This window comes from Hyla sarda, unplaced genomic scaffold, assembly GCF_029499605.1.
Source record: "Hyla sarda isolate aHylSar1 unplaced genomic scaffold, aHylSar1.hap1 scaffold_1051, whole genome shotgun sequence".
Classification (NCBI taxonomy): Eukaryota; Metazoa; Chordata; class Amphibia; order Anura; family Hylidae; genus Hyla; species Hyla sarda.
The window spans coordinates 1-58,480 of record NW_026607670.1 but is presented as its reverse complement, the minus strand read 5'-3'; the positions used below and the strand labels follow the sequence as shown (position 1 = coordinate 58,480).

General features: G+C 49.7%; 2 protein-coding genes across 3 annotated transcripts; one reads left to right on the top strand and one right to left on the bottom strand.

Moving 5' to 3' along the window:
• Positions 1-14,595: 14,595 nt before the first annotated feature.
• On the top strand, positions 14,596-32,659 carry DLST (dihydrolipoamide S-succinyltransferase). Its single transcript, XM_056551449.1, has 15 exons — positions 14,596-14,797; positions 22,024-22,051; positions 28,621-28,663; positions 29,744-29,799; positions 29,887-29,961; positions 30,074-30,129; positions 30,202-30,313; positions 30,385-30,534; positions 30,619-30,695; positions 30,765-30,862; positions 30,936-31,066; positions 31,190-31,263; positions 31,335-31,418; positions 32,012-32,179; positions 32,289-32,659. Exons 1-15 carry the CDS (start codon positions 14,741-14,743, stop codon positions 32,421-32,423), a joined length of 1,344 nt encoding a protein of 447 aa, XP_056407424.1. The 5' UTR covers positions 14,596-14,740; the 3' UTR covers positions 32,424-32,659.
• Positions 32,660-40,520: 7,861 nt separating this feature from the next.
• RPS6KL1 (ribosomal protein S6 kinase like 1) lies at positions 40,521-50,451 on the bottom strand. 2 transcript variants are annotated; one of them, XM_056551450.1, is made up of 11 exons: positions 50,302-50,451; positions 44,889-45,130; positions 44,693-44,817; positions 44,524-44,616; positions 42,607-42,654; positions 42,138-42,270; positions 41,504-41,749; positions 41,339-41,428; positions 41,172-41,254; positions 40,983-41,101; positions 40,521-40,834 (listed from the first exon to the last, which is right to left on the bottom strand). In XM_056551450.1, the coding sequence occupies exons 2-11, from the start codon at positions 45,094-45,096 to the stop codon at positions 40,723-40,725; spliced, it is 1,257 nt and encodes a 418-aa protein (XP_056407425.1). In that variant the 5' UTR covers positions 45,097-45,130; positions 50,302-50,451; the 3' UTR covers positions 40,521-40,722. The 2 variants fall into 2 exon arrangements, with proteins under 2 accessions (XP_056407425.1, XP_056407426.1); XM_056551451.1 differs by having other exon boundaries at positions 41,006-41,101.
• Between the last annotated feature and the right edge of the window lie 8,029 nt (positions 50,452-58,480).

The following is a 58,480-nucleotide window of genomic DNA, read 5'->3' as shown; positions in this document are numbered from 1 at the left end:
CCTGGTTGCCCCGCCTGCTGCCTTTGGACTTTGGCCCTGGGAGATTGGGCCCTTAAAAACAGTATTCAGCCATACCAGAGTGTATGTCACTCATTCTGGCCCTTTAAATACAGTGGGGTCATTGGGTACTTGCCCTGTGTGAGCGGTGATACCCCAGATAGCTATGCCAAGGAGCCAATTCATATAATGAAAGACTATGGAAAGACTTTAGCTCCATGGCAATTGAACTGTATGTGTGTGGGCTCAGTCCTAAGCTATCTGTGGATATGTTGCATGTATATGTTTTATGTAGTAATTGTGGCATTGCGTTGTTTTTATGTCTTTTTGCAACCATGTGCTCAATGGAGTCTGCCTCTATCCCTGGGAGATAATTGGATTTCTTCATCCTGGGAGATGATTGGATTTTTTCCCACTTGTCTGGGGGATAGAGAGGAGGGGAGGTATGGGTAAAGTGGGAAGGGCTTATGGCCACTGCGATTGGCTACTGTCCACTATGTTCTACAGTCTTCCATCAGGTCCCCTAGGGGAGTGTCCACCTGGTGGAGACCTGGCATAAATACCGGGCAGGTAGCCCCATTAAACTAAGACCACTGCTTGACCCTCAACACGGAGCCTTGTCTCGTTCTTGGGGGGATTCACTGTATGCTGATAGGGACTGACTGCCAGGAGTGTAAGCCGCTTGGGAGCTTTTCCTGTTCGTCTGCTAGCAGCTATTCGTGAGGTTCCAGTTAGGGACTTTGGAGGTGCTACCTTATTCCCTTGTATGCAGTTCGGGAGTTTGGTGCATTCACTTATATCCAATTGTGAGTTTTGGTGATTTTACAGTAGCTGTGCCTGTCTGTGAAAAGGGGATTAACTCCTAAATGGATTTTAACCCATTGTCTGCAGAAACGGTCCGTTACAGGGTTAATCTCTAACTTTTTTTTTTTTCTTAACACAATTTTTTAGACTTCTTAGAATATTACATGGAATCCTTGATTGCCTACACTGTTCAATGCTTTGACCTAACATAGCGTTGATCAGTGTTATTGGTGCTCTGCTGCTCCAGCCTGCCATGGCTGACTGGAGCACCAATCGAATGGCGAGGTGACAGGTTTCACCGTGGTGGTCCTGATCAGCACCACTAAGCATCTGGGATTTTTTTTTTTTTTTTTTTACATTTTAGATGCCACAATCAACTTTTATTGCGGCGTCTAAGGGGTTAACACCCGGCATCACCGTGATCAGTGATGTCCAGCATTAGCTACGGGTCCTGGTGGCTTAAAGCACTCGCAGCTCCTAAGCGCGCATCATAGAAGGGGAGCGGGTGCAGGGCGTACGTGTACACCCTTCCTCCTTAAGAGGTTAAACGCATCCACCAACTGAGAGCAGAACCAGCTGGAGACCTCTGATGTATCTGAGCAAATCCCGGAAAAGGTGCTGAAGATATCTATAGAGTCCGGGAGCAGAAGAACATGCACGAAGCTTCTCCCTGTGACAGAACAGAGCTGGACGTACACGGAGGTTAGTTTGTGACTTTTTGCCTGTTGTATGAGAGGCCCATTTTAAACTCATCTGTGCACAAAAGATGCAAATGTTCATTGTGTACTGAAAATTTTAAATAAAGATTTTGAAAACCTATTAACGTGGAGTGCGGTCTCTGTGATCTGAGGGTATATGTGTGGTCAGTCCTGGGGAGGGTTCACAAAGCACCTGTGTTTGTGTGTGACCCATGGAGGGGAATGTAGATAGCAGAGGAAGATCTCCTTTTGATAGGGGCAAGTGCCCTTAGCCTGATGAAATGTTAACAATGTGTCCGACCTTATTAGGTTATAGCAAAACATCACTGTCGGGGACCTCTGTTGGCTCATAGATCTGGACGTTGCCACTGTGAGGACATCTCCATGTTAGCTCTTATGGTCGAGGTTATCTCCATGTTACCTCTTATGGTCCAGGTCCTCTCCATGTTACGTCTTACGGTTGAGGTCATCCCAGTGTTACCTCCTATAGTCGAGGACATCTCCGTGGTACCTCTTACGGTCGAGGACATCTCCGTGGTACCTCTTACGGTTTATAATGTTGTCCTGGTCACTGTGATGAGGACATCTCCATGTATGTTTTGTCATGGCTATAGGTTGAGGCAGAACAGTGGAGATGGTCTATCTCATGTTAGAAGGGGTACGGGGAAGTCTCCATAACAAGAGGACCCTACACTCCTTAGCGATATGGAGGCTGTTAGCATATAATACAGTATACCGTGTGAGGTATGTAGGACTGTCAGTAGTTGGTGTGGCATACTGGTGATGTGTGAAAGTTGGAATTGAAGGAGCAGGCACTATTTTAAAATCTTTATTTAGGGTGTGTTATAGAGATTACACAAGGATAGTTTCAGAGACATAGTTGAGTCCAGTAGGCTGGAGAGATCCACACTTGAAAATCCAGAAGACCTCTAATCTCTTCAGTATTTCAAATCTATTTGAACAGGATTTAGGGGGTAACATTTGAAATGTTTAGCAATCCCTTTGTGGGCCAAGGCACAGTGCCTGGAAAGTCCATGTAAAAGGAATCCTGTCCTTATATTAAACCTGTGCTTATTGATCCTGCTGCGCAACTTTTGAGTAGTCCGCCCAATGTACTGCAGGCCGCAGCAGCATTCAATCAGGTAGATGACAAATTCAGACTCACAGGTAAGATGGTATTTTATCTGGAGGATTTCGTCCGAGGTTTTTGAGCGGAATTATTGACCGTTATGCATAATTTCAGCACAGCATAGACATCTGGTTTTTCCGCATCTGAAACTACCTGGTTTTCCTTTTTGAGCTGGTCTTGGTTGTAGTTGTCTGAGCTGGCTTGGAGCAAGGAGGTTTTTGATAGTGGGGGCCCTACGGAACGTGACTCCTGGATGTTTAGGTAGATTTTCACAGAGAAGTTTGTCGCTCTCAAGGATGTGCCAGTGTTGTTGGAGGATTTTCTTGATATGATTTGAGGTTGAACTGTAGGTGGTGATGAAGTTGAGTTCCCAATTCTTAGTGGTGGTTCTTTGTGTCTTCGGTTTAAGACAGTCCCCTTGTGTCAGATTTTGTTTTTTCGTAGGCGTCAGATAGTAGTTTCGGGGGGTATTTTTTGGCCGTGAATCTTTTCTTGAGTATCCCAGCCTGAGTGCAGAAATCTTTTTGGTTAGAGCAGTTTTTCCTTATTCTCTTGTATTGAGCGTAGGGGATATTCTCAAGCCACTTCTTGTGATGCCCACTGGAGAAGTCAATATAGCTGTTAGTATCGACTTTTTTGAAAAAGGTGGAGGTGACTAATTTGCTGTGATCATGTGATATGATCAGGTCTAGGAACTCAATGGATGTATTGCTGGTATGTATGGTGAAGTTAATACCCCAGTGGTTTGCATTTAGGTGTTCTAAGAGGTAGTTGGTAGATGATTCTGGACCTCGCCAGATGAAGATCAGATCATCGATGTACCTCCGATAGAGAATGATGTTCTCCATGATGTTGCTGTGGCCCCATATATGTTCCATTTCAAACGCCCCCATGAATAGATTGGCGTAGGCCGGCGCCACCTTGGCCCCCATAGCGGTGCCCTTCTGTTGATGGTATATTCCGCCGTCATACAGAAAGAAGTTGTTTTCCAGTATAAACTGGAGACCTTCCAATAGAAACTTTCTCTGGGGTGTGGTAATTTCTTCATCTTCAGTGAGAAAAAATTCCACCGCCTTCAGTCCAAGTTGATGGTCAATATTGGTATATAGCGACGTGACATCACAGGTGACCATGATGTAGGAGGAATCCCATGGAATGGAGGAGAGCTGTTGTATGAGTTGAGTGGAGTCCCGGAGAAAACTCTGAAGGTTTACAACATATTTCTGCAGGTATAGATCGATAAAATGGGCAAGGTTACTGGTGGGTGAGTTAGTGCAGGCGATGATGGGTCTACCTGGTGGTTTTTCCAATGACTTGTGTATTTTTGGTAAGTAGTAGAAGTAGGGTTTATTCTGATTATTGACAGTAAGGAATTGGTGTTCTTGTTTATTGAGGATCCTATCATCCAGGGCCCTCTGGAAGAGTGATGTGAGCCCTTTTTGTATTTTTGGGAAGGGATCTATGGATGTCTTCCCATAGAACTCATGGTCGGATAGAATACGCATGGCCTCCTCCTGGTATTGCGGGAGATCGAGAATAACCAAGCCTCCTCCTTTATCTGCTGACCGAAAAACCAGATCATGGTTTTTTTGGAGATCTTTTAATGCCTGTAGCTCCTCTTTGTTCAAATTGGAGCGGGTGGATGGTCTCCTCTTGTTTTTGGTAAGTGATTTTAGCTCCTGAGATACTAGTTCGTAGAAGGTATTGATTTGATGACCTTGGGATTGGATGGGGTAGAAAGTAGAGGGGGCATGCACCGATTGGTGTTTTATTGGATCATCATTGCTTGATGTATCGTATTCTTGTTCTTCAAGATGTTAAAATGCCTCTTGAGGGTGAGTTTGCGTATAAATCTCTGAAGGTCCAGAAAAAGTTGAAACTGATCTGACTGGTATGTTGGGCAGAATGAGAGTCCTCGTTTTAGGAGGGATATCTCATAAGGATTCAACTTGTATTGCGATAGGTTGAAAATCTGTACTGTTTCTTCTGTGGTATTAGAGGGATCAGCAGTTAATGCTGTATTCTTCCTCTTTTTACCTCCTCTGCTCCCTCTAATTCTTTTTTTCTTTTTTGTGTCTTTGTCTGAGGTTTCCGAGGTTCGAAGATGGGGGCCATGGGTGTCCGAGGAGGAGGTGGATGGCAGTCCTGGCCAACCTCTAAAAAAGGAATGGATTCTTGGCAGGGTTCTGTGGTGCCGAGAGGTGTCGGATGGTGATCCGGATTTATAGAAATATTGGTAGTTGTTGCACTCCTTAGGAAGGGAACCAGTGTGGACTGGTTTCCAGTGTTATCCACCACCACAATATTTAGGTCCTGATTCGGTATTAGAGTGCTGGTGGGGTCTGGAAAATCATAGACTGAAAGGTCCAGCAATTGGTTGATGGTGTTGTTTGGACTATTTATGCTTCTATCCAAAGTGGTATTCAGATTTGTCGGGGAGCTCGTGCTGGCTATTTCATTCTTTTGAAGGATGGCTTCATATTTTTTCTTGAAACTCAGTCCTGCTTGTAAAAGCTTCAGCATTGGTGTATGTGATTGTTCCGGTGTTACAGTTTCACATTGGAGGTTAGTATTAGTATCTTGCTTCTCAGGGGTTTTTATCTCCCCAGGTCTTTCTTTATCGCTGTTGATAATAGTGGCAGGTTCCTTGTCGGAGGACACTAGCGCACCAGTGGTCTCCTTTTGGATAGTAGGTTCCATTTTTGTCGTTTTCAGTTGTTTTGCTTGTTGCTCATTTATGTCAGATGTTTCCCTTTTTCTTTTAAAGTTGCTATTTAAAAAGGATTTTGTATGTCCTTCTTTTTTGTGAGAATGAGCTCTAGAGTGGAGTCTGTCTCTAGGGTTATGATTTTTATGATTTTTGTTGTGTGTGTGTTTTTTGAGTACATGGTAGTGGCACTGTATGTTTTTGATGTGGCCTGAGTAGGGTTGGCAATGGGATGTTGGCAAACTTCCTCTGATGGATACTGGTTGTCAGGCGGTTTATTGGATAGAGATGTATTCTCTCTCCAATTCCAAGGGTCTCCCCTTAGGTAATCGCCCCTATCCCTATTTAGTTTTTTGACTTTATCTATAATCTCAGTTTCTAGTTTGGTAAGTCTACCAGTAATATTGTGGTTAATATAGAGGAAATCATGGTGCAGCCGGAATTTTTTGAGTTTTCCCACAGTTTCCTCTATATGAGAATTGGCATCAATACACAGTTTTTGTCTTTTTTCAACAAGCATACACAGCATATTAAAAGTACTATTGTCCATTAATTTGTACCATTCTTGAGAATACACTTCGTCGTCAACAAAAGTGGGTTTGAACGTGAGCTTTCTTTCCATCAGGACCAGCGCCACCAACGGCCCAACTTTGCCTTTTTCTTGTTACTTATATTTTGCAGAGGCCTTTTAAAAATAAGTGAACTCATTGGTTGCTATGGACAACTGGTCAAATTTTCCTCTGCACAGATTTTGATCTTTTTCCGTTTGAACCTCCTGTTTTGGGGTGTAACAATTGTTTTGAATAGACCTACACTACTGATAGGCAAAGGTGGCCATATCTACCACACACTATATTGAAGAAAAAAAAACTTTTTTGGCGAGTCAACACCCAGCAATGGCCGTATGTAGGAGAGTACCCTACAAGGATTTGTTGCCAACTGGTAATAGCTAACAAAAAAAAAATGTAAAATTTTATTAGGTAAATTAAAGTTCAGTTTTTACCTATGTTTTCTGTCCATAGGCAGCACAGAATTGAGTTATTTATCCCTACTACTAGGCAGAGGAAACGAACCTAATGACTGAAAATTTATGAATAAAAAAATAACATTCGTCCACCCCCCCCACCCCCGAAGCATAAATACCCAGGATCACCTAAGCCAAACTGTGATTGTATTTATTCAAAGTGAGGGATGCTGTGCTGCCTACAGACTCATGGAAAGAAAAGATTTCAGTAAATAACTTTGAACTTCCATATCGTCACTACAGCAGCACACAAGTGTGATCTGAGCTTCTTTTCCTACAAGGACTGAAGAATAGACTAAACACCTGATTAGATAATTAGCATAATTAACAAATAATGGGACACACCATTATAACCATCCAAGAAACCAAAAACAGGAGTTTTTTTTCCTTTCTTATATCCTACAGGAAGTTTTAGCTGTAGGTACTCCTCAGCCGAGCTTAAGAGTAGAGCATCTGGTTGACCATCCAGATGTGTCTCTGTGGTGTAGTCATTGGGGTGCGCTCCTTTTTGGAGCGTGTTCTGCAGGTTATTGCCTGGTTTCCCTCAGAGAGGTTTTAAAATGTGCTATGTCCTACCTGTTCGCTGACGAGGTAAGCTGTTCTCTATGTGTTGATGTGCAGTGGATACAAGTCAGCGTCTGTAAGCTGGGTCTGGACATTCTCCATCTGCTTCTCTTCCTTCAGCTTGTCTCCCTGCAGCCTTGTGCTCTTTTGTTGTGCGGAGCAGTCAGCGGCTCCTTTTGGTCTGGGGCTAGCTTGCTGTAGCTGTATACCGGCTTGGTAAGTCAGTCTTGCTGTGCAGACACTGTATGTTTGGCACAGCTTTAGCCCTGTATCCCTTTTATTGTGTCTCTGTTTAAGGTGGGTCTCCAGCATTGCTCTGTCTGGCCTTGTGATAGGTTGGTCTTGTCAGGTGACTCATGAGGTGGACATATTAGAAGCGTACTAAGCCCTAGATTTAATTTTGCAGTGATTGTGTTTCCGTAGTACTTGGTCAGGGTATGCTGCTGTTTAAAGGGGTACTTCAGTGCTTAGACATCTTATCCCCTATCCAAAGGATAGGGGATAAGATGCCTGATCGTGGGGGTCCCGCCGCTGGGGACCCCCGGGATCTTGCATGCAGCACCCCAGTTAAAATCAGTCCCCGGGGCATGTTTGCTCCAGGTCTGATTACCGGTGACCACGGGGCAGGCAGCGTGTGACGTCACGCTCCGCCCCTCAATGCAAGCCTATGGGAGGGGGTTCTGCATGCAAGATCCCGGAGGTCCCCAGCGATCAGGCATCTTATCCCCTATGCTTTTGGATAGGTGATAAGATGTCTAAGCACTGGAGTACCCCTTTAAGCCCTGAGATGAAGGATCCTCGCTCATCAGGAAAACACGGAAGGAGACACACAGCGCATGTATCAGACGCCAGCAGCCGCTGCCAGAGGACTGTGAGTGATGCTTGTCAAGCGTTGCACTGCAGCGGTTGCCACTTATATAGGACTCCAGGCTAAGACCTTTTAATTGCTTTAAGACACAATTACAGGAAGCCTTTCAAGAAATTCACCTATGACTGCGGAGAGTTTGACCCCTTATCCTGCATCATTCTCAGATGGCTTACAGTCCTCATCTGATTGTGAAGTAGAGTAAGAGGAGGATGCCTTAGATTCCCAAGTTCCAGAGGACATTAACTTATTCGATAGTTTCTTGCTACTCTGTTTTACAGCTGTAAAGAATTCTGTAGAAACTGTCTTCACAATCATTGTCTGCTAAGCTTTCATTGTCCAAAAAATTGGCATTGTTCCCTGCCATCTCACCCTCAGCTGCAATAATTTATGCAGTCAGATTGGCCCAAGCCACATTAAAAAGGAAATATTGGTTCCAGATTCAAGGTTTATGTTAGAACCGTCCTGCTCACCCACCTGGGAGAAGCCTCATAATCTTGTTCTCCCAGTGCTGAAACTATCAGGAAGGTCACTGTTCACATCTGTTAAAAAAGGCCTATTCAGCTGCAGCAGACTCTTGTAAAGCAGCTATGGCTTCATCCCAGTTGCTAGAGCTTTTTCGTGTTTAGCTTTCCTGCTTCACGCATGATCTTCACAAAGAATTGCTCTTATCCTTGGCGGATATGAAACTGGCTCCAGAGTTCCTTTTAGATTTTCCGCTGGGCATTCTCAGGCATTCTGGACAATTCTAAGAACATGGCACTTAATACTACTGCCAGAATGGCCCTCTGGATTAATTGGGTGGCAACGTCCCTTCCTTCTAAGAATACATTTTTGTGACTTGCCTTTTCACCCAGGCAGCTTTTTTGGCTCCCAGCTTGGCCCTAACTTGAAGTCTATTAATGTGAAGGCGGGTGTAGGTTTTCCACTGGTACAGAGAGAATTCTGGTTTCAGCCCTTTTGGAGGCAGTCATGATGATCGCCTTCAGGAAGGCTTTTCAGACAGAGGACAATAGTAGAGGTTTAAGAATTAGAATGAAGCATCCTCTTCAGCCTCAAAGAAGAAGCCCTTCATGGGGCGTAAAGGTCCCAGCCAATGATTCCACAAGATTGTCTCTGGTGGGCACAAGTTTGGGCCGCTTCTTGTCCATCTGGCGACAATACAATGCTCTTGGGTGCAGTCTTTAATGCAGAGGGGCTATGCTCGTGGATACCCACGAACAACTTATTTCTCAACCCAGACAAGCCACATTTGTTTGTATTTGAAGAGTTTGTCAATAAATGAGCATTAGAACACTTTCCATACCATCAAGGTATTGTATTCTCCTGTCTTCTCAGTTCCCCAGAAAGATGACTGCTGGCGACTGGTTATAGATGACTTTTCTGAACCAGTTTTTGTTAAGGAAGAGGTTCAAGATGGAGTCAATCAGATCTGTCATCGCTATCCTGCAGGAAGGGGATTTCATCATGTTTCAGTCCTGCCATCCCATCGCAGGTTTCTATGGCTCATCATTTGGTCTGGGAAACAGCTGCACTTCCAGTAAACCTGCCTGCCCTTCAGGCTTTCATCTGCTCCATTTGGTGCTAACAAAGGTTGTGGTAACCTATCAGAAGTTATGGGGTCTTTTTTTTTATTTTTATCCCATATTTAGACAGTTGTCTAATAAAGGCTGCATCCATTCAGACTCTTCTTCAACATCTAGCCCTAACCATTTCAGTACTGGAGAACCACGGGTTCGCCATTAACCACAAGAAGTCACACCTGATTCCATTTACTCGTTGCAGAGTATGGGAGTTCACCTTGGATTCTCATGAGATGAGAATTTTCCTGTCAGAGGAGAGAATCGGCAAAAATTGGTTGGTGGTCTCCACTCTGAGATCCTCTTTCAGTTTTCATCAGATCAGCCATGTCTGTCCTGGGCGCATGATCTCCTCTCTGGATGCGGTGTTGTGGCACAGAGCTTACATCAGGCCTCTCAAAGCCAACAAACTCCGGTCTGTACAGGAGTCTCTTTCAGCTTTGACTGTATCAGAGCTCCAGTGGTGGTTGCTTCCCCAGCAGCTTGCAACGGGGGAGAGATCTCTCTTCTTCCACAGCTCTTGCTTACCACAGATGGGTCCAGTGTAGACTAGGCGGACTCGCCTGTGCCCTCATTGGGTTCAGGGCGTATGGTCAAAAGAGACTTGTCTCTCTTCCATTTGAAGGAATTGAGTGGTTTGCCTGGCCTTGCTGCATTTAAGCCTGTGAGTCCAGCACCACCGGGCCCTGGTCCAGTCAGACAACCTCCTTCCAGTCTACTGTATCAAACTAGGGAAAGGGGAACCAGGTCGATCAGACTGGCAGAAGAATGTCGACTGCTGATGACTTGGGTAGAGAAGTACCTTCTGGACCTCGGGGCGGTTCATATCAGAGGCCTCATGAACAACTAGGTGGATTGGCTCAGCAGGAGTCAGGTGACCCCCCCCCCCCACCTCAGAGTCTGCATCTGGACATATTTTGCCCTGTGACAGAGAAATTTGGGTACCCTGGGATAAATGTGATGGCAACAAGACAATACAGGCAGCTCCAGGCAAGATCAGCGGCATTTCTTAGACTGCCTCTGCATTCTGTGGTCGGAGAAGCTGATCTACGTTTTTCTGACATTTCCATTATTTCAGACCAAGATGAAGCAATTGTCATCCTGATCCGGTCACAAAACTGGATACGGGTAAAAAATGATTCGACCGGAGTCACTGTTTGACTCCAGACGGCTCGTTAACGTGAATGGAGTTTAGCGCTAGTCCGGCTGGGGTACGGGAGCGCCCGGTTTGCCCCTCCCCCAGTCAGATCCAGCACCCGTAGTGTAAAACCGAGATGTGAATGCAGCCGAATTGCCATATTTCCTTAGACCGGTAACGTCTATACCAGTTACATCTTTGCACCTTTTATCATTTTGAACATGTTTTTGTTTGTTTATTTATAATAAAGATATTTGAATAAAACTTTGATGGTATTGGTGGAATAAATGTTTAATCAGCAGAAAAAAACGTCAAGAGGAGAAACAGAGGAAGTGACCACTAGAGGGCGCACCGCTCCTTATACTGACCACTAGAGGGCGCACCGCTCCTTATACTGACCACTAGAGGCCGCACCGCTCCTTATACTGACCACTAGAGGGCGCACCGCTCCTTATACTGACCACTAGAGGGCGCACCGCTCCTTATACTGACCACTAGAGGGCGCACCGCTCCTTATACTGACCACTAGAGGCCGCACCGCTCCTTATACTGACCACTAGAGGCCGCACCGCTCCTTATACTGACCACTAGAGGCCGCACCGCTCCTTATACTGACCACTAGAGGCCGCACCGCTCCTTATACTGACCACTAGAGGCCGCACCGCTCCTTATACTGACCACTAGAGGGCGCACCGCTCCTTATACTGACCACTAGAGGCCGCACCGCTCCTTATACTGACCACTAGAGGGCGCACCGCTCCTTATACTGACCACTAGAGGGCGCACCGCTCCTTATACTGACCACTAGAGGGCGCACCGCTCCTTATACTGACCACTAGAGGCCGCACCGCTCCTTATACTGACCACTAGAGGCCGCACCGCTCCTTATACTGACCACTAGAGGCCGCACCGCTCCTTATACTGACCACTAGAGGCCGCACCGCTCCTTATACTGACCACTAGAGGCCGCACCGCTCCTTATACTGACCACTAGAGGGCGCACCGCTCCTTATACTGACCACTAGAGGCCGCACCGCTCCTTATACTGACCACTAGAGGCCGCACCGCTCCTTATACTGACCACTAGAGGCCGCACCGCTCCTTATACTGACCACTAGAGGGCGCACCGCTCCTTATACTGACCACTAGAGGCCGCACCGCTCCTTATACTGACCACTAGAGGCCGCACCGCTCCTTATACTGACCACTAGAGGCCGCACCGCTCCTTATACTGACCACTAGAGGCCGCACCGCTCCTTATACTGACCACTAGAGGCCGCACCGCTCCTTATACTGACCACTAGAGGCCGCACCGCTCCTTATACTGACCACTAGAGGCCGCACCGCTCCTTATACTGACCACTAGAGGCCGCACCGCTCCTTATACTGACCACTAGAGGCCGCACCGCTCCTTATACTGACCACTAGAGGCCGCACCGCTCCTTATACTGACCACTAGAGGCCGCACCGCTCCTTATACTGACCACTAGAGGCCGCACCGCTCCTTATACTGACCACTAGAGGCCGCACCGCTCCTTATACTGACCACTAGAGGGCGCACCGCTCCTTATACTGACCACTAGAGGGCGCACCGCTCCTTATACTGACCACTAGAGGGCGCACCGCTCCTTATACTGACCACTAGAGGCCGCACCGCTCCTTATACTGACCACTAGAGGCCGCACCGCTCCTTATACTGACCACTAGAGGCCGCACCGCTCCTTATACTGACCACTAGAGGCCGCACCGCTCCTTATACTGACCACTAGAGGCCGCACCGCTCCTTATACTGACCACTAGAGGCCGCACCGCTCCTTATACTGACCACTAGAGGGCGCACCGCTCCTTATACTGACCACTAGAGGGCGCACCGCTCCTTATACTGACCACTAGAGGGCGCACCGCTCCTTATACTGACCACTAGAGGGCGCACCGCTCCTTATACTGACCACTAGAGGGCGCACCGCTCCTTATACTGACCACTAGAGGGCGCACCGCTCCTTATACTGACCACTAGAGGGCGCACCGCTCCTTATACTGACCACTAGAGGGCGCACCGCTCCTTATACTGACCACTAGAGGGCGCACCGCTCCTTATACTGACCACTAGAGGGCGCACCGCTCCTTATACTGACCACTAGAGGGCGCACCGCTCCTTATACTGACCACTAGAGGGCGCACCGCTCCTTATACTGACCACTAGAGGGCGCACCGCTCCTTATACTGACCACTAGAGGGCGCACCGCTCCTTATACTGACCACTAGAGGGCGCACCGCTCCTTATACTGACCACTAGAGGGCGCACCGCTCCTTATACTGACCACTAGAGGGCGCACCGCTCCTTATACTGACCACTAGAGGGCGCACCGCTCCTTATACTGACCACTAGAGGGCGCACCGCTCCTTATACTGACCACTAGAGGGCGCACCGCTCCTTATACTGACCACTAGAGGGCGCACCGCTCCTTATACTGACCACTAGAGGCCGCACCGCTCCTTTATACTGACCACTAGAGGCCGCACCTCTCCTTATACTGACCACTAGAGGCCGCACTTCTCCTTATACTGACCACTAGAGGCCGCACTTCTCCTTATACTGACCACTAGAGGGCGCGTCGCTCCTTATACTGACCACTAGAGGGCGCGTCGCTCCCTATACTGACCACTAGAGGCCGCACCGCTCCTTATACTGACCACTAGAGGCCGCACCTCTCCTTATACTGACCACTAGAGGCCGCACTTCTCCTTATACTGACCACTAGAGGGCGCGTCGCTCCTTATACTGACCACTAGAGGGCGCGCCGCTCCTTATACTGACCACTAGAGGGCGCGCCGCTCCTTATACTGACCACTAGAGGGCGCACCGCTCCTTATACTGACCACTAGAGGGCGCACCGCTCCTTATACTGACCACTAGAGGGCGCACCGCTCCTTTATACTGACCACTAGAGGGCGCACCGCTCCTTTATACTGACTACTAGAGGGCGCACCGCTCCTTTATACTGACTACTAGAGGGCGCACCGCTCCTTTATACTGACTACTAGAGGGCGCACCGCTCCTTTATACTGACCACTAGAGGCCGCACCGCTCCTTTATACTGACCACTAGAGGCCGCACCGCTCCTTTATACTGACCACTAGAGGCCGCACCGCTCCTTATACTGACCACTAGAGGCCGCACCGCTCCTTATACTGACCACTAGAGGCCGCACCGCTCCTTATACTGACCACTAGAGGCCGCACCGCTCCTTATACTGACCACTAGAGGCCGCACCGCTCCTTATACTGACCACTAGAGGCCGCACCGCTCCTTATACTGACCACTAGAGGGCGCACTGCTCCTTTATACTGACCACTAGAGGGCGCACTGCTCCTTTATACTGACCACTAGAGGGCGCACTGCTCCTTATACTGACCACTAGAGGCCGCACTGCTCCTTATACTGACCACTAGAGGGCGCACTGCTCCTTTATACTGACCACTAGAGGGCGCACCGCTGCTTATACTGACCACTAGAGGCCGCACCGCTGCTTATACTGACCACTAGAGGCCGCACCGCTCCTTATACTGACCACTAGAGGCCGCACCGCTCCTTATACTGACCACTAGAGGCTGCACTGCTCCTTATACTGACCACTAGAGGGCGCACCGCTCCTTTATACTGACCACTAGAGGGCGCACCGCTCCTTTATACTGACCACTAGAGGGCGCACCGCTCCTTATACTGACCACTAGAGGGCGCACTGCTCCTTTATACTGACCACTAGAGGGCGCACTGCTCCTTATACTGACCACTAGAGGGCGCACCGCTCCTTTATACTGACCACTAGAGGGCGCACCGCTCCTTTATACTGACCACTAGAGGGCGCACCGCTCCTTTATACTGACCACTAGAGGGCGCACTGCTCCTTATACTGACCACTAGAGGGCGCAGTGCTGCTCAAATAGATATTTCCTCTTCTCAGTATCCACGGGCGCCCTCACTGCCCCGGATCTAGTCACAATGGTACATTCCATTTCGCACCAGTCACTAGAGGACACAGTTCTCATAACTTCCTGTCTCCGTCCGGGGCGTCTTCTATTGAGCGAAATGAGCTTTAAACTCCGGAAGTGAAGTATTGTCCGCTGCAGTCGGAAGGTGTCTCGGCCCGGCCGGAAGTAGTTTTCTCCTCCCCTCCTTTGGGGTCGTTGGTCCGGTCTTGTTTCCGGCGTGTCCTTGAGCTGTGTCCCGACCATGTTGTCCCGCTGCCTGGTCCGGGCGCTGCGCTGCCCCGTAACTGCCCTCCGGCGGGTGAGTCCGAGCTACGGGGTGGAGGGTGAGGCCCAGGCCCGTCCTGTCACCCCACAACTGCCCCCGGATATACCCCACACCTCTCCCACAACTGCCCCCGGATATACCCCACACCTCTCCCACAACTGCCCCCGGATATACCCCACAACTGCCCCCCCGGATATACCCCACACCTCTCCCACAACTGCCCCCGGATATACCCCACAACTGCCCCCCCGGATATACCCCACACCTCTCCCACAACTGCCCCCCCCGGATATACCCCACAACTGCCCCCCCGGATATACCCCACACCTCTCCCACAACTGCCCCCCCCCGGATATACCCCACACCTCTCCCACAACTGCCCCCGGATATACCCCACACCTCTCCCACAACTGCCCCCCCCGGATATACCCCACAACTGCCCCCCCGGATATACCCCACACCTCTCCCACAACTGCCCCCCCCGGATATACCCCACAACTGCCCCCCCGGATATACCCCACACCTCTCCCACAACTGCCCCCCCCCCGGATATACCCCACACCTCTCCCACAACTGCCCCCGGATATACCCCACACCTCTCCCACAACAGCCCCCGGATATACCCCACACCTCTCCCACAACAGCCCCCGGATATACCCCACACCTCTCCCACAACTGCCCCCGGATATACCCCACACCTCTCCCACAACTGCCCCCGGATATACCCCACACCTCTCCCACAACTGCCCCCGGATATACCCCACACCTCTCCCACAACTGCCCCCGGATATACCCCACACCTCTCCCACAACTGCCCCCGGATATACCCCACAACTGCCCCCCCGGATATACCCCACACCTCTCCCACAACTGCCCCCCCGGATATACCCCACAACTGCCCCCCCGGATATACCCCACACCTCTCCCACAACTGCCCCCGGATATACCCCACACCTCTCCCACAACTGCCCCCCCCGGATATACCCCACAACTGCCCCCCCGGATATACCCCACACCTCTCCCACAACTGCCCCCCCCCCGGATATACCCCACACCTCTCCCACAACTGCCCCCGGATATACCCCACACCTCTCCCACAACAGCCCCCGGATATACCCCACACCTCTCCCACAACAGCCCCCGGATATACCCCACACCTCTCCCACAACTGCCCCCGGATATACCCCACACCTCTCCCACAACTGCCCCCGGATATACCCCACACCTCTCCCACAACTGCCCCCGGATATACCCCACACCTCTCCCACAACTGCCCCCGGATATACCCCACACCTCTCCCACAACTGCCCCCGGATATACCCCACACCTCTCCCACAACTGCCCCCGGATATACCCCACAACTGCCCCCCCGGATATACCCCACACCTCTCCCACAACTGCCCCCCCGGATATACCCCACAACTGCCCCCCGGATATACCCCACACCTCTCCCACAACTGCCCCCGGATATACCCCACACCTCTCCCACAACTGCCCCCCCCGGATATACCCCACAACTGCCCCCCCGGATATACCCCACACCTCTCCCACAACTGCCCCCGGATATACCCCACACCTCTCCCACAACTGCCCCCGGATATACCCCACACCTCTCCCACAACAGCCCCCGGATATACCCCACACCTCTCCCACAACAGCCCCCGGATATACCCCACACCTCTCCCACAACTGCCCCCGGATATACCCCACACCTCTCCCACAACTGCCCCCCCCCGGATATACCCCACACCTCTCCCACAACTGCCCCCGGATATACCCCACACCTCTCCCACAACTGCCCCCCCCGGATATACCCCACACCTCTCCCACAACTGCCCCCCCCGGATATACCCCACAACTGCCCCCCCGGATATACCCCACAACTGCCCCCCCGGATATACCCCACAACTGCCCCCGGATATACCCCACACCTCTCCCACAACTGCCCCCGGATATACCCCACACCTCTCCCACAACTGCCCCCCCGGATATACCCCACACCTCTCCCACAACTGCCCCCCGGATATACCCCACACCTCTCCCACAACTGCCCCCCCGGATATACCCCACACCTCTCCCACAACTGCCCCCCCGGATATACCCCACACCTCTCCCACAACTGCCCCCCCCGGATATACCCCACACCTCTCCCACAACTGCCCCCCCGGATATACCCCACACCTCTCCCACAACTGCCCCCCCGGATATACCCCACACCTCTCCCACAACTGCCCCCCCGGATATACCCCACACCTCTCCCACAACTGCCCCCCCGGATATACCCCACACCTCTCCCACAACTGCCCCCCCGGATATACCCCACACCTCTCCCACAACTGCCCCCCCGGATATACCCCACACCTCTCCCACAACTGCCCCCCCGGATATACCCCACACCTCTCCCACAACTGCCCCCCCGGATATACCCCACACCTCTCCCACAACTGCCCCCGGATATACCCCACACCTCTCCCACAACTGCCCCCGGATATAGCCCACACCTCTCCCACAACTGCCCCCGGATATACCCCACAACTGTCCCCCCCCGGATATACCCCACACCTCTCCCACAACTGCCCCCGGATATGTCCCACAACTGCCCCCCCAGATATACCCCACACCTCTCCCACAACTGCCCCCCCCCCGGATATACCCCACACCTCTCCCACAACTGCCCCCCTGGATATACCCAACACCTCTCCCACAACTGCCCCCCCAGATATACCCCACACCTCTCCCACAACTGCCCCCGGATATACCCCACAACTGCCCCCGGATATACCCCACACCTCTCTAACAACTGCCCCCCGAATATACCCCACAACTGCCCCCCCCGGATATACCCCACACCTCTCCCACAACTGCCCCCGGATATACCCCACAACTGCCCCCGGATATACCCCACACCTCTCCCACAACTGCCCCCCCCGGATATACCCCACACCTCTCCCACAACTGCCCCCCCGGATATACCCCACACCTCTCCCACAACTGCCCCCCCCCTCCGGATATACCCCACACCTCTCCCACAACTGCCCCCCCCCCCCCCGGATATATCCCACAACTGCCCCCCCCCCCCCGGATATATCCCACACCTCTCCCACAACTGCCCCCGGATATATCCCACAACTGTCCCCCCGGATATACCCCACACCTCTCCCACAACTGCCCCCGGATATGTCCCACAACTGCCCCCCCCCCAGATATACCCCACAACTGCCCCCCCGGATATACCCCACACCTCTCCCACAACTGCCCCCCTGGATATACCCCACACCTCTCCCACAACTGCCCCCCCCCTCCGGATATACCCCACACCTCTCCCACAACTGCCCCCCCCCCCTCCGGATATACCCCACACCTCTCCCACAACTGCCCCCCCCCCCTCCGGATATACCCCACACCTCTCCCACAACTGCCCCCGGATATACCCCACAACTGCCCCCCCCCCCCCCGGATATATCCCACACCTCTCCCACAACTGCCCCCGGATATGTCCCACAACTGCCCCCCCCAGATATACCCCACACCTCTCCCACAACTGCCCCCCCGGATATACCCCACACCTCTCCCACAACTCTGCCCCCCCCCCCCGGATATATCCCACAACTGCCACCCCCCCCGCGGATATATCCCACACCTCTCCCACAACTGCCCCCGGATATACCCCACAACTGCCCCCCCCCCCCGGATATACCCCACACCTCTCCCACAACTGCCCCCGGATATGTCCCACAACTGTCCCCCCGGATATACCCCACACCTCTCCCACAACTGCCCCCGGATATGTCCCACAACTGCCCCCCCCCAGATATACCCCACAACTGTCCCACAACTGCCCCCCCGGATATACCCCACACCTCTCCCACAACTGCCCCCCCCCGGATATGTCCCACAACTGCCCCCCCCCCCCCCCCCCGGATATATCCCACACCTCTCCCACAACTGCCCCCGGATATACCCCACAACTGCCCCCCCCCGGATATATCCCACACCTCTCCCACAACTGCCCCCGGATATACCCCACAACTGCCCCCCCGGATATACCCCACACCTCTCCCACAACTGCCCCCCGGATATACCCCACAACTGTCCCCCCCGGATATACCCCACACCTCTCCCACAACTGCCCCCCTGGATATATCCCACACCTCTCCCACAACTGCCCCCCCGGATATATCCCACACCTCTCCCACAACTGCCCCCCCGGATATATCCAACACCTCTCCCACAACTGCCCCCCCGGATATACCCCACACCTCTCCCACAACTGCCCCCGGATATACCCCACAACTGCCCCCCGGATATACCCCACACCTCTCCCACAACTGTCCCCCCGGATATACCCCACACCTCTCCCACAACTGCCCCCGGATATACCCCACAACTGCCCCCCCGGATATACCCCACACCTCTCCCACAACTGCCCCCCGGATATACCCCACAACTGTCCCCCCCGGATATACCCCACACCTCTCCCACAACTGCCCCCCGGATATACCCCACACCTCTCCCACAACTGCCCCCCCGGAAATATCCCACACCTCTCCCACAACTGCCCCCCCAGATATATCCCACACCTCTCCCACAACTGCCCCCCCGGATATACCCCACACCTTTCCACAACTGCCCCCCCCGGATATACCCCACACCTCTCCCACAACTGCCCCCCCCCCCCCGGATATACCCCACACCTCTCCCACAACTGCCCCCCCCCGGATATACCCCACACCTCTCCCACAACTGCCCCCCCCCGGATATACCCCCACACCTCTCCCACAACTGCCCCCCCGGATATACCCCACACCTCTCCTACAACTGCCCCCCCCCCCCCAGATATACCCCACACCTCTCCCACAACTGCCCCCCCCCCGGATATACCCCACACCTCTCCCACAACTGCCCCCCCCCCCCGGATATACCCCACACCTCTCCCACAACTGCCCCCCCCCCCGGATATACCCCACACCTCTCCCACAACTGCCCCCCCCCGGATATACCCCACACCTCTCTCCCACAACTGCCCCCCCGGATATACCCCACACCTCTCCTACAACTGCCCCCCCCCCCCCAGATATACCCCACGCCTCTCCCACAACTGCCCCCTCCCCCGGATATACCCGATGTTATTTACATCCTGTGATCTGCCCCCCCCCATGTTATGTACATCCTGTGAACTGCCCCCCCCATGTTATGTACATCCTGTGATCTGCCCCCCCCATGTTATGTACATCCTGTGATCTGCCCCCCCCATGTTATGTACATCCTGTGATCTGCCCCCCATGTTATGTACATCCTGTGATCTGCCCCCCCCCATGTTATGTACATCCTGTGATCTGCCCCCCCCCCCCCATGTTATGTACATCCTGTGATCTGCCCCCCCCCCATGTTATGTACATCTGTGATCTGCCCCCCCCCCATGTTATGTACATCCTGTGATCTGCCCCCCCCCCCATGTTATGTACATCCTGTGATCTGGCCCCCCCATGTTATGTACATCCTGTGATCTGCCCCCCCATGTTATGTACATCCTGTGATCTGCCCCCCATGTTATGTACATCCTGTGATCTGCCCCCCCCCCATGTTATGTACATCCTGTGATCTGCCCCCCCCCCATGTTATGTACATCCTGTGATCTGCCCCCCCCCATGTTATGTACATCCTGTGATCTGCCCCCCCCCCCATGTTATGTACATCCTGTGATCTGCCCCCCCATGTTATGTACATCCTGTGATCTGCCCCCCCCCCATGTTATGTACATCCTGTGATCTGCCCCCCCCATGTAATTTACATCCTGTGATCTGCCCCCCCCCATGTCATGTACATCCTGTGATCTGCCCCCCCCATGTTATGTACATCCTGTGATCTGCCCCCCCATGTTATGTACATCCTGTGATCTGCCCCCCCATGTTATGTACATCCTGTGATCTGCCCCCCCATGTTATGTACATCCTGTGATCTGCCCCCCCCTATGTTATGTACATCCTGTGATCTGCCCCCCCATGTTATGTACATCCTGTGATCTGCCCCCCCCTATGTTATGTACATTCTGTGATCTGCCCCCCCTATGTTATGTACATCCTGTGATGCGTCCCCCCATGTTTTGTACATCCTGTCATGTGCGCCCCCCATGTTATGTACATCCTGTGATCTGCCCCCCACCCATGTTATGTACATCCTGTGATCTGCCCCCACCATGTTATGTACATCCTGTGATCTGACCCCCCCCATGTTATGTACATCCTGTGATCTGCCCCCCCCATGTTATGTACATCCTGTGATCTGCCCCCCCCCATGTTATGTACATCCTGTGATCTGACCCCCCCCCCATGTTATGTACATCCTGTGATCTGCCCCCCCCCATGTTATGTACATCCTGTGATCTGCCCCCCCCCCATGTTATGTACATCCTGTGATCTGCCCCCCCTCATGTTATGTACATCCTGTGATCTGCCCCCCCATGTTATGTACATCCTGTGATCTGCCCCCCATGTTATGTACATCCTGTGATCTGCCCCCCCCATGTTATGTACATCCTGTGATCTGCCCCCCCATGTTATGTACATCCTGTGATCTGCCCCCCCCCCACATGTTATGTACATCCTGTGATCTGCCCCCCCCATGTTATGTACATCCTGTGATCTGCGTCCCCCCCATGTTATGTACATCCTGTGATCTGCGTCCCCCCCATGTTATGTACATCCTGTGATCTGCGTCCCCCCCATGTTATGTACATCCTGTGATCTGCGTCCCCCCCCATGTTATGTACATCCTGTGATCTGCGTCCCCCCCATGTTATGTACATCCTGTGATCTGCGTCCCCCCCATGTTATGTACATCCTGTGATCTGCGTCCCCCCCATGTTATGTACATCCTGTGATCTGCGTCCCCCCCGTTATGTACATCCTGTGATCTGCGTCCCCCCCATGTTATGTACATCCTGTGATCTGCGTCCCCCCCATGTTATGTACATCCTGTGATCTGCGTCCCCCCCATGTTATGTACATCCTGTGATCTGCGTCCCCCCCATGTTATGTACATCCTGTGATCTGCCCCCCAGGTATCTTCTCATTACTATAAAAGTTCTAGGTTCTAGTCCACCTGACGATTCTTGGTTCAGATCCCCCCCCCCCCCCCCATGGATCGGCACATGATAGATGTATGTGATATAACAAAACGTGTAGTCGGGGGGGGGGGGGGAGCTGTTGTCTCTCTGGTGGCTGCCATCCTGCTGATCTACTTCTCCTTTTTTCCTGTAGGGCCCTGAGGCGGCTCGTCCTGTCATACGTGAGTAGATCTCTTGTGCTCTGCTTCTCGTCCTCTGTCCCCCTCCTCCTCCCCCCCTCGTCCTCTGTCGCCCTCCTCCCCCCCCCCCCTCGTCCTCCGTTGCCCTCCTCCCCCCCCCTCGTCCTGTCGCCCCCCTCCTCCCAACCCCTCGTCCTCTGTGGCCCCCCCCTCCTCCCCCCCCTCTCGTCCTCTGTCGCCCCCCTCTCGTCCTCTGTCGCCCCCTGCTCCCCCCCCTCGTCCTCTGTCGCCCTGCTCCCCCCCCTCGGCCTCTGTCGCCCTGCTCCCCCCCCTCGTCCTCTGTCGCCCTGCTCCCCCCCCTCGTCCTCTGTCGCCCTCCTCCCCCCCCCTCGTCCTCTGTCGCCCTCCTCCCCCCCTCGTCCTCTGTCCCCCTCCTCCTCCCCCCCTTCGTCCTCTGTCCCCCTCCCCCCCCCCCTTCGTCCTCTGTCCCCCTCCCCCCCCCTTCGTCCTCTGTCCCCCTCCCCCCCCCCCTTCGTCCTCTGTCCCCCTCCCCCCCCCCCCTTCGTCCTCTGTCCCCCTCCCCCCCCCCCCTTCGTCCTCTGTCCCCCTCCCTCCCCCCCCCCTTCGTCCTCTGTCCCCCTCCTCCCCCCCCCCCTTCGTCCTCTGTCCCCCCCCTATTCCACCCCTCCCTTGTCCTCTGTCCCCCTCCTCCTCCCCCCCTCGTCCTCTGTCCCCCTCGTCCTGCCCCCCCCTCCCCCCCCTCGTCCTGCCCCCCCTCCCCCCCCTCGTCCTCTGTCCCCCCCCTCGTCCTCTGTCCCCCCCCCTCGTCCTCTGTCCCCCCCCCTCGTCCTCTGTCCCCCCCCCACTCGTCCTCTGTCCCCCCCCCCCTCGTCCTCTGTCCCCCCCCCTCGTCCTCTGTCCCCCCCCTCGTCCTCTGTCCCCCCCCTCGTCCTCTGTCCCCCCCCTCGTCCTCTGTCCCCCCCCCTCGTCCTCTGTCCCCCCCTCGTCCTCTGTCCCCCCCCCTCGTCCTCTGTCCCCCCCCCCCTCGTCCTCTGTCCCCCCCCCCTCGTCCTCTGTCCCCCCCCCCTCGTCCTCTGTCCCCCCCCCCTCGTCCTCTGTCCCCCCCCCCTCGTCCTCTGTCCCCCCCCCTCGTCCTCTGTCCCCCCCCCTCGTCCTCTGTCCCCCCCCTCTCGTCCTCTGTCCCCCCCCTCTCGTCCTCTGTCCCCCCCTCTCGTCCTCTGTCCCCCCCCCTCGTCCTCTGTCCCCCCCCCCTCGTCCTCTGTCCCCCCCCCCCTCGTCCTCTGTCCCCCCCCCCTCGTCCTCTGTCCCCCCCCCCCTCGTCCTCTGTCCCCCCCCCCTCGTCCTCTGTCCCCCCCCCCTCGTCCTCTGTCCCCCCCCCTCGTCCTCTGTCCCCCCCCCTCGTCCTCTGTCCCCCCCCCCTCGTCCTCTGTCCCCCCCCCCCTCGTCCTCTGTCCCCCCCCCCTCGTCCTCTGTCCCCCCCCCCTCGTCCTCTGTCCCCCCCCCCCTCGTCCTCTGTCCCCCCCCCCCTCGTCCTCTGTCCCCCCCCCCCTCGTCCTCTGTCCCCCCCCCCCTCGTCCTCTGTCCCCCCCCCCTCGTCCTCTGTCCCCCCCCCCCTCGTCCTCTGTCCCCCCCCCCCCTTCCTCTGTCCCCCCCCCCCTCGTCCTCTGTCCCCCCCCTCGTCCTCTGTCCCCCCCCCGTCCTCTGTCCCCCCCCCGTCCTCTGTCCCCCCCCCTCGTCCTCTGTCCCCCCCCCTCGTCCTCTGTCCCCCCCTCGTCCTCTGTCCCCCCCCCCCCCTCGTCCGCTGTCCCCCCCCCCCCTCGTCCTCTGTCCCCCCCCCCCCCGTCGTCCTCTGTCCCCCCCCCCCCCCCGTCGTCCTCTGTCCCCCCCCCCCCCCCCCCGTCGTCCTCTGTCCCCCCCCCCCCGTCGTCCTCTGTCCCCCCCCCGTCGTCCTCTGTCCCCCCCCCGTCGTCCTCTGTCCCCCCCCGTCGTCCTCTGTCCCCCCCCCTCGTCCTCTGTCCCCCCCCCCTCGTCCTCTGTCCCCCCCCCGTCGTCCTCTGTCCCCCCCCCGTCGTCCTCTGTCCCCCCCCCGTCGTCCTCTGTCCCCCCCCCCTCGTCCTCTGTCCCCCCCCCTCGTCCTCTGTCCCCCCCCCCTCGTCCTCTGTCCCCCCCCCCCCCTCGTCGTCTGTCCCCCTCGTCCTATGTCCACGTCGTCCTCTGTCCCCCTCGTCCTCTGTCCCCCTCGTCCTCTGTCCCCCTCGTCCTCTGTCCCCCTCGTCCTCTGTCCCCCTCGTCCTCTGTCCCCCTCGTCCTCTGTCCCCCTCGTCCTCTGTCCCCCTCGTCCTCTGTCCCCCTCGTCCTCTGTCCCCCCTCGTCCTCTGTCCCCCCCCTCGTCCTCTGTCCCCCCCCTCGTCCTCTGTCCCCCCCCTCGTCCTCTGTCCCCCCCCTCGTCCTCTGTCCCCCCCCTCGTCCTCTGTCCCCCCCCTCGTCCTCTGTCCCCCCCCTCGTCCTCTGTCCCCCCCCCTCGTCCTCTGTCCCCCCCCCCCGTCCTCTGTCCCCCCCCCCCGTCCTCTGTCCCCCCCCCCCCGTCCTCTGTCCCCCCCCCCTCCTCTGTCCCCCCCCCCCCTCGTCCTCTGTCCCCCCCCCTCGTCCTCTGTCCCCCCCCCCCCGTCCTCTGTCCCCCCCCCTCGTCCTCTGTCCCCCCCCCTCGTCCTCTGTCCCCCCCCCCCTCGTCCTCTGTCCCCCCCCCCTCGTCCTCTGTCCCCCCCCCCTCGTCCTCTGTCCCCCCCCCCTCGTCCTCTGTCCCCCCCCCCCTCGTCCTCTGTCCCCCCCCCCTCGTCCTCTGTCCCCCCCCCCTCGTCCTCTGTCCCCCCCCCCGTCCTCTGTCCCCCCCCCCCTCGTCCTCTGTCCCCCCCCCCTCGTCCTCTGTCCCCCCCCTCGTCCTCTGTCCCCCCCCCCCTCGTCCTCTGTCCCCCCCCCCCTCGTCCTCTGTCCCCCCCCCCTCGTCCTCTGTTCCCCCCCCTTGTCCTCTGTCCCCCCCCCTTCGTCCTCTGTCCCCCCCCCCCTCGTCCTCTGTCCCCCCCCCCCCTCGTCCTCTGTCCCCCCCCCCCCTCGTCCTCTGTCCCCCCCCTCGTCCTCTGTCCCCCCCCCCTCGTCCTCTGTCCCCCCCCCTCGTCCTCTGTCCCCCCCCCCTCGTCCTCTGTCCCCCCCCCTCGTCCTCTGTCCCCCCCCCTCGTCCTCTGTCCCCCCCCCCTCGTCCTCTGTCCCCCCCCCCTCGTCCTCTGTCCCCCCCCCTCGTCCTCTGTCCCCCCCCCCTCGTCCTCTGTCCCCCCCCCTCGTCCTCTGTCCCCCCCCCTCGTCCTCTGTCCCCCCCCCTCGTCCTCTGTCCCCCCCCCCTCGTCCTCTGTCCCCCCCCCCTCGTCCTCTGTCCCCCCCCCCCCCCGTCCTCTGTCCCCCCCCCCCCCCGTCCTCTGTCCCCCCCCCCCCCCGTCCTCTGTCCCCCCCCGTCCTCTGTCCCCCCCCCGTCCTCTGTCCCCCCCCCCGTCCTCTGTCCCCCCCCGTCCTCTGTCCCCCCCCGTCCTCTGTCCCCCCCCGTCCTCTGTCCCCCCCCGTCCTCTGTCCCCCCCCCGTCCTCTGTCCCCCCCCCGTCCTCTGTCCGTCCCCCCCTCGTCCTCTGTCCTCCCCCCCCTCGTCCTCTGTCGTCCCCCCCCCCCCTCGTCCTCTGTCGTCCCCCCCCCCCCTCGTCCTCTGTCGTCCCCCCCCCCCCCTCGTCCTCTGTCGTCCCCCCCCCCCTCGTCCTCTGTCGTCCCCCTCGTCCTCTGTCGTCCCCCTCGTCCTCTGTCGTCCCCCTCGTCCTCTGTCGTCCCCCTCGTCCTCTGTCGTCCCCCTCGTCCTCTGTCCCGTCCCCCTCGTCCTCTGTCCCGTCCCCCTCGTCCTCTGTCCCGTCCCCCTCGTCCTCTGTCCCCCCCCCTCGTCCTCTGTCCCCCCCCCCTCGTCCTCTGTCCCCCCCCCTCGTCCTCTGTCCCCCTCCCCCTCGTCCTCTGTCCCCCTCCCCCTCGTCCTCTGTCCCCCCCCCCCCCTCGTCCTCTGTCCCCCCCCCCCTCCTCGTCCTCTGTCCCCCCCCCCCTCCTCGTCCTCTGTCCCCCCCCCCTCCTCGTCCTCTGTCCCCCCCCCCTCCTCGTCCTCTGTCCCCCCCCCCTCCTCGTCCTCTGTCCCCCCCCCCCTCCTCGTCCTCTGTCCCCCCCCCCTCCTCGTCCTCTGTCCCCCCCCCCTCCTCGTCCTCTGTCCCCCCCCCCCTCTCGTCCTCTGTCCCCCCCCCCTCCTCGTCCTCTGTCCCCCCCCCCTCCTCGTCCTCTGTCCCCCCCCCTCCTCGTCCTCTGTCCCCCCCCCCCTCCTCGTCCTCTGTCCCCCCCCCTCCTCGTCCTCTGTCCCCCCCCCCTCCTCGTCCTCTGTCCCCCCCCCCTCCTCGTCCTCTGTCCCCCCCCCCCTCCTCGTCCTCTGTCCCCCCCCCCTCCTCGTCCTCTGTCCCCCCCCCCTCCTCGTCCTCTGTCCCCCCCCCCTCCTCGTCCTCTGTCCCCCCCCCTCCTCGTCCTCTGTCCCCCCCCCTCCTCGTCCTCTGTCCCCCCCCCTCCTCGTCCTCTGTCCCCCCCCCTCCTCGTCCTCTGTCCCCCCCCCTCCTCGTCCTCTGTCCCCCCCCCTCCTCGTCCTCTGTCCCCCCCCCTCCTCGTCCTCTGTCCCCCCCTCCTCGTCCTCTGTCCCCCCCCCTCCTCGTCTCTCTGTCCCCCCCCCTCCTCGTCCTCTGTCCCCCCCCCTCCTCGTCCTCTGTCCCCCCCCCCTCCTCGTCCTCTGTCCTCCCCCCTCGTCCTCTGTCCTCCCCCCTCGTCCTCTGTCCTCCCCCCTCGTCCTCTGTCCTCCCCCCTCGTCCTCTGTCCCCCCCCCGTCCTCTGTCCCCCCCCCCGTCCTCTGTCCCCCCCCCCGTCCTCTGTCCCCCCCCCCCCGTCCTCTGTCCCCCCCCCCGTCCTCTGTCCCCCCCCCCGTCCTCTGTCCCCCCCCCCGTCCTCTGTCCCCCCCCCCGTCCTCTGTCCCCCCCCCCGTCTCTGTCCCCCCCCCCGTCCTCTGTCCCCCCCCCGTCCTCTGTCCCCCCCCCCGTCCTCTGTCCCCCCCCCGTCCTCTGTCCCCCCCCCCGTCCTCTGTCCCCCCCCTCGTCCTCTGTCCCCCCCCTCGTCCTCTGTCCCCCCCCTCGTCCTCTGTCCCCCCCCTCGTCCTCTGTCCCCCCCCTCGTCCTCTGTCCCCCCCCTCGTCCTCTGTCCCCCCCCTCGTCCTCTGTCCCCCCCCTCGTCCTCTGTCCCCCCCCTCGTCCTCTGTCCCCCCCCCCCCCCCGTCCTCTGTCCCCCCCCCCGTCCTCTGTCCCCCCCCCCGTCCTCTGTCCCCCCCCCCCCGTCCTCTGTCCCCCCCCCCCCGTCCTCTGTCCCCCCCCCCCCGTCCTCTGTCCCCCCCCCCCCGTCCTCTGTCCCTCCCCCCCCGTCCTCTGTCCCTCCCCCCCCGTCTCTGTCCCCCCACCCCGTCCTCTGTCCCCCCACCCCGTCCTCTGTCCCCCCACCCCGTCCTCTGTCCCCCACCCCGTCCTCTGTCCCCCCACCCCGTCCTCTGTCCCCCCACCCCGTCCTCTGTCCCCCCACCCCGTCCTCTGTCCCCCCACCCCGTCCTCTGTCCCCCCACCACCGTCCTCTGTCCCCCCCACCCCGTCCTCTGTCCCCCCCCCCCCCCTGGTCCTCTGTCCCCCCCCCCCCCTGGTCCTCTGTCCCCCCCCCCCCCCCGGTCCTGTCCCCCCCCCCCCTCGTCCTGTCCCCCCCCCCTCGTCCTGTCCCCCCCCCCCCCCTCGTCCTGTCCCCCCCCCCCCTCGTCCTGTCCCCCCCCCCCTCGTCCTCTGTCCCCCCCCCCCTCGTCCTCTGTCCCCCCCCCCCTCGTCCTCTGTCCCCCCCCCCTCGTCCTCTGTCCCCCCCCCCCCCTCGTCCTCTGTCCCCCCCCCCTCCTCGTCCTCTGTCCCCCTCCCCCCCTCGTCCTCTGTCCTCTCTCCCCCTCCCCCCCTCGTCCTGTCCCCCTCCTCTGTCCCCCCTTCCCCCCCCCTGTCCCCCCCCCTCTTCCCCCCTCTACCCCCCTCTTCTCCTTCCTCCCCCTCCTTCCTCCCCCTCCTTCCTCCCCCTCCTTCCTCCCCCTCCCTCTCCCCCCTCCTTCCCCCCTCCTTTCCCCCCCTCCTCCCCCCCCTCGTCCTCTGTCCCCTCTTCCTCTGTCCCCCTCGTCCTCTGTCCCCCTCGTCCTCTGTCCCCCTCGTCCTCTGTCCCCCTCTTCCTCTGTCCCCCTCTTCCTCTGTCCCCCTCGTCCTCTGTCCCCCTCGTCCTCTGTCCCCCCTCCTTCCTCCCCCCTCCTTCCCCCCCCTCCCCCTCTCTCTCTCCTCTCCCCCCTCTCTCTCTCCTCTCCCCCCCCTCTCTCTCCTCTCCCCCCCCTCTCTCTCTCCTCTCCCCCCCCCTCTCTCTCTTCTCTCCCCCCCCACCCTCGTCCTCTCCCCTCGTCCCTCTTACATGTTTCTCTTTCAGAGATCGCAGCAGTGAGGGGCATCACATCAGCCAGGATCCTCCCGTAAGTGTATGGGTTGAACATCTGTGTAAAATACATGGTGGGGGCAGTACAGGGGGAGGGGCTCTGTGTCATACACGGGACTGGGTGCGGTGGGGGCAGTAGAGGGGGAGGGGCTCTGTCATACACGGGGCAGTACAGGGGGAGGGGCTCTGTGTCATACACGGGACTGGGTGCGGTGGGGGCAGTAGAGGGGGAGGGGCTCTGTCATACACGGGGCAGTACAGGGGGAGGGGCTCTGTGTCATACACGGGACTGGTGTGTGGTGGGGGCAGTAGAGGGGGAGGGGCTCTGTCATACACGGGGCAGTGCAGGGGGAGGGGCTCTGTGTCATACACGGGACTGGGTGCGGTGGGAGCAGTAGAGGGGGAGGGGCTCTGTGTCCTACACGGGACTGGGTGCGGTGGGGGTAGTAGAGGGGGAGGGGCTTTGTGTCCTACACAGGACTGGGTGCGGTGGGGGCAGTAGAGGGGGAGGGGCTCTGTGTCCTACACGGGACTGGGTGCGGTGGGGGGCAGTAGAGGGGGAGGGGCTCTGTCATACACGGGGCAGTGCAGGGGGAGGGGCTCTGTGTCATACACGGGACTGGGTGCGGTGGGGGCAGTAGAGGGGGAGGGGCTCTGTCATACACGGGGCAGTGCAGGGGGAGGGGCTCTGTGTCATACACGGGACTGGGTGCGGTGGGGGTAGTAGAGGGGGAGGGGCTCTGTCATACACGGGGCAGTGCAGGGGGAGGGGCTCTGTGTCATACACGGGACTGGGTGCGGTGGGGGCAGTAGAGGGGGAGGGGCTCTGTCATACATGGGGCCTTGCAGGGGGAGGGGCTCTGTGTCATACACGGGACTGGGTGCGGTGGGGGGCAGTAGAGGGGGAGGGGCTCTGTCATACACGGGGCAGTGCAGGGGGAGGGGCTCTGTGTCATACACGGGACTGGGTGCGGTGGGGGCAGTAGAGGGGGAGGGGCTCTGTCATACACGGGGCAGTACAGGGGGAGGGGCTCTGTGTCATACACGGGACTGGGTGCGGTGGGGGCAGTAGAGGGGGAGGGGCTCTGTGGGGTCACTTATTCTCTTCTCTCTGCAGGGTCTCCCCTTTAATATCCCCGGCAGCCAGGTTTTACCGGACATCGGCGGTCTGCAGTAAGTTTTCTGGGGGCGGAGCCTCTTTTATGGGGGGATCCCACCCCACTGTAACCCTCTGTGACCGGTCTCCTCTCTTCCCACCAGGGCAGGATGTCCTAACCATAAACACCCCAGCATTTGCCGAATCCGTCACAGAAGGAGATGTCAGGTGGGAGAAGGGTAAGTGCTGGGGGTCTGTACATATGATTGGATGCTGCAACTGACATGTGGTGTGAGGGGGCGGGGCCATCTGCAGGGACACCTTGTGATCTCCTCCCCTTCTCTGCTGCAGCTGTGGGGGACGCGGTGGCTGAAGATGAAGTGGTGTGTGAGATTGAGACGGATAAGGTGAGGAAACCGCTAGGAGCCGTGAACTTCGACCTCTGAGCCTCTTATAACCACTTAACCCTTTACCCTCAGACATCAGTGCAGGTTCCAGCCCCGTCCTCAGGGGTGATCGAGGCTCTGCTGGTTCCCGATGGAGGCAAGGTGGAGGGTGGCACCCCGCTCTTTGTGCTCAGGAAGTCTGGAGGTACCCAGTCCTGTCCGCTGTGTGGCCAATCAGGTGCCCCCTGCGCAGCCTCACCCACTCTGTCTCTACAGCTGCTGCTCCCAAGACCAAACCTGCCGAGACTGCGGCCCCCCCAGCAGCTGCCCCTGCACCACCTACCCCAGCTGCCTCCACAGGACCTATCCCCACAGCTATCCCCCCAGTGCCACCTGTGTCAGCGCAGCCCCTGGAGACCAAGCCTGGTGAGTGTGGGATTAAGGGGTCACTCATGGTGTGAGATGATGGGGTCCGGACCTCCTCCATGTTACACCTTCCTTTCCCCCCAGTGTCTGCACTGAAGCCGACGACCTCTCCACCCACCTCTCCTCCTGGTGCCTCATCTGCTGCCCGCTCTGAACACAGGGTAAGTGCCCCCTCCTCTTCTCATCATGTCAGGTGACCCCAGGATCTCAGACCAACACTTCTCCTCCAGGTAAAGATGAATCGGATGCGTCAGAGGATCGCACAGCGGCTGAAGGAGGCTCAGAACACCTGCGCCATGCTGACCACCTTCAATGAGGTGGACATGAGGTCAGTGCCGGGGCCAGGGGGAATGGGCCCCAGCGGGGTTCTCTGCTAACTCTGCACATGTTTGTGTCCCCAGTAATATTCAGCAGATGAGGAATCTGCACAAAGACGCTTTCCTCAAGAAACACAACCTGAAGCTCGGCTTCATGTCGGCCTTTGTCAAAGCTGCGGCCTTCGCCCTCCAGGACCAGCCTGCGGTCAATGCCGGTAAGTCACTTTCACCCTGGTCCACCTTAACTGACCACTCCGACCTAACCCCACCCCCCACCACACACACACACACACACACACGTGTCCGCCTTTACTGACCACGCCCCCTCTCTCTTGTAGTCATTGATGATGTAGCCAAGGAGATTGTATACAGGGATTACATCGATATCAGCGTGGCCGTCTCCACCCCAAGGGTAAGTACCAGAGTGGTGGGGAGGGGGGGGGTGCTGCTCACAGGTCACTCATTAATCCTCTCTCTGGACAGGGGCTCGTGGTTCCAGTGCTGAGGAACGTGGAGTCTATGAACTTTGCTGATATTGAACGGACTATTGCAGAGCTTGGAGAGAAGGTGACAAATCTGTCCTCATGGGCGTTCAAACATGGCAGTGCAGCACAACATATGTCTTTACCACTGTTAAACAAACACTATAAACATTTCTGTGCAGCACCAGATACCTCTAGAAGTGCTAATTGCCATAGTGCAGCACTAAATACCTCTCCAGAAGTGCTAACCAAACCCTACGCTGCAGCACAACATGTCTTTACCAGTGCTAAACACACCTCATACCTCTCCAGAAGTGCTAAATTCCATAGTGCAGAACCACATACCTCTCCAGAAGTGCTAAATTCCATAGTGCAGAACCACATACCTCTCCAGAAGTGCTAAATTCCATAGTGCAGAACCACATACCTCTCCAGAAGTGCCAAATAAGCTCTTGCTAACTCTGCACCATTCTCCCCCACACCGCACTCTTCCTGACCCCTCCCATCTTTGATCCCCTCTAAACCCTTGATGAGGTGTAAGGACCCCCCAACTTTACATGTTGAAGTGGATAGAGGAATTTCCCTAGGAGTGTATTAGACTGCCTAGGTGGTGTGAGGGAGGTCCGGAGCTGGGGCGCTGCAGTGTCCTATAATGGCTGCTGTATTTGTTACCATCAGGCTCGGAAGAATGAGCTGGCCATTGAAGACATGGATGGGGGGACGTTCACCATCAGTAATGGAGGTGTGTTCGGCTCCATGTTTGGGACCCCCATTATTAATCCCCCACAGTCCGCTATCCTGGGCATGCATGGAATCTTTGAGCGTCCGGTGGCAGTGGCTGGAAAGGTGAGTGCATTGAATTTGGGATCCTGGGAGATGGGGGAGGAGTCACGCTTGGTCTGGATTATGTAGCTGTTGTCCTGTTAGTCCCTGACTGTTTGTACTTGTCCTGCAGGTTGAGGTGCGCCCTATGATGTATGTTGCCCTGACCTACGATCACCGGCTCATTGATGGGAGAGAAGCCGTACTATTCCTGCGCAAAATCAAGTCTGCGGTGGAGGATCCGCGCGTTCTGCTGCTGGACCTCTGAGCCCCGCCTCCTGGTTTTATTAACACCCCCCCCCCCCCCCCTTCCTCTCTCGTGTCAGAGCATAAGGACGATCTGGGGAGGGGACCCTGTGTACAGACTCTTCCCTCACTGCACATGGAGGGTTGGGGTCCCCCCCTGGAGTCCTGGCACCTTGTTAGCCACATACCCAGGTAAATACCCTATTTAAGGCCTCTTGGATTTTAATGGAGTATTAAATAAATGCCCTTAAAAGTAAAGTCTGAACTCGTGAACGCCCCCTGTGTGCGGGAGGTGGTCCATCCCAGAATCTCATGTATGATGGTGGATTATTACTGCGGTGTGTGTCCGCTCAGAGGATCTTATTCCTAGTCACCTCAGGGGCCCTAATGGGGCCCAAAGGGTGCACAGGATCCAAAAGAAGAAACTCGTGGGGAGTGAGTGTGGGTACAGCAGAATCCCCTGACCGTACATATGATTGGTGCCGCCTCCTCCTGCCCCAGTGTCATTGAGGATGAGGCACAGTGACCTCCAAGTGCGATGACCTCTATTCAGTGATTTACATAATATACTGAGTGGGCAGAGCCTGGATTTACTAACCATGGGCCTGCAGGCAGATCATTAAACCGACCCCTGAACTCAGGACATGATTTAGATGAGATCCAGTGGGTTACTTGTCTGTCAGGAGCGTGGCCCAGGTCGTGTAATCACTTATTGGTTATTGGAGATGTATTCCCCTATGTACATAAGCATAAAGTGTAATTTCAGTGTGAACACACATGAGCACCCACGGGGTGGCGTACACTAATGCACAGATGAGCGCCCACGGGGCGGCGTACACTACTACACAGATGAGGGCTCACGGGGCGGCGTACACTAATGCACAGATGAGCGCCCACGGGGTGGCGTACACTAATGCACAGATGAGCGCCCACGGGGCGGCGTACACTAATGCACAGATGAGCGCCCACGGGGCGGCGTACACTAATGCACAGATGAGCGCCCACGGGGTGGCGTACACTAATGCACAGATGAGCGCCCACGGGGCGGCGTACACTACTGCACAGATGAGCGCTCACGGGGCGGCGTACACTAATGCACAGATGAGCGCCCACGGGGCGGCGTACACTAATGCACAGATGAGCGCCCACGGGGCGGCGTACACTAATGCACAGATGAACGCCCACGGGGCGGCGTACACTAATGCACAGATGAGCGCCCACGGGGCGGCGTACACTAATGCACAGATGAGCGCCCACGGGGCGGCGTACACTAATGCACAGATGCGCGCCCACGGGGCGGCGTACACTAATGCACAGATGAGCGCCCACGGGGCGGCGTACACTAATGCACAGATGAGCGCCCACGGGGCGGCGTACACTAATGCACAGATGAGCGTCCACGGGGCGGCGTACACTAATGCACAGATGAGCGTCCACGGGGCGGCGTACACTAATGCACAGATGAGCGTCCACGGGGCGGCGTACACTAATACACAAATGAGCGTCCACGGGGCGGCGTACACTAATGCACAGATACACAGATGAGCGCCCACGGGGCGGCGTACACTACTACACAGATGAGCACTCACGGTGCGGCCTACACTACTACACAGATGAGCGCCCACGGGGCGGTGTACACTAATACACAGATGAGCGCTCACGGTGCGGCCTACACTACTACACAGATGAGCGCCCACGGGGCGGCGTACACTAATACACAGATGAGCGCCCATGGGGCGGCGTACACTACTACACAGGTGAGCGCCCGCGGGGCGGCCTACACTACTACACAGGTGAGCGCTCACGGGGCGGCCTACACTACTACACAGGTGAGCACCCGCGGGGCGGTGTACACTACTACACAGGTGAGCACCCGCGGGGCGGTGTACACTACTACACAGGTGAGCACCCGCGGGGCGGTGTACACTGTAAAACCGATACACAGATGAGCACCCAGGAATTGTCTTGTCTTTTTGGCTGAAGATGGGATTTTTTTCACCCAAGGGACTCGTATAGAGAAGGGGTGCCGGGTATATAGTCATGCCCGTAAATGTTGTCCCCCCTGAAATGTTTCTATAAAATGAAGTATTTCTCACAGGAAAGGATTGCAGTAACACATGTTTTGCTATACACATGTTTATTCCCTTTGTGTATATATATATAGATCTCCTCTCCTCTGTATATATATATATATATATATATATATATATATATATATATATATATAGATCTCCTCTCCTCTGTATATATATATATTGCAGTAACACATGTTTTGCTATACACATGTTTATTCCCTTTGTGTATATATATATATAGATCTCCTCTCCTCTGTATATATATATATATATATATATATATATATATATATATATATAGATCTCCTCTCCTCTGTATATATATAGATCTCCTCTCCTCTGTATATATATATTGCAGTAACACATGTTTTGCTATACACATGTTTATTCCCTTTGTGTATATATATATAGATCTCCTCTCCTCTGTGTATATATATATATATATATATATATATATATAGATCTCCTCTCCTCTGTATATATATAGATCTCCTCTCCTCTGTATATATATATATATATAGCAGTAACACATGTTTTGCTATACACGTTTATTCCCTTTGTGTGTATATATATATAGATCTCCTCTCCTCTGTGTGTATATATATATATATATATATATATATATATATATATATATATATATATAGATCTCCTCTCCTCTGTATATATATAGATCTCCTCTCCTCTGTATATATATATATATATATATATATATAGATCTCCTCTCCTCTGTGTATATATATATATATATATATATATATATATAGATATAGATCTCCTCTCCTCTGTGTATATATATATATAGATCTCCTCTCCTCTGTGTATATATATATATAGATCTCCTCTCCTCTGTGTATATATATATATATATATATATATAGATCTCCTCTCCTCTGTATATATATTTTTATTGCAGTAACACAGGTTTTGCTATACACATGTTTATTCCCTTTGTGTTTATATATATAGATCTCCTCTCCTCTGTATATATATATAGATCTCCTCTCCTCTGTGTGTATATATATATATATATATATATATATATATATATATATATATATATATATATATATATATATATATATAGATCTCCTCTCCTCTGTATATATATATTGCAGTAGCACAGGTTTTGCTATACACATGTTTATTCCCTTTGTGTGTGTATATATATATATATATATATATATATATATATATATATATATAGATCTCCTCTCCTCTGTATATATATATATATATATATAGATCTCCTCTCCTCTGTGTGTATATATATATATATATATATATATATAGATCTCCTCTCCTCTGTGTATATATATATATATATATATATATATATATATATATATATATATATATATATATATATAATATTGCAGTAACACAGGTTTTGCTATACACATGTTTATTCCCTTTGTGTGTATTGGAACGAAACCAAAAAAGGAGGAAAAAAAGCAAATTGGACATAATGTCACCAAACTCCAAAAATGGTCTGGACAAAATTATTGGCACCTTTTCAAAATTGTAGATAAATAAGATTGTTTCCAGCATGTGATGTTCCTTTATACTCACCTGGGGCAAGTAACAGGTGTGGGCAATATAAAAATCCCACCTGAAAGCAGATAAAAAGGAGAGAAGTTCATTTAGTCCTTGCATTGTGTGTCTGTGTGTGTCACACTAAGCATGGACAAGAGAAAGAGGAGGAGAGAACAGAAAGAGGAGGAGAGAACTGTCTGAGGACTTGAGAACCAAAATTGTGGAAAAATATCAACAATCTCCAGGTTACAAGTCCATCTCCAGAGATCTAGATTTGTCTTTGTCCACAGTGCGCAACATTATCAAGAAGTTTACAACCCATGGCACTGTAGATAATCTCCCTGGGCGAGGACGGAAGAGAAAAACTGATGAAAGGTGTCAGCACAGGATAGTCCGGATGGTGGATAAGCAGCCCCAAACAAGTTCCAAAGATATTCAAGCTGTCCTGCAGGCTCAGAGAGCATCAGTGTCAGCACAAACTATCCATCGACATTTAAATGAAATGAAACGCTATGGAGGAGACCCCGGAGGACCCCGCTATGGAGGAGACCCCGGAGGACCCCACTATGGAGGAGACCCCAGAGGACCCCACTGCTGACACAGAGACATAAAAAAACAAGACTACATTTTACCAAAATGAACTTGAGTACCCAAAATCCTTCTGGGAAAACATCTTGTGGACAGATGAGACCAAGATAGATCTTTTTGGTAAAGCGCATCATTCTACTGTTTACCGAAAACGGAATGAGGCCTACAAAGAAAAGAGCACAGTACCTAAGAGATCTTATAATTACTGTTGGGAAAAGGCGCCTTCCAATAAGAGACCGGGAGCAGTTTGTAAAGGAAGAGTCCAACATTCCGGCTGAGAGGTGTAAGAAGCTTATTGATGGTTATAGGAAGAGTGCTCCAACATTCCGGCTGAGAGGTGTAAGAAGCTTATTGATGGTTATAGGAAGAGTGGTCCAACATTCCGGCTGAGAGGTGTAAGAAGCTTATTGATGGTTATAGGAAGAGTGGTCCAACATTCCGGCTGAGAGGTGTAAGAAGCTTATTGATGGTTATAGGAAGAGTGGTCCAACATTCCGGCTGAGAGGTGTAAGAAGCTTATTGATGCTTATAGGAAGACATTGATTTCACTTATTTTTCAAAAGGGTGCGCAACCAAGTTAAGGTGCCAATAATTTTGTCCGGACCATTTTTGGAGTTTGGTGACATTATGTCCAATTTGCTTTTTTTCCTCCTTTTTTGGTTTAGTTCCAATACACACAAAGGGAATAAACATGTGTATAGCAAAACCTGTGTTACTGCAATATATATATATATACAGAGGAGAGGAGATCTATATATATATATATATATATATATATATATATATATATATATATATATATATATATATATATACACACACACACACACACACACACACACACACACACACACACACACACAAAGGGAATAAACATGTGTATAGCAAAACCTGTGTTACTGCAATATATATATATATACAGAGGAGAGGAGATCTATATATATATATATATATATATATATATATATATATATATATATATATACACACACACACACACAAAGGGAATAAACATGTGTATAGCAAAACCTGTGTTACTGCAATATATATATATACAGAGGAGAGGAGATCTCTATATATATATACACAGAGGAGAGGAGATCTATATATATATATATATATATATATATATATATATACACACACAGAGGAGAGGAGATCTATATATATATATATATATACAGAGGAGAGGAGATCTATATATATATATATATATATATACAGAGGAGAGGAGATCTATATATATATATATATACACAAAGGGAATAAACCTGTGTTCCTGCAATCCTTTCCTGTGAGGAATACTTCATTATATAGAAACATTTCAGGGGGGACAACATTTACGGCCTTGACTATAGTTAGAATGTCACTTGCCGTAATTATACTTTATTCGAGTCTGAAGGCACCACAAAAGGGATATTCCCAGTTCCATTGACTACTCCATGGGACCACCCACCTGGAATAATTAATGATTAAAAAATTAAACCATTAAACAATAACCAAGAATAGCATGAAGGTAACCCAGAGACAAAAGCACAATGTGTAATAAAATAGACCAGAACTCATGCATATAAATATTTATTTGGGGGGGGGGGGGGGTAAGTGTGCTGCTAAATTCTAACTTCTTCATCCTATTGGCAGCAGAGAAGGGATTTACCAACTAAACTAAAGGGGGGGGGGGGGAGGGGTTGTTTCTTTTACTGCTGACAGAACTGCAGTGCTGAAGGCCGGGTTTCCTGTCTGAGTATCGAGCCAATAATACTTCACGAACGTAGAGGCCGCATTACACATGTACTTGCTGCCTCTGAGCCCAAGAATTATGTTGCTCTCGTAGAGTGAGCTCTTATAGCATGTGGAGGCTCCTTACCGTCCAATAAAGGCTTCAGACATGGCCATTTTAATCCACTGGCCCAAGTTATCTTGACGCCTTCATCACTATTCTTGCACCAGCAACAAGATTTCATCCTTCCGAAACTCTTGTACTCTAGAGAAATAACATGACAAGAATGGAAACCAACCTCCTCTTCTGACATAGGGTTAGGATAGAATTCTGGAAGAAAAGATTCCTTGTTGATTTTTCTTGTAGAAACCACTTTGGGGAAAAAGGAATGCAAAAACTTCAAGTAGGGTTCCCAAGAGGATGAAGCATGCAGTTCACCTATTCTCTTAGTACAAGTGATGGCTTTAAGAAACAAAACCTTATAGGACGACCATCTCAAGTCTACTACAGCCAGCAGCTCAAACAGAGTAAGAGTATTGAATACTAGAGACAAGTGCCAAACTGAAATGGGGTGTGCACAGAGGGTCTCCGCTTCTCAAAGGCTTTAAAAAAAATCTAGAAATAAACAGATTCCCTTCAAACAGACCATCCAAGAGCCAATAATCGCAGTCATGTGTACCGGGTATTGGCCTTGAGCCCTTTTTGGTAGCCTTTTGGAAGGAATTGAAAAAGTTCACCGATATCACCAAATTCTTCTGTTGTACCTTGAATTAGTAGAGGTTTTCTGGATGAAGTAGGGTGGAAATAACTTCTTAGATACCTTTCTGCCCCAGTCTCTCCCTCTCACATACTGAGCCGTCAGATGTAGTTTGCTGATCTGATGGTGGTAAAACCCTTTCTGGAGAAGGAGATCTGGATATAGTGGTAGTTTCCACCATATGCTAAAACAATGCTGGAAACCAGGCTCTTTGGGCCAAAACGGGGCTGTTAGGATTGCCTCCGGATAGTCCGCACCCAGCTTGGATAGGACCTGCGGAATCAGGAATATGGGGGAAACAGATATATGAACTTCTCCTTCCAGTCCAGGGTAAAGGCATCGAGCACCTGAGGCTTGTCTGACTTCATTAAGGAGCAACATTTCGTTAGTTTCCTGCTCTCTTTCATCGCCATCAAATCCCAAGTTGGGGACCCCCATCTCTCTAAAAGCATCTTGAAGTATTTTGGCTTAAGTGCCCATTCTGAAGGTGACAACATCTCTTAACTGAGTAGATCTGTGCATAAATACACAGAGAACCAGCGTATAATGAATCAAAAATAGAAAAAAAGTTTATTTCAATACAAATCATTAAAAACAGTCACAGACAAAGAAATAGCCATAGATTTAAAAACAGGGAAAAACTGACAGTGAAAACCGAAGAAATGGAGTCCAGCACTTGGAATAGAATCCCAGTATAATCCCCAGGTATATACAACCTTGATCACCAAGGTAAAACAATAATGAGAGATACGGGATACTTGATACCCATCCAGGGGTTAACACAAACAAATTAGTAAACAGTATATCACATAGTGTGAGATAACATTACCAGACAATGCAGACCAAGTGCAGGACGCCACTGCCCGACGTTTCGCCACTCAGGGAGGCTTCTTTACGCCCGGTGGCTATTTCTTTGTCTGTGACTGTTTTTAATGATTTGTAGTGAAATAAACTTTTTTTCTATTTTTTATTCATTATACGCTGGTTCTCTGTGTATTTATACTACGTTTTGCGTATGTTCTGTGACTTCCAAAGGGTCTTTTTATGGTTTTTGTGTCTGACCCCTTTATGTGTATAGCTGGATAGGCTGTGAAGAACAGATTTGGCACATGTCATAATCTGTTTGCAAAGCGTTTGAAGAGAACCACTGCAAGTACCTCCTTTTTGTTGGCTGTCGGTCTGAGTACTGACTTCTAATACAGGCTTTGAAGTGGCATAGGGCCAAATGAATGATTTTCAATCAATTCTCGGAAATTGGATGACTTCTCTGATATTGCTTGAGGCCATTTTCCTTGAATCCAATGGCTGCCCATGTGCAGCCCACCCTACCCCGCCCTCCACCACCACCCCCCAACCTCCTCCACCACCACCCGGTCTCCACCACCTCCACCTGGTCAACATAAGAACAGGAGCCTCCGACCACAACACTAAAACACACACCAGTCAGGATGGGGTTCTTTATTGTGACAGCACGAGTTCACTATGACATCACAGTGAGTGTATCGGCTGTGACATCACTGACCTCACAGCAATGACCTGCTAACTGTACCATCTTTCTGCCATCTCTGTGCCATTGTCCATTTGTGTGGAGTTTAGTGCATTATCGGCCTCTCATCCCGTGTGACTTCATGCATTGGCTTGCTCCTTAGTCATAGTAACGCGCTCCACTGGACATCATTGAAGAATGGGTGGGATTTAACCCTCTTTGCTCCACCAGGACCGGCGCCAAGACGTTTGTCTGGATCGTAATTGAGCAGCTGAAATGAAGACAGAGCGCGGACATTAGACAGGACCAGAGGACATATCGGACCCCCACCTTGAGACCCCACCATAATCCTGTGAAGAAGAATCTGAGGGGTCCTGGGTAATGGAGGCCAATGGATGGGTCAGACTGCAGCCCCTCACCCCATATTATGGATGGCACTCACGGCTCTCAGCAGGGACACCGCATCCGCACTCAGCTCTTCTGGGAAGTGGACCTCCATCTGACTGCTGACCCCCGACATCAGGGTCCTGTAGAGAGGCTGTAAAGACACAGAGTCAGCCATTCCTGCCAAGTAAGCCAACACTGGAGAGCGGCGGCCATGTTCTCACCTCTCCACACATCATCTCATACAGGAGAACTCCCAGGCTCCACCAGTCACAGGCCTCGTCCACGGGACCAACTCCCAGAACCTCTGCAAAACAACAAAAGGAGACTATGGGGGACCTTGTGTACCTGAGGGCCTATGTCTGGTTCCCAGGAAATAAGAGAAACTTACCTGGGGCCACATACAGCTGCTCTGCAGCCTCTGGACAAAAGATGTGGTCAACCTCTCGCCACCGGCCAAAGTATGTGAGGAGCACATCACCTGAAGAGACACAGAGGAGCCGTCACCCCGGGGCCCGGTCCACACTGGGGGAAGCCCCGGGGGCCCCAATCTCACCTTTGTCTCCCAGAAGCACATTGCGGGGGTTTAGATCTTTACACAGAATCCCTTCCTGGTGTAGAGTGTCCAGTGCCAACACCATCTGCGCCCCCCAAAGCCTGACCTGTGACTCTGGCACCCCCAAGATGGAGGCATGTGACGGGCTCAGGTGACTGATGGGACTGTGTGATGGGGTCACCTCGAAGTCTCCAGAGCTTGTACGCTGAGCCTGGAATTTCCTGAGATGTCTCCACAGACATCCTCCTGCAGGAATGGAGAAGAGTCAGAGAGGCGGGACACAGGGTCAGAGAGGCGGCACACAGGGTCAGAGAGGAGGCACACAGGGTCAGAGAGGAGGCACACAGGGTCAGAGAGAAAGGACACAGGGTCAGAGATAAAGGACAGAGTCAGGACACAGTCAGAGAGGCGGGACACAGGGTCAGAGATAAAGGACAGAGTCAGGACACAGTCAGAGAGGCGGGACACAGGGTCAGAGAGATGGCACACTGGGTAAGAGAGGCGGGACACAGGGTCAGAGAGGCGGGACACAGGGTCAGAGAGGCGGGACACAGGGTCAGAGAGGCGGGACACAGGGTCAGAGAGGCGGGAGACAAAGATGTGGGAGAGGCTCGACCTGTACGAAGTGTCTGACCTGGAACGTGCTGCAGTCGGAGATACAGAGAATCCTCCCCAACATAAAACTTCTGCAGCTGGACCATGTAGGGAACGCTCTGCGGAATAACTGTGACCGCTCCATGGCCACAACGCCCCGACTTCATCAGGGACTATGGGAAAACAACGTGACCAGTCAAGGGCCAGTGGTTTGACTGCGATCTCAGTGCCAGGTGGCTGCTGCCAGTACATAAGGATTTATGGTTTACTGGGGTATGAATAGGATATGCCATTCCTTTATTTATTGGTGGTCTGACCCCAGAGACCCCCAATGATCGCGAGAATGGGAGTTACAGAGCAGGTGTAGTGCTGCCCCCACCTGGCTGTGCAAAGAAAGAAACATTATGGCTGCTGTAGTGGGGTGCGGTGGGGGATCCTCAGCCGTGACTCCAAGGACCGCTCTAGTCACATAATACTAGATGTCACACAAGACTTTTTATAGACGTTACCTTAAGAATAAATTTTGTTCCTGAGGAGGGGTCATAGACCAGCTGCACCTAAACAAGGACCAGAGAAGAGGCTATGAGGTCCAGCAGGAGGCACTGCACCCACCAATACCTTATCAATAACCTCACTGCAACCCCAATACCTTATCAATAACCTCACTACACCCCACAATACCTTATCAACAATCTCACTACTACCCCCAATACCTTATCAATAATCTGTACACCCCCAATACCTTATCAATAATCTCACTATACCCCAATACCTTATCAATAATCTCACTATACCCCAATTCCTTATCAATAACCTCACTACACCCCCAATACCTTATCAATAATGTCACTACACCCCAATACCTTATCAATAATCTGTACACCCCCAATACCTTATCAATAATCTATACACCCCCAATACCTTATCAATAATCTCACTACACCCCCAATACCTTATCAATAATCTCACTACACCCCCAATACCTTATCAATAATCTCACTACACCCCCAATACCTTATCAATAATCTATACACCCCCAATACCTTATCAATAATCTATACACCCCCAATACCTTATCAATAATCTATACACCCCAATACCTTATCAATAATCTATACACCCCAATACCTTATCAATAATCTATACACCCCAATACCTTATCAATAATCTATACACCCCCAATACCTTATCAATAATCTCACTACACCCCCAATACCTTATCAATAATCTCACTACACCCCCAATACCTTATCAATAATCTATACACCCCCAATACCTTATCAATAATCTATACACCCCCAATACCTTATCAATAATCTATACACCCCCCTCAATACCTTATCAATAATCTATACACCCCCAATACCTTATCAATAATCTATACACCCCCAATACCTTATCAATAATCTATACACCCCAATACCTTATCAATAATCTATACACCCCCAATACCTTATCAATAATCTATACACCCCCAATACCTTATCAATAATCTATACACCCCAATACCTTATCAATAATCTCACTACACCCCCAATACCTTATCAATAATCTATACACCCCAATACCTTATCAATAATCTATACACCCCCCTCAATACCTTATCAATAATCTATACACCCCCAATACCTTATCAATAATCTATACACCCCCAATACCTTATCAATAATCTATACACCCCAATACCTTATCAATAATCTATACACCAACAATACCTTATCAATAATCTATACACCCCCAATACCTTATCAATAATCTATACACCCCCCTCAATACCTTATCAATAATCTATACACCCCCAATACCTTATCAATAATCTATACACCCCAATACCTTATCAATAATCTCACTACACCCCCAATACCTTATCAATAATCTATACACCAACAATACCTTATCAATAATCTATACACCCCCAATACCTTATCAATAATCTATACACCCCCCTCAATACCTTATCAATAATCTATACACCCCCAATACCTTATCAATAATCTATACACCCCCTCAATACCTTATCAATAATCTCACTACACCCCCAATACCTTATCAATAATCTATACACCCCAATACCTTATCAATAATCTATACACTCCAATACCTTATCAATAATCTATACACCCCCAATACCTTATCAATAATCTATACACCCCCAATACCTTATCAATAATCTATACACCCCCTCAATACCTTATCAATAATCTCACTACACCCCCAATACCTTATCAATAATCTATACACCCCCAATACCTTATCAATAATCTATACACCCCCTCAATACCTTATCAATAATCTCACTACACCCCCAATACCTTATCAATAATCTATACACCCCAATACCTTATCAATAATCTATACACCCCAATACCTTATCAATAATCTATACACCCCCAATACCTTATCAATAATCTATACACCCCCAATACCTTATCAATAATCTCCAGGACATGGCAGTCCTTCAGGTTCTCCACCGCGGCGCTCAGGACTCGGATTGGTCGGAATCTGAGGCTGCTGTAACCCTGCGACACAAAGGTCAGCGCGGTCATGTGACCAGCATATAAAGTATGTGAACCCCCCACAGGTGCCCGCCCTCACCTCTGCTGCGCCCGTCACGTTACCCAGAGGCCTTTGCAGGTGGCAGTTGAATATTTCTTCTGCCCGTTTGAGGTATTGGGAAATCTTCCGTTTTACGGCATCGCGCCGCTCTCTGCTGGGGTCAACTAGGATGAAAGAGACGAGAGATGAAGGGATGTGAGGGGTTAATGTTGGGAAGAGGGGAACCGGCCCTGACCTGTGACCCCGCTCAGGAGCAGCTCCACCCCGTGCTTGTAGTGGCTGAAGGCCGCCTCGTACTCCTCATTGGCATCGCGCTCCTGGGCCACGTGCAGCTGTTTGGCGGCGTCCACCAGGTAATCGCGTTTGCCCTTTGAACCAGTTTGTTCTGTGACTCCCGTAAATCCAATGCGATATTGACAACACAGATCGCGGTCACTGCACATCGCCCCCCAAAATGTGGTGGACAGAGGGGGAACCCTGAAGGGGAGAAACAAGAAGTCAGATATGTAGGTGAAGCAGAAATAATGTAATATAGATATATATGTAGGTGAAGCAGAAATAATGTAATATAGATATATATGTAGGTGAAGCAGAAATAATGTAATAGATATATATGTAGGTGAAGCAGAAATAATGTAATAGATATATATGTAGGTGAAGCAGAAATAATGTAATATAGATATATATGTAGGTGAAGCAGAAATAATGTAATATAGATATATATGTAGGTGAAGCAGAAATAATGTAATAGATATATATGTAGGTGAAGCAGAAATAATGTAATAGATATATATGTAGGTGAAGCAGAAATAATGTAATATAGATATATATGTAGGTGAAGCAGAAATAATGTAATAGATATATATGTAGGTGAAGCAGAAATAATGTAATAGATATATATGTAGGTGAAGCAGAAATAATGTAATAGATATATATGTAGGTGAAGCAGAAATAATGTAATAGATATATATGTAGGTGAAGCAGAAATAATGTAATAGATATATATGTAGGTGAAGCAGAAATAATGTAATAGATATATATGTAGGTGAAGCAGAAATAATGTAATAGATATATATGTAGGTGAAGCAGAAATAATGTAATATAAATATATATGTAGGTGAAGCAGAAATAATGTAATATAGATATATATGTAGGTGAAGCAGAAATAATGTAATAGATATATATGTAGGTGAAGCAGAAATAATGTAATAGATATATATGTAGGTGAAGCAGGAATAATGTAATAGATATATATGTAGGTGAAGCAGAAATAATGTAATAGATATATATGTAGGTGAAGCAGAAATAATGTAATATAGATATATATGTAGGTGAAGCAGAAATAATGTAATATAGATATATATGTAGGTGAAGCAGGAATAATGTAATAGATATATATGTAGGTGAAGCAGAAATAATGTAATAGATATATATGTAGGTGAAGCAGGAATAATGTAATAGATATATATGTAGGTGAAGCAGAAATAATGTAATAGATATATATGTAGGTGAAGCAGAAATAATGTAATAGATATATATGTAGGTGAAGCAGAAATAATGTAATATAGATATATATGTAGGTGAAGCAGAAATAATGTAATATAGATATATATGTAGGTGAAGCAGAAATAATGTAATATAGATATATATGTAGGTGAAGCAGAAATAATGTAATATAGATATATATGTAGGTGAAGCAGGAATAATGTAATATAGATATATATGTAGGTGAAGCAGAAATAATGTAATATAGATATATATGTAGGTGAAGCAGAAATAATGTAATAGATATATATGTAGGTGAAGCAGAAATAATGTAATAGATATATATGTAGGTGAAGCAGGAATAATGTAATAGATATATATGTAGGTGAAGCAGGAATAATGTAATAGATATATATGTAGGTGAAGCAGAAATAATGTAATAGATATATATGTAGGTGAAGCAGAAATAATGTAATAGATATATATGTAGGTGAAGCAGAAATAATGTAATAGATATATATGTAGGTGAAGCAGAAATAATGTAATAGATATATATGTAGGTGAAGCAGAAATAATGTAATAGATATATATGTAGGTGAAGCAGAAATAATGTAATAGATATATATGTAGGTGAAGCAGAAATAATGTAATAGATATATATGTAGGTGAAGCAGAAATAATGTAATAGATATATATGTAGGTGAAGCAGAAATAATGTAATAGATATATATGTAGGTGAAGCAGAAATAATGTAATATAGATATATATGTAGGTGAAGCAGAAATAATGTAATATAGATATATATGTAGGTGAAGCAGAAATAATGTAATATAGATATATATGTAGGTGAAGCAGAAATAATGTAATATAGATATATATGTAGGTGAAGCAGAAATAATGTAATATAGATATATATGTAGGTGAAGCAGAAATAATGTAATATAGATATATATGTAGGTGAAGCAGAAATAATGTAATATAGATATATATGTAGGTGAAGCAGAAATAATGTAATATAGATATATATGTAGGTGAAGCAGAAATAATGTAATATAGATATATATGTAGGTGAAGCAGAAATAATGTAATAGATATATATGTAGGTGAAGCAGAAATAATGTAATAGATATATATGTAGGTGAAGCAGAAATAATGTAATAGATATATATGTAGGTGAAGCAGAAATAATGTAATATAGATATATATGTAGGTGAAGCAGAAATAATGTAATATAGATATATATGTAGGTGAAGCAGAAATAATGTAATATAGATATATATGTAGGTGAAGCAGAAATAATGTAATATAGATATATATGTAGGTGAAGCAGAAATAATGTAATATAGATATATATGTAGGTGAAGCAGAAATAATGTAATATAGATATATATGTAGGTGAAGCAGAAATAATGTAATATAGATATATATGTAGGTGAAGCAGAAATAATGTAATATAGATATATATGTAGGTGAAGCAGAAATAATGTAATATAGATATATATGTAGGTGAAGCAGAAATAATGTAATATAGATATATATGTAGGTGAAGCAGAAATAATGTAATATAGATATATATGTAGGTGAAGCAGAAATAATGTAATAGATATATATGTAGGTGAAGCAGAAATAATGTAATAGATATATATGTAGGTGAAGCAGAAATAATGTAATATAGATATATATGTAGGTGAAGCAGAAATAATGTAATAGATATATATGTAGGTGAAGCAGAAATAATGTAATAGATATATATGTAGGTGAAGCAGAAATAATGTAATAGATATATATGTAGGTGAAGCAGAAATAATGTAATAGATATATATGTAGGTGAAGCAGAAATAATGTAATAGATATATATGTAGGTGAAGCAGAAATAATGTAATAGATATATATGTAGGTGAAGCAGAAATAATGTAATAGATATATATGTAGGTGAAGCAGAAATAATGTAATATAGATATATATGTAGGTGAAGCAGAAATAATGTAATAGATATATATGTAGGTGAAGCAGAAATAATGTAATAGATATATATGTAGGTGCACATCACACACACCACATATTTACATCACATATACACACACACATCACATATCCACACACCACATACACACACATCACATACACACATCACACACACACACATCACACACACACACATCACACACACACACATCACATACACACACATCACATACACACACATCACATATACACACATCACATATACACACATCACATATACACACATCACATACACACATCACATACACACATCACATATACACACATCACATATACACACATCACATATACACATCACATCACATCACATACACACATCACATACACACATCACATACACACATCACATACACACATCACATACACACATCACATACACACATCACATATACACACATCACATATACACACATCACATATACACACATCACATACACACATCACATACACACATCACATATACACATATACACACACACACACACATCACATACACACACACACATACACACACATATACACACACACACACATCACATATACACATCACATATACACATCACATACACACATCACATATACACATCACATACACACACATCACATACCCACACATCACATATCCACACATCACATACACCACACATCACATACACCACACATCACATACACACACATCACATACACACATCACATACACACATATACACACACACACACACACATCACATACACACACACACATACACACACATATACACACACACACACATCACATATACACATCACATATACACATCACATACACACATCACATATACACATCACATATACACACATCACATACCCACACATCACATATCCACACATCACATCACACACACACACACACACATCACATATACACATATACACACACACACACACACACACATCACATACACACATCACATACACACACACATCACATACACACACACATCACATATACACACACATCACATATACACACACATCACATATACACACATCACATACACACATCACATACACACATCACATACACACATCACATACACACATCACATACACACATCACATACACACATCACATACACACATCACATACACACATCACATACACACATCACATACACACATCACATACACACACACACACACACACACACACACACACACACACACACACACCACATACACACATCACATACACACATCACATACACACATCACATACACACATCACATACACACACACACACACACACACCACATACACACATCACATACACACATCACATACACACATCACATACACACATCACATACACACATCACATATACACACATCACATATACACATCACATATACACATCACATATACACATCACATATACACATCACATATACACATCACATATACACATCACATATACACATCACATACACACACATCACATATACACACATCACACACACACACATCACATACACACATCACATATACACACACATATACACACACACACATCACACACACACACATCACATACACACATCACATATACACATCACATATACACATCACATATACACATCACATATACACATCACACACACACACATCACATACACACATCACATATACACATCACATATACACATCACATATACACACACACACATCACACACACACACATCACATACACACATCACATATACACATCACATATACACATCACACACACACACATCACATACACACATCACATATACACATCACATATACACATCACATATACACACACACACATCACACACACACACACATCACATACACACATCACATATACACATCACATATACACATCACACACACACACATCACATACACACATCACATACACACATCACATATACACACACATATACACACACACACATCACACACACACACATCACATACACACATCACATATACACATCACATATACACATCACACACACACACATCACATACACACATCACATATACACATCACATATACACATCACATATACACATCACACATATATACTTCACACTCAATAATCACACACGACTCCATCTCTCACCTTCAGGATGGATTCAGCATCAAGCACCAGCCGCACCCTGTCCTCCGTGTCTGCTCATCCGCTGTATGATGTCATCTCCTCCTCCCTCCATCATCATCATCTCCTCCTCCCTCCATCATCATCATCTCCTCCTCCTCCATCATCATCATCTCCTCCTCCCTCCATCATCATCATCTCCTCCTCCCTCCATCATCATCATCTCCTCCTCCCTCCATCATCATCATCTCCTCCTCCTCCATCATCATCATCTCCTCCTCCCTCCATCATCATCATCATCTCCTCCTCCCTCCATCATCATCATCATCTCCTCCTCCTCCATCATCATCATCTCCTCCTCCTCCATCATCATCATCTCCTCCTCCCTCCATCATCATCATCATCTCCTCCTCCCTCCATCATCATCATCATCTCCTCCTCCCTCCATCATCATCATCTCCTCCTCCCTCCATCATCATCATCTCCTCCTCCTCCATCATCATCATCATCTCCTCCTCCTCCATCATCATCATCATCTCCTCCTCCCTCCATCATCATCATCTCCTCCATCATCATCATCATCTCCTCCTCCCTCCATCATCATCATCTCCTCCTCCCTCCATCATCATCATCTCCTCCTCCTCCATCATCATCATCATCATCTCCTCCTCCCTCCATCATCATCATCTCCTCCTCCTCCATCATCATCATCATCATCTCCTCCCTCCATCATCATCTCCTCCTCCCTCCATCATCATCATCTCCTCCTCCATCATCATCATCTCCTCCTCCCTCCATCATCATCATCATCTCCTCCTCCTCCCTCCATCATCATCATCTCCTCCTCCTCCCTCCATTATCATCATCTCCTCCTCCCTCCATCATCATCATCTCCTCCTCCCTCCATCATCATCATCTCCTCCTCCCTCCATCATCATCATCATCTCCTCCTCCCTCCATCATCATCATCTCCTCCTCCCTCCATCATCATCATCATCTCCTCCCTCCATCATCATCATCTCCTCCTCCCTCCATCATCATCATCATCTCCTCCTCCCTCCATCATCATCATCATCTCCTCCCTCCATCATCATCATCTCCTCCTCCCTCCATCATCATCATCATCTCCTCCTCCCTCCATCATCATCTCCTCCTCCTCCTCCATCATCATCATCATCTCCTCCTCCATCATCATCATCTCCTCCTCCCTCCATCATCATCATCATCTCCTCCTCCCTCCATCATCATCTCCTCCTCCTCCTCCATCATCATCATCATCTCCTCCTCCATCATCATCATCATCTCCTCCTCCTCCATCATCATCATCATCTCCTCCTCCATCATCATCATCTCCTCCTCCCTCCATCATCATCATCATCTCCTCCTCCCTCCATCATCATCATCATCTCCTCCTCCCTCCATCATCATCATCATCATCTCCTCCTCCCTCCATCATCAGGTGTACAGATATTATCAGGACCTCACACTGATCTATGACTAGTAAGAGGACTATACAGATATTATCAGGACCTCACACTGATCTATGACTAGTAAGAGGACTATACAGATATTATCAGGACCTCACACTGATCTATGACTAGTAAGAGGACTGTACAGATATTATCAGGACCTCACACTGATCTATGACTAGTAAGAGGACTGTACAGATATTATCAGGACCTCACACTGATCTATGACTAGTAAGAGGACTGTACAGATATTATCAGGACCACACACTGATCTATGACTAGTAAGAGGACTATACAGATATTATCAGGACCACACACTGATCTATGACTAGTAAGAGGACTGTACAGATATTATCAGGACCTCACACTGATCTATGACTAGTAAGAGGACTGTACAGATATTATCAGGACCTCACACTGATCTATGACTAGTAAGAGGACTATACAGATATTATCAGGACCTCACACTGATCTATGACTAGTAAGAGGACTATACAGATATTATCAGGACCACACACTGATCTATGACTAGTAAGAGGACTATACAGATATTATCAGGACCTCACACTGATCTATGACTAGTAAGAGGACTATACAGATATTATCAGGACCTCACACTGATCTATGACTAGTAAGAGGACTGTACAGATATTATCAGGACCTCACACTGATCTATGACTAGTAAGAGGACTATACAGATATTATCAGGACCACACACTGATCTATGACTAGTAAGAGGACTGTACAGATATTATCAGGACCACACACTGATCTATGACTAGTAAGAGGACTGTACAGATATTATCAGGACCTCACACTGATCTATGACTAGTAAGAGGACTATACAGATATTATCAGGACCACACACTGATCTATGACTAGTAAGAGGACTGTACAGATATTATCAGGACCTCACACTGATCTATGACTAGTAAGAGGACTGTACAGATATTATCAGGACCTCACACTGATCTATGACTAGTAAGAGGACTGTACAGATATTATCAGGACCACACACTGATCTATGACTAGTAAGAGGACTATACAGATATTATCAGGACCTCACACTGATCTATGACTAGTAAGAGGACTATACAGATATTATCAGGACCACACACTGATCTATGACTAGTAAGAGGACTGTACAGATATTATCAGGACCTCACACTGATCTATGACTAGTAAGAGGACTATACAGATATTATCAGGACCTCACACTGATCTATGACTAGTAAGAGGACTGTACAGATATTATCAGGACCTCACACTGATCTATGACTAGTAAGAGGACTATACAGATATTATCAGGACCTCACACTGATCTATGACTAGTAAGAGGACTATACAGATATTATCAGGACCTCACACTGATCTATGACTAGTAAGAGGACTGTACAGATATTATCAGGACCTCACACTGATCTATGACTAGTAAGAGGACTATACAGATATTATCAGGACCTCACACTGATCTATGACTAGTAAGAGGACTGTACAGATATTATCAGGACCTCACACTGATCTATGACTAGTAAGAGGACTGTACAGATATTATCAGGACCTCACACTGATCTATGACTAGTAAGAGGACTATACAGATATTATCAGGACCACACACTGATCTATGACTAGTAAGAGGACTGTACAGATATTATCAGGACCACACACTGATCTATGACTAGTAAGAGGACTGTACAGATATTATCAGGACCACACACTGATCTATGACTAGTAAGAGGACTGTACAGATATTATCAGGACCTCACACTGATCTATGACTAGTAAGAGGACTATACAGATATTATCAGGACCTCACACTGATCTATGACTAGTAAGAGGACTATACAGATATTATCAGGACCTCACACTGATCTATGACTAGTAAGAGGACTATACAGATATTATCAGGACCACACACTGATCTATGACTAGTAAGAGGACTGTACAGATATTATCAGGACCTCACACTGATCTATGACTAGTAAGAGGACTGTACAGATATTATCAGGACCTCACACTGATCTATGACTAGTAAGAGGACTGTACAGATATTATCAGGACCTCACACTGATCTATGACTAGTAAGAGGACTGTACAGATATTATCAGGACCTCACACTGATCTATGACTAGTAAGAGGACTGTACAGATATTATCAGGACCTCACACTGATCTATGACTAGTAAGAGGACTGTACAGATATTATCAGGACCTCACACTGATCTATGACTAGTAAGAGGACTATACAGATATTATCAGGACCTCACACTGATCTATGACTAGTAAGAGGACTATACAGATATTATCAGGACCTCACACTGATCTATGACTAGTAAGAGGACTATACAGATATTATCAGGACCTCACACTGATCTATGACTAGTAAGAGGACTATACAGATATTATCAGGACCTCACACTGATCTATGACTAGTAAGAGGACTATACAGATATTATCAGGACCTCACACTGATCTATGACTAGTAAGAGGACTATACAGATATTATCAGGACCTCACACTGATCTATGACTAGTAAGAGGACTATACAGATATTATCAGGACCTCACACTGATCTATGACTAGTAAGAGGACTGTACAGATATTATCAGGACCTCACACTGATCTATGACTAGTAAGAGGACTATACAGATATTATCAGGACCTCACACTGATCTATGACTAGTAAGAGGACTATACAGATATTATCAGGACCACACACTGATCTATGACTAGTAAGAGGACTATACAGATATTATCAGGACCACACACTGATCTATGACTAGTAAGAGGACTGTACAGATATTATCAGGACCTCACACTGATCTATGACTAGTAAGAGGACTATACAGATATTATCAGGACCACACACTGATCTATGACTAGTAAGAGGACTATACAGATATTATCAGGACCTCACACTGATCTATGACTAGTAAGAGGACTATACAGATATTATCAGGACCTCACACTGATCTATGACTAGTAAGAGGACTGTACAGATATTATCAGGACCTCACACTGATCTATGACTAGTAAGAGGACTGTACAGATATTATCAGGACCTCACACTGATCTATGACTAGTAAGAGGACTATACAGATATTATCAGGACCTCACACTGATCTATGACTAGTAAGAGGACTGTACAGATATTATCAGGACCTCACACTGATCTATGACTAGTAAGAGGACTGTACAGATATTATCAGGACCACACACTGATCTATGACTAGTAAGAGGACTATACAGATATTATCAGGACCTCACACTGATCTATGACTAGTAAGAGGACTGTACAGATATTATCAGGACCACACACTGATCTATGACTAGTAAGAGGACTGTACAGATATTATCAGGACCTCACACTGATCTATGACTAGTAAGAGGACTATACAGATATTATCAGGAACCACACACTGATCTATGACTAGTAAGAGGACTGTACAGATATTATCAGGACCTCACACTGATCTATGACTAGTAAGAGGACTGTACAGATATTATCAGGACCTCACACTGATCTATGACTAGTAAGAGGACTATACAGATATTATCAGGACCACACACTGATCTATGACTAGTAAGAGGACTATACAGATATTATCAGGACCTCACACTGATCTATGACTAGTAAGAGGACTATACAGATATTATCAGGACCACACACTGATCTATGACTAGTAAGAGGACTATACAGATATTATCAGGACCTCACACTGATCTATGACTAGTAAGAGGACTATACAGATATTATCAGGACCTCACACTGATCTATGACTAGTAAGAGGACTATACAGATATTATCAGGACCTCACACTGATCTATGACTAGTAAGAGGACTACAGATATTATCAGGACCACACACTGATCTATGACTAGTAAGAGGACTATACAGATATTATCAGGACCTCACACTGATCTATGACTAGTAAGAGGACTATACAGATATTATCAGGACCTCACACTGATCTATGACTAGTAAGAGGACTGTACAGATATTATCAGGACCTCACACTGATCTATGACTAGTAAGAGGACTATACAGATATTATCAGGACCTCACACTGATCTATGACTAGTAAGAGGACTGTACAGATATTATCAGGACCTCACACTGATCTATGACTAGTAAGAGGACTATACAGATATTATCAGGACCTCACACTGATCTATGACTAGTAAGAGGACTATACAGATATTATCAGGACCTCACACTGATCTATGACTAGTAAGAGGACTATACAGATATTATCAGGACCTCACACTGATCTATGACTAGTAAGAGGACTATACAGATATTATCAGGACCTCACACTGATCTATGACTAGTAAGAGGACTGTACAGATATTATCAGGACCTCACACTGATCTATGACTAGTAAGAGGACTATACAGATATTATCAGGACCTCACACTGATCTATGACTAGTAAGAGGACTATACAGATATTATCAGGACCACACACTGATCTATGACTAGTAAGAGGACTATACAGATATTATCAGGACCTCACACTGATCTATGACTAGTAAGAGGACTATACAGATATTATCAGGACCACACACTGATCTATGACTAGTAAGAGGACTATACAGATATTATCAGGACCACACACTGATCTATGACTAGTAAGAGGACTGTACAGATATTATCAGGACCTCACACTGATCTATGACTAGTAAGAGGACTATACAGATATTATCAGGACCTCACACTGATCTATGACTAGTAAGAGGACTGTACAGATATTATCAGGACCTCACACTGATCTATGACTAGTAAGAGGACTGTACAGATATTATCAGGACCACACACTGATCTATGACTAGTAAGAGGACTATACAGATATTATCAGGACCTCACACTGATCTATGACTAGTAAGAGGACTGTACAGATATTATCAGGACCTCACACTGATCTATGACTAGTAAGAGGACTATACAGATATTATCAGGACCACACACTGATCTATGACTAGTAAGAGGACTGTACAGATATTATCAGGACCTCACACTGATCTATGACTAGTAAGAGGACTGATACAGATATTATCAGGACCTCACACTGATCTATGACTAGTAAGAGGACTGTACAGATATTATCAGGACCTCACACTGATCTATGACTAGTAAGAGGACTATACAGATATTATCAGGACCTCACACTGATCTATGACTAGTAAGAGGACTATACAGATATTATCAGGACCTCACACTGATCTATGACTAGTAAGAGGACTGTACAGATATTATCAGGACCTCACACTGATCTATGACTAGTAAGAGGACTGTACAGATATTATCAGGACCACACACTGATCTATGACTAGTAAGAGGACTATACAGATATTATCAGGACCTCACACTGATCTATGACTAGTAAGAGGACTATACAGATATTATCAGGACCACACACTGATCTATGACTAGTAAGAGGACTATACAGATATTATCAGGACCTCACACTGATCTATGACTAGTAAGAGGACTATACAGATATTATCAGGACCACACACTGATCTATGACTAGTAAGAGGACTATACAGATATTATCAGGACCTCACACTGATCTATGACTAGTAAGAGGACTATACAGATATTATCAGGACCACACACTGATCTATGACTAGTAAGAGGACTGTACAGATATTATCAGGACCTCACACTGATCTATGACTAGTAAGAGGACTATACAGATATTATCAGGACCACACACTGATCTATGACTAGTAAGAGGACTGTACAGATATTATCAGGACCTCACACTGATCTATGACTAGTAAGAGGACTATACAGATATTATCAGGACCACACACTGATCTATGACTAGTAAGAGGACTATACAGATATTATCAGGACCTCACACTGATCTATGACTAGTAAGAGGACTATACAGATATTATCAGGACCTCACACTGATCTATGACTAGTAAGAGGACTATACAGATATTATCAGGACCTCACACTGATCTATGACTAGTAAGAGGACTGTACAGATATTATCAGGACCACACACTGATCTATGACTAGTAAGAGGACTATACAGATATTATCAGGACCACACACTGATCTATGACTAGTAAGAGGACTGTACAGATATTATCAGGACCTCACACTGATCTATGACTAGTAAGAGGACTATACAGATATTATCAGGACCTCACACTGATCTATGACTAGTAAGAGGGACTGTACAGATATTATCAGGACCACACACTGATCTATGACTAGTAAGAGGACTATACAGATATTATCAGGACCTCACACTGATCTATGACTAGTAAGAGGACTATACAGATATTATCAGGACCTCACACTGATCTATGACTAGTAAGAGGACTGTACAGATATTATCAGGACCTCACACTGATCTATGACTAGTAAGAGGACTGTACAGATATTATCAGGACCTCACACTGATCTCATGACTAGTAAGAGGACTCTACAGATATTATCAGGACCACACACCTGATCTATGACTAGTAAGAGGACTATACAGATATTATCAGGACCTCACACTGATCTATGACTAGTAAGAGGACCTGTACAGATATTATCAGGACCTCACACTGATCTATGACTAGTAAGAGGACTGTACAGATATTATCAGGACCAACACACTGATCTATGACTAGTAAGAGGACTATACAGATATTATCAGGACCTCTACACCTGATCTATGACTAGTAAGAGGACTATACAGATATTATCAGGACCACACACTGATCTATG

Coding starts and splice junctions, on each gene's coding strand:
- DLST (XM_056551449.1), top strand. CDS start 14,741: ATGTTGTCCCGCTGCCTGGTCCGGGCGCTGCGCTGCCCCGTAACTGCC. Junction 31,067..31,189: donor CCAGCCTGCGGTCAATGCCG/GTAAGTCACTTT, acceptor TCTCTCTTGTAG/TCATTGATGATGTAGCCAAG. Junction 31,419..32,011: donor TTGCAGAGCTTGGAGAGAAG/GTGACAAATCTG, acceptor TGTTACCATCAG/GCTCGGAAGAATGAGCTGGC.
- RPS6KL1 (XM_056551450.1), bottom strand. CDS start 45,096: ATGTGCAGTGACCGCGATCTGTGTTGTCAATATCGCATTGGATTTACG. Junction 42,271..42,606: donor GAACAAAATTTATTCTTAAG/GTAACGTCTATA, acceptor GTTTTCCCATAG/TCCCTGATGAAGTCGGGGCG. Junction 41,750..42,137: donor CCGACTGCAGCACGTTCCAG/GTCAGACACTTC, acceptor CCATTCCTGCAG/GAGGATGTCTGTGGAGACAT.